Genomic DNA, 72089 nt, shown 5'->3' on the forward strand with positions numbered 1-72089 from the left:
ACCCCTGTAAATGTACATATAAACCTTCACACCTTCTCTTCAATAACCTCAATCCCTCATTGAAAAAAATCTCACTTCAGAACCTTTGTTCAAATGATTCTTGAAAAATATGACGATTTAAACATGTACTCCTCACTCTCTTACCGATTTAGAGGTAAGCATCATATCTATCTATTCTTTTTTATATTTTGGTAACACAATGATCAGATGACTACTAGATTTATTAATCAATTTCACCATAGATTGTGTTGAATTTATGTTTTTCTTAGTATAAGCTCCCACGATTTTAGAATCAACATCGATTCCAAGCGCTAATTTTCACTCTCCATTCTGATTTGAAGGTAAGCAACGTATCTATCATTCTTTTGGACCCTTCCGATATATCTTTTATATTTATTGATCTAGGGTTTTTATTTGCTTTTATTATATGCTGTTGCATTTCTAATTGTTTTGATTTCCGTCTCAATGATCATTTTAGATGGATTTTGGTGCATTTTATCCAGTAGTTGGCAGATCAATGATATGTTAAAAGTTTTATAAATAGCCAGGTCTAATGATCCTCCTATCAATAATGAAGTTCAGGTTTTGGATTTGATTCTAGCCACCACGACCTTCAAACCCACTCACCACAGTTGTGTATGATAGTGTTTGTGTTCTTGAAGATGGTATTTTGTATGATAGTGTTTGGATCTTCCCAAGGAGGTAATGATAATATCAGACCATTTTAGAATGGCTATGAAACTTCACTTGAGTTTTACACAGCCAAAACTGATTGGAGCCTTTTGTGGTAATGAAAAGAAATGTTTTGAACAATTATGCATTATTCTATATGTTTAATCTTTGTGTTTAATCTAAATAAATGTTTTTGTATATAAACATAGTGACAATTACAAATACAGGTCCAGTAAAGCATTAGGGATTCATGTTACTCAAACATTATCATGTCAATCCTCATAACGGACATAGGAAGGTTGTTCTACTGCCCACAAGGGAACCTGCTATTCAAACACAAGTTGAAGCCATCTATTCTTTTTTTTTTCTACTTCTACATATGGTTATTCTAATGTTTGTTAATGTTTTTGTTGTTTAGTGTTTGTATGGTGGTGCTCCAAAGGGTCCACAATTAAAGGAATTGCAACGATGAGAAGGCATTGTTGGGGATACTCCTGTAGGTAGACTTAACGACATTCTTGAACGCAGGAAGGTTGACTTTCTTCAATTCGCACTCTTTATGGTATAATTGATATGGGTTTTGAACCTAAAATAAGGAAGATTGTGGATGAAATAGCCCCTAGCAGACAAAGTCTCATGTATACCACCACCACTTGGCCACATGAAATTAAAACAATTGTGGGTGATCTTCTTATCAACATTGTTCAGGCTAACATAGGCAATGAAGATGAGCTTGCTGCAAATAGGTTCATTACACAGGATTTTTCTGCATGGCTCGAACATGGAATAGCCAAAGCTTGAGCTGGAGTCGGAGCTGAACCTGATGCTAAAGTTTATGACCAATTTAGCCTTTTTAGTCCCTCCTTTACATGACTAAATGATATTTTTATGAAGTAAGTTTATTTTAGCCTCAATGACCATTTTACCCTTTATAATCCATTCTTCTAAAACTTTCCTCTTCATATACACATTGTACCTTCAAAACATGCAAATATGCCTATATTTACCTCTTTATGAATTGCTTTTTAGATTGTTTTACACTTGAAATGATAATAATAGTCGGATTTGTTTGTAATATAGTGATCGTATGTAAAATAAACTTACCTCATAGTTACATTATTTATAGAAATTTAAAACAATTTGATAATTGGTCATCTTTTTTTTTTTAATTTTTTTTACCTTTAATCGTTTTTGGTTTGTCTTCTTGATTTATGATGCCGTTAATAAGTTAAGTTATGTAAACAAGGTAAAGTTCTTAATTTCTTAAGTAAACAATATGCACATTCGATATATGATATTCTTTTACTTGGATTCAAACCGTTTAGGTAATCAAGGTCAAACATCTCTTGATTTTTTATTTTATTCCTTTTTATGATTGTGATTTTTTATATATAAATATTTTTGATTTTTGTTTTATTTACTGCAATTTTAAAGATAGTTAGCAGTCGTTGGTTAAATTGTATTTGAATTTATTATTTGATGAAGAAAAAGATGAAGCACGTGAAGAATTGAAGAACACAGGGGAAAAAAGATCAATTATAGTGTTTAGATTTAGTAAACTATTTGAGCAAACGAACTAATCATCTCTAGAAACTAATTTCTGAAAAAAAAAACTTTTCGCACTCGACGCTTGGCGCAGGTAAACGGCTAGTATATATATATATATATATATATATATATATATATATATATATATATATATATATATATATATATATAGAGAGAGAGAGAGAGAATAAGATTGGTGTAGGGAATGAATGAACTCACATAAGCTATTTATAGGCTGAGAAGCGACCTTGAGCGCCGTGCTGAGGGTTATTTACATAGCGCACTGGCTTGGGCGCTACTCTTCCTCTCAGGCGCTTTAAACGTGGAAAATTTCTACATGGGTTGTGTGGCCGGCTTCTAGAACTTCTTGCACGAGGCGCACATGCGCATAAAGAATTTCAAAATTTCAAAATTGCATAACTTATTCATACGAACTACGTTTTAGACGTTCTTCATATCCACGGAAAAGCCCTCAATGAGATCTACAACTTTCATTTAGACTTCGTTGACTAATTTTAACTTTATTTATTTTACATTGGCTTAGACTGTTAAAGCGCATATAAAATGCATCTCTCTCATTTTGTGTTCGTTTCTGATTGTCTTTATATTGTTGAAATCCTATTAATGAGATATTCAATTCTCCTTTAGATTGTTTCGGCTAAAAACCGACTGATCTAAATTTCGATTTCTGAGATGTATACTGCTACACTAAATCTTAGAAAAATCATAACTTCTTCTAATGAAGTTAGATTTAGATGATATATATATGTATATATATATATATATATATATATATATATATATATATATATATATATATATATGCATGCTCTCGGTTTAAAGACTACAACGAATTTCGTTTAGATTACTAAGGCTAAATATTAACCTAACGGAAATTTACTTTTTACGACGTGCGTTATCGTATTTGGTCGAATTGAGAATCTTCAAATGCTCATAACTTCTTTGTTATAAGTCTAATTTAAGCGTTCATTACATCTTCGGAATCCTTGTGACGACTACTTTAACTTTCGTCAAGGATATTCGGCCTACTTATTATTCTATTTCGACATGTATTTTATTCCTATTTTATTATATTATAATAATCGCATAATATTTACACGAAACACATAATAGTCACGTAACTCACCTCTATTACATCAAATAGACTCCAATTATAGACCCTAACTATTACATCATCTTATTAATGCCTATCAAGAAATGCAAACGTTACAATTCTCTCCCCCTTAGGATGATTGCGTCGTCGAAATCATGCATCAACAAATAGATGTGGAAAACCACTATTAGAAAAACAGGCTTTTATGACGCGCAATGCGTGTCGTAAAACGCTCAGACGACGTGCAAATGCGCGTCAAGAAAGGCCCTGTCATAACGAGAGACCACACGCTTTTGCGCGTCGTCTATAGACGACGCACATTTATGACACACAATGTGTATCATTAAAAACCCTGTCAAGAAAGGCCATGTCATAAATGAAGATGACACACATTTTTGCGTATCGTAAATTTAAATGTTTAAAATATATATATTTTTATATTTATTAATATTTAAATTAAATTTGCATTTAATGTCTCGTAATAGAAATAAAACATCATATACAAAAAATGCGATCCATTGCATAAAATTTAATGTCATACAATTCTATTTCTTACAATATATAAATTTACATTCATCTAATCTACTGTTTTTCATACAAAAAATCTATTTCATGCGGATTCTTCCAACATTAGTAGTAAAACTAACAATTGAAATGAAGAATGCAACACTTGTTTATCTGCAAAAAAATTTAAAAAAAAAAACAAAGACATAAATACCCGAGTAACCGCTTTAAAAAACAACAAATACATAAAAAACTTGAAAAATATTAAGTCAATATCTTATTGTCTGTATCTGCTTTATTGTTTAATAAGACATAAATAACCGAGTGAAAAGATCCTCTCTCATCCAAGGAACAAGATACTTCCATGGCCAAATCTCAAGAGTGCTTATGCCACCATTTTTGGAACGTATCCTTGAAGACATTTTCAATATTGAGGTCAAATTTGGATGCACTAAAAACCTAGCAGCCACTTCTATTGAAAATTCATAAGCACTAAAAACTCGCTCAATAGGGTTCCTTAAGCATTGAGTTACCAATAGCCTGCAACCTGGTTTTCTTCACAAGAACACAAAAAGGTTTGCAATTTAGTAATTTACAAACAGAAATTATAGTAAATAAAGATAAGTGTAGGAATTGAAACTTACTGGCGATTAAATTGCAATTTGTCGTAAGGTCAAGGGTTTTCTAGAGTAATAGAATACAGTTTCTTTGAGAAGCTGTTGAGATAAAGTAAAGGCAGAAACAGATTTTGTAATGTTCATACTTCATAGTCTTGAGAAAAATGGAATGCTTGAATAAAGGGAAAGTAGTTACCAATAGAAATAAGTCTGTGCTCCAGTTCTTGGGACATGAAGGAAAAAGAGCAAGTCCTTGAGAATATGACCATCTTTGGTGTCTGAATGAAGGGAAGAAGATGCCCATTGCTTCACTTAATTTTTGCAATGCTCGAAGTCATATAAGATGGAAGATGGATGAACTGTGGGGGAATCAGATAATAGAACAATTATGAATAAAAAAGAAGATGGCTTCGTAGAAGAATCCATAGCAGATTAAAGTATAGAAGCATACCTATGGCAAGGAAAATCAGCAACAGAGAAAGTCTCAGGGCATGGCCCATTATCCATTCACAGAACTCCAGATCTAGAATTTTAACCAATCAACAAGAGCACTAACTAAAAGCTTAAACAAATTATATACTTTTCCATAAAAATGCTTTGACAATTGAAAAGTACTAAAAGAGTAAGAAAACAAAAAAATAAGAAACTCGAGTGTGTATGCACCAGCCTTGAGTGACTGTAACTATGATGCCCTCCTCATACCTATCATAAAAAATAGCACTAGAATGAAGATTACCTCTTCGATAAGAGAGGTCTTAGTGAACCATGATGCTACTCAATTAGTCCGAATGTTGTCATTCGCCCATTCACATGCTAAATTCTTTGTAAGTTGATTCAGTGCAGCTGCGAATGCAAAACACACACGTTAAAACTAGAAGGGTCTTCATGTCTTTTGAACAAACGATAAATGGAGAATGAGTCCCTGTCCCACCTTGTTCCTTATTTTGGTGCTACTTAACAAAGGGGCATAAATGTAAATTATGCAACCATTATCATACCTTTAATTGCACTGTAAACAGAGCCAACACTAACATGAACCAAACCTGCAACAGAGGAAATAAACACAATGCTTCCAGCTCCAAAGCTTTTAAAAGAGGATGTGCAAGTTGACTCATATGGTAAGAGGAATCCAAATTAGTAGCCATGAGAATTGAATACAGTTAAGGAGTATACTCTGTAGTAGGTTTCCTAATGTTTGTCCCCACATTGTTTATCTACAAGCAAGAAATCTATGGAAGTATGTTTTATGAAGACTGAAAAAGTTTGTATCATCATTTCAAGAATGAACTACTAACCCAACAACAATATTAAGCAACTAATGATTCATTGTGATAATGTTTGCCTAAAATTGTGTGTCACATCTCAAAAACATAACAGGTTGAATGTGACTCCGAAATTAGTACCTTAAACCCCACATAATCGTCAAATTATCAATTCCCGCTCACAAAATTGAGCTAATTAGCATCAATTTCCACTGGTGAAGTAATTATGTTTGAATTTGTAAACATGATCTAGAGTAAAAAGTTAAAGTTTCGTGGGAACAAACGTAAATTAAACTATAATAATATTTGTAAAAAGGAACTCTGTCTCTAACCTAGCTGCAGCCAGGGCAGTTTCAAATCCGCCTAAATAAACTTGTTTCCCCCAATCCCTGACCACAGAAAATAGAAAATAAAACCAATTATGAAATTCAAAACATTAACAATTTAGATTATTGCAAACCCCAGGGAACTTATTGATCCGAATTCTATTTCCATATGGAAGTAATCGGGAATGGAGTGTATATTCCATACGGAGACAATCGTATGTGCTTCAGCTTCAAGCAATTGTACGGTGTAAATGAATGATGCATATGAAGCTTAATGGTGATCTCTTACATGTTGTAGTGAAGGAGATGCAGACAGGGTCTCACTGACGGGCGGCCTGTAGGTCGGCGACGATGGCAGAGAGGAGAGATGGGTTGGATGAGAAGGTGTTGAGGAAAAGATCATAAAGGAGGGTGGAGAGGAGAGTAGATGAGCAGAGTTTGTTTCCTAAATGGAGAGAGAGAGAGAGAGAGAGAGTGTGAGTGTGTGTGAGAGATGATGGTGGAGTAGAGGTTACTGGCGAGGGCTGGTACAGATTCGGTGTCACGGCGAGCTTCGACTTTGATTTCGTTCTAGACCCATTCGCATTTGTTTTCTCCGCCATTAACGGCAGTTTGTGGAGACGATGATGACATCGTGTACTACGATGTGGCATGGCGATCTTGAGCCGACATCTTGAGATGGCAGAAGTGTTTTCTTAGGTAATTCGAACTCTTAAAGCTTATGAGGTTCGATGCTAGTGGTGGCAACTTAGGGCTTGCAAAGGGAGGGAGATATATATATATATATATATATATATATATATATATATATATATATATATATAGTGCAGAGGTAGAGGAAAACGAACTGCTTAAAGAATTATTAAGGTTTTTTGGTAGAGGATTTTAAAAGGAGAAGAAGGAGATGCATCAGGCGGGGTGTTTAATTTTTTGGGATTTCATTTCCCCCCATGGCCTATTAAAAACAGAACGCGCCTTTCTAAAAAAAATATAAAACGACACATTTACACGACACGCTTTTTATGATTGGTGTCCTCCGTGTTATTATTTTTTTTGTTGGACACTAATTTTAGGGCACGCAAAAATGCATGTCCTCTATCCTTCAAATTTTAGAAAACTAACATTATTTTTTAGGACACGTACAAATGCGTGTCCTCTATCAGCGCGTGTCATTGTTTGCGCGTCATTGAAGGGCTGTTTTCTAGTAGTGAACGATTTTCAACCCATAGTAATTAAATTCTTTTAATTATATATTTATATCAAATCATTCTACTCGATTATCCATTCTCGTTATCCTCACTTTCTGTCCTTAAAGCATCTAATTTGAGGGATATATCCTAAGAATCATCTTTGGGATAGACAATAATACTTAAGGGATTCTTTAGCAACAGGTTGCAAGTACACCTGGTGAACACTTAGTTCAAAAACACCTATAGGTTACGATTCTGTTAGCATTCCACTAGATTATCTAGAATAGTTTGTGGTTGTCATATATACTCCGCTAGACAACTAGATCATCTTTAAAGTCAAGGCCTCTCATTATCTATTTCATCTTTCGTCTCTCATCATCTATATAATCTTTCATCTACCCAATATATTTATAGGTATAAAAATACATATACAGTTTTAATCAAGTAAAACATGTATAAATCGTTCATCTAGCATAGACATACGGAACACAAATAATAGGCACTTATAACATGCAATTATCTTAAAGACTTCATTTTTATGTGTAAGATGAAAGTAACTATGAACTCACTTGTTAAATTTATGACCCAAAACTCAGAAAATGCTTCGCTTCTTGAAATAGACTTTTCCTTTGACGTACTTAGTATCATTATCACTAAGTCTTAGTCTAATATTCTACATATATGAAAATAGACTAGTCCTATCAATCATTCCAATGACTACCAATATTTATATCAAATAAGGATCAACCAGGTAGGACAGTTGGAAGGCATGACCATTTCGACATATAGCGTTTCTCAAATCCAATAACCAGGCTAACATGTTCATTCTAGATACTTCTCCCGTAAGTAGATCAATCAATATTATAACTTGGAATTACTAATAGTTCTTATATATAAATTTATAACGACTATGAATTTAAATATAAATCACACAAAAATAAAATACAGTGTAATTTAACCTACAGGGATTCCCTAAACAAAAGTCCAAAAATTACACTAGCAGAACTTTAGGATGATAGCTACTATGCGTCGGGCTCCTATAGACCTCGGAAGTTGCCAAAATACACTAAATATGAAAATCCCAACCAAAATGGAGTGAAATAGAGAGAGAGAGAGAGAGAGAGAGAATAGGATTGGTGTGTGGAATGAATGAACTCATATAAGCTATCTATAGGCTGAGAAGCGACCTTTAGCGCCGCGCAAAGGGCCATGTGCACAGCGCACTGGCTTGGCCGATACTCCACCTCTCATGGGCTTTAAACGTGCAAATTTTTTACAGGGGCTGTGTGGCTGGATTCTAGAACTTCGTTCACGAGGCACACATGCGCACAATGAATTTTTAAATTCCTAATTGCATAACTTATTCATACGAACTCCGTTTTTGACGTTCTTCATATCCACAGAAAACTATCAATGAGATCTACAACTTTCATTTAGACTTCGTTGGCTAATTTTGACTTTATTTATTTTACAATGGCTTAGACTGTTAAAGCCCGTATAAAATGCATCTCTCTCATCTTGCATCCGTTTCCGATTGTCTTTATATTGTTGAACTCCGATTAACGAGATATTCAAATCTCATTTAGATCATTTCGGCAAAAAACTAACCGATCTAAATTTCGATTTCTGACATGTATACTGCTACACTGAATCTTAGAACAATCATAACTTCTTCTAATGAAGTTAGATTTGGATGATATCTATATGCATGCTCTCGGTTTAAAGACTACAATGAATTTCGTTTAGATTATTAAGGCTAAAAATTAACCTAACAAAAATTTACTTTTTACGACGTGCGTTATCGTATCAGGTCAAATTGAGAATCTTCAAAAACTCATAACTTCTTTGTTATAAGTCTGATTTAAGCATTCATTATATCTCCGGAATCCTGGTCACGACTACTTTAACTTTCGTCAAGGATATTCAGCCTACTTATTATTCTATTTAGACACGTATTTTATTCCTATTATATTATATTATAATAATCGCATAATATTTACACGAAACACATAATAGTCACGTAATTCTCCTCTATTACATCAAATAGGTTCCAATTGTTGACCGTAACTATTACATCATGTTATTAATGTCTATCGGGAAATACAACGATTTTCAACCCATAGTAATTAAATTCTTTTAATTATATATATTTATATCAAATCATTCTACCCGATTACCCATTCTCGTTATTCTCACTTTCTGTCCTTAAAGCATCGAATTCGAGGGACATATCCTATGAATCATATTCGGGAAAGACAATAATGCTTTAGGGATTCTTTAGCAATAGGTTGCGAGTACACCTGGTGAACACTTAGTTCAAAAACACCTATAGGTTGCGAGTCTGTTAGCATTCCACTAGATTATCTAGAATAGTCTGTGGTTGTCATGTATACTCCGCTAGACAACTAGATAATCTTTAAAGTCAAGGCCTCTCATTATCTATTTCATCTTTCATCTCTCATCATCTATATCATCTTTCATCTACCCATCTCTACCTAATATAAATATAGGTATAAAAATACATATATAGTTTAAATCAAGTAAAACATGTATAAATCACTCATCTAGCATAGATATCAGGAACATAGATAATAGCCACTTATAGCATGTAATTATCTTAAATACTTCATTTTTATGTGTAAGATGAAAGTAACTATGTACTCACTTGTTAAAGTTATGACTCGAAACTCAGACAATGCTTCGCTTCTAGCAAAGGACTTTTCCTTTGACGTAACTTAGTATCATTATCACTAAGTCTTAGTCTACTATTCTACATAACGGAAAATAGTCTAGACCTATCAATCATTCCAATGACTACCAATAATTATATCAAATAAGGATCAACTAGGTAGGAGAGTTGGGAGTCAAGACCATTTCGACATATAGCATTTCTGAAATCTAACAACCAGGCCAACATGTCCGTTCTAGACAGTTTTCCCGTAAGTAGATCAATCAATATTATAACATGGAATTACTGATAGTTCTTATATATAATTTTATAACAACGACTATGAATTTATATATAAATCACACTAAAATAAAATGCCGTGTAATTTAACTTACACGAATTCCTAAACAAAAGTCCAAAAATTACACTAGCAGAACTTCAGGCTGATAGCTACTAGACGTCGGGCTCCTATAGACCTCGGAACTTGCCAAAATACCCTAAAATCTATGAAAATCCCAACCAAAATGGAGTGAAATAGAGAGAGAGAATAGGATTGGTGTATGGAATGAATGAACTCACATAATCTATTTATAGGCTCAGAAGCGACCTTGAGCGCTGCGCAAAGGGCCATGTGCACAGCGCACTGGCTTGGTCGCTACTCCTCCTCTTAGGGGATTTAAACGTGCAAAATTTCTATAGGGGATGTGTAGCCGGCTTCTAGAACTTCGTGCACAAGGCGCACAATGAATTTCAGAATTTCAGAATTGCATAACTTATTCATACGAACTCCCTTTTTGACGTTCTTCATATCCACAGAAAGCTATCAATGAGAACTACAACTTTCATTTAGACTTCGTTGGGTAATTTTTACTTTATTTATTACTGTTAAAGCCCTTAAAAAATGCATCTCTCTCATCTTGCATCCACTTTCGATTGCCTTTATATTGTTGAACTCCTATTAACGAGATATTCAATTCTCCTTTAGATCGTTTCGGCTAAAAACCGACTGATCTAAATTTCGATTTTTGAGATGTATACAACTACACCGAATCTTAGAACAATCATAACTTCATCTAATAAAGTTAGATTTAGACGATATCTATACGCATGCTCTCGGTTTAAAGACTACAACGAATTTCGTTTAGATTACTAAGGTTAAAAATTAACCTAACAGAAATTTACTTTTTACGACGTGCGTTATCGTATCAGGTCGAATTGAGAATCTTCAAATGCTCATAACTTCTTCGTTATAAGTCTGATTTAAGTATTCATTATATCTCCGGAATCCTTGTCACGACTACTTTAACTTTCGTGAAGGATGTTTGGCCTACTTATTATTCTATTTAGACACGTATTTTATTCCTATTTTATTATATTATAATAATCGCATAATATTTACACGAAACACATAATAGTCACATAATTATCCTCTATTACATCCAATAGGTTCCAATTGTTGACCCTAACTATTACATCATATTATTAATGCTTATCGGGAAATGCAAACGTTACTATTCTCTCCCTCTTAGGATGATTACGTCCTCGAAATCATGCATCAACAAATAGATGTGGACAAAAATTTTCAACCCATATTTATTAAATTCTTTTAATTATATATTTATATCAAATCATTCTACCCGATTACCCATTCTCGTTATCATCACTTTCTGTCCTTAAAGCATCTAATTCGAGGGACATATCCTAAGAATCATCTTTGGGATAGACAATAATGCTTAAGGGATTATTTAGCAATAGGTTGCGAGTACACCTGGTGAACACTTAGTTCAAAAACACCTATAAGCTGCGAGTCAGTTAGCATTCCACTAGATTATCTAGAATAGTTTGTGGATGTTATCTATACTCCGCTAGACAACTAGATCATCTTTAAATTCAAGGCCTCTCATTATCTATTTCATCTTTCATCTCTCATCATCTATACCATCTTGCATCTACCCATCTCTACCCAATATCTTCATTTTTATGTGTAAGATGAAAGTAACTATGCACTCACTTGTTAAAGGTATGACTCGAAACTCAGACAATGCTTCGCTTCAAGCAATAGACTTTTCCTTTGATGTAACTTAGTATCATTATCTATAAGTCTTAGTCTAATATTCTACATAACTGAAAGTAGTCAAGACCTATCAATCATTCCAATGACTACCAATAGTTATATCAACTAAGGATCAACCAAGTAGGAGATTTGGGAGGCATGACCATTTCGACATATTGCGTTTCTGAAATATAACAACGAAGCCAACATGTCCATTCTAGATACTTCTCCCGTAAGTAGATCAATCAATATTTTAATAGGGATTACTGATAGTTCTTATATATAAATTTATAACAATAACTATGAATTTAAATATAAATCACACTAAAATAAAATGGAGTGTAATTTAACATACAGGGATTTCTAAACAAAAGTCCAAAAATTACACTAGCAGAACTTCAGGCTGATAACTAGTAGACGTCGGGCACCTATAGACCTCGGATCTTGCCAAAATACCCTAAAATCTATGAAAATCCCAACCAAAATGGAGTGATATATATATATATATATATATATATATATATATATATATATATATATATATATATATAGAGAGAGAGAGAATAGGATTGTTGTGTGGAATGAATGAACTCACATAATATATTTATAGGCTGAGAAGAGACCTTGAGCGCCGCGCATCGGGCCATGTGCACAGCGCACTGGCTTGGTCACTACTCCTCCTCTCAGGGGCTTTAAACGTGAAAATTTTCTACAGGGGCTGTGTGGCCGGCTTCTAGAACTTTGTGCACAAGGCGCACATTCACACAACGAATTTCAGAATTTCAGAACTACGTAACTTATTCATACAAACTCTATTTTTGACGTTCTTCATATCCACAGAAAGCTCTCAATGAGATCTACAACTTTCATTTAGACTTCGTTGCCTAATTTTGACTTTATTTATTTTACACTAGATTAGATTGTTAAAGCCCGTATAAAATGCATCTCTCTCATCTTGCGTCCATTTTCGATTGTCTTTATATTTTTGAACTCCTATTAATGAGATATTCAATTCTCCTTTAGATCGTTTCGGCTAAAAACCTACCGATCTAAATTTCGATTTCTGAGATGTATACTGCTACACCGAATCTTAGAAAAATCATAACTTCCTCTAATGAAGTTAGATTTAGATGATATCTATATGCATGCTCTCGGTTTAAAGAGTACATCGAATTTCGTTTAGATTACTATGGCTACAAATTAACCTAACATAAATATACTTTTTAGGACGTGCATTATCGTATTTGGTCGAATTAAGAATCTTCAAATGCTTATAAATTCTTCGTTATAAGTCTGATTTAAGCGTTCCTTATATCTCCGGAATCCTTGTCACGACTACTTTAACTTTCGTCAAGGATATTTGGCCTACTTATTATTCTATTTAGACACGTATTTTATTCCTATTTTATTATATTATAATAATCACATAATATTTACACGAAACACATAATATTCATGTAATTCTCATCTATTACATCAAATATGTTACAATTGTTGACCCTAACTATCACATCATCTTGTTAATGTCTATCGGGAAACGCAAACGTTACAATTGTCTGCCCCCTAGGATGATTGCATCCTTTAAATCATGCATCAACAAATAGATGTGGACAATGACTCTTAGTCGTCCTTTGTGTCTTATGTGAGGTTAGGCCCATTGGAGTGTTTCCATTTCACTAGCACTAATTCGACTAAATTACTTCCCAACTTCTTCGTCTTACGGTAAACAATTGCTTCGGGCTCTTCAATTGACCTCTTGCCTTCATCAATCCTCATCTCTAAAAAAGGAATTATATCTAGAATTTCACCCGTGACCTTCCTCAAATAACACACATGGAAAGTGTTAGGCATAGCATCCAATTCCTCTGGTAATTCTAGCTTGTAAGCTTGTTTACCAAATATTAGGAACTTTGAATGGTCCAATAAATCTTGGACTGATCTCTCTCCTCTTTCCAAATATTATAAGTCCCTTCCACGACAAGACTTTAAGCAACACCAAATCTCAAACTTTGAAATTCATTGGTCGTCACTTCTTGTCAGCATAGCTCTTTTGACAATTTTTAGTTGCTATCATTCTTTCTCTAATCACCTTTAGCTTTCTAGTAGTCTGATGGACTATTTCGGGACCCATAAACTGCTTTTCTCCAGCCTTAAGCCAACAAGACTTCGTATGACACTTCTGTCCGTATAAGGCTTTATAAGGTTTCGTCTTAATGATTGAATGGTATCTAATGTTCTAGGAAAATTCTACTTAGGAATATGCTCACTCAGTTACCTTGGAATTCTAGGGTACATGCTCTCAACATATCTTCCAGTGTTTTAATTGTCCATTCACTCTGACCATCATCCTCATAAACACAAATTTGTACCATCTCTTCCTGTAGGCTCTTCCAAAATCTTGAGGTGAAACGACTGTTACAATTTGACACAATCGTTAAGGTAACACCATGAAGTCTTACTATCTCATTTACATAGACATTCGTAAAGCTTTTCCGTAGACCATATGTCATTGCCCCCTATGAAGTGTGCACTCTTCGTGAATCAGTCCACGATTACCTAAATCATGTCGTGACCATTCTTCTTCCTAGGTAGTTTAGTCACAAAATCCATGGTAATGTCCTCCCACTTACCCATGGGAACATGCATGGGCTCTAAACTCCCATAAAATTTTTGATGTTGCTCTTTAACTCTCGCATAGGTCACACACTCAGCCACATACTTAGAAACATCGAGATTCATAATCGGCAACTAGTAGTAAGCTTTTAGATCCTTATACATCTTGGTGCTGTTGGGATGAATCGAGTACATGATCTTGTGGGCTTCTTCCATAAGAAGATCTCTTATTCCTCCCATCTTAGGAACCCAAATTCTGTTTTGGAATACCTTCAATCCTTGACTGTTTGTATCAAATTCCAACATTTTTCCTAAACACTCTTATTTCCGGTTATCTCCTTCTAATGCTTCCTTCTGAGCATTCTACTCTCTACAATTTTTGAGACAATCTCAATTTTCAATGCCATTGGCTTCTTCCTTTCCAAATTTATCTTTTTACTCAAAGCATCTGCAATGACATTCGCTTTACCAGGGTGGTAAAGTATTTCACAATCATCGTCCTTGAGTAGTTCTAGCCAATGTCATTGTCTAATACTCAATTCCTTTTGACCAAAGAGATACTGGAGACTCTTATGATCGATGTAGAGCTTACACGTCGTGCCATAAAGATAATACCTCCATATATTTAATGCAAATACTACTACTGCCTACTCCATATCATGAATGGGTTAGTTCTTCTCGTGTTCTTTCAGTTGTCGAGATGCATATACTATCACTATATCTCTCTGGGTTAGAACACAACCTAACCCAACTCCAGATCTATCACTATAAATTGCGAAGTCTTCAAAATCGTTAGGTAAAGAAAGTATTGGTCCTTCACACAACTTTTTCTTTAATTAAATGCCTACCACACTTGTCACTCCAGGTATATGTATCACCTTTATGAGTCAAAGATGTTAATGGAGCAACTATGGAAGAAAAGCCTTGGATAAAGCTTCCGTAATATCCAACTAATCCCATTATGCTTCGAATCTCAGTGGAACTTTTTGGTCATTACCATTTCATCACATCTTCAATCTTTGTTGGATCATCCATTATTCCTTTGCGTTTAACAACATAGCCTAAGAATTGGACTTCCTTAATCCATAAAAGACACTTGGAGAACTTTACATACAACTTCTCCTTCTTTAGAACTTCTAATACTTCTCTTAAGTGCTTGCCATGATCCTACTAGCTCTTTGAATATACAAGAATGTCATCAATAAACACAATTATGGATTTATCTAGGAAAGGTTTATAAAACACTATTCATCAAATCCATAAATGATTGCTTAAGCACTAGTTAGTCCAAATGACATTACCAAAAAATCATAGTGTCAATATCTCGTTATAAGTGCAGTCTTTTCTATATCCTTCTCTCTCACCTTCAGCTGATGATATCGTGACCTAAGGTTGATCTTCGAGAAATAGCTCGCAACCTATAGCTGATTGTACAGGTCGTGAATCCTTGTCAATGGGTACATTTGCTTTACCATCGCCTTGTTCAGCTCCCTATAATGTATGCACATCCTCATGCTCTCATCCTTCTTCTTCATGAATAACACCGTAGCTCCCCAAGGTGAAGAACTAGGTCTAAAGACACCCTTGTTCAACAACTCCTGAAGTTGCGTCATAAGTTCTTTCATCTTCATCGGTGCTCATTGGTAAGGTACTTTTGCTATAAGTGTGGTTCCTGGTAACAAGTCTATCCTAAACTCTACTTATCTATCAATGGGAAATCTAGGAGCGAAAGACTTCCAGAAAGTAGCACACCACAGGTAACCTTTGCATCTCCTTCTCTTCCTTTTTCGCATCGATCAAGAATGCCGAGTATGATGTACATCCTTTAGACAAAGTCTTTATGTCTTTCATCAAGGAGATGATTCCAAAATTTACTTTAAGTTTGTCCCCATACACCATAAATGGTTCTCTTCTAGGGGGTTTGATCACCACAATCTTATTTCTACACTTAATGTCGGCGTCGTTTGCATTAAGCCAATCCATCCCTAATACTATGTCGAAGCCGTTTAACTCAATGGGCAACAATTCTGTATGGAATATATTTCCATTCAAGTCGATGACGATGTTCTTAATACAGTCGCTAACAGGTATGAATTTGCCACTAGCAACATCTACAACTAGAGTGTTATCTAGTTTATCTACACGTAATGCTAGTGTTATACCAAATTTATGCGATATAAAGGTGTAATTGGCTCCCGAATCAAACAATATATTGGCAGACAATCCATTAACGAGAAATGTACCTGAAGCGACATCTGCTTCCAGTGTCATCTGGAATGCTCTCACCTTTGGCCTAGGCCGCATATTGGGCTTTGTAGCCTCCTCCTTCTTCGGCCAGTCCTTCCCAATATGTCATTCTTCATTACATCTGTAACACACCCTTTTTTTGGAGGTACACTTGTTGGCGTGATGACCAACTCAGATCGTCCCTCGTTTTATTTAACCTTGCGTGCTTAATCCCAGTGGAGATAAAATGAAACGTCCCATTTTCACAACTAAGAATTTTTTTATTAAGGCGAAACTTCCCAATTATAAATCCATTCTAAAAAAAACATGCATTCCCAATTACATTTATTGAAAATCAGAGTATTTTAACGAACGTGAAATCATCAATGCTGCTGGTGAGTGTGTACAATTTTGCCTTCGCCTTCCCACAATCACTGATATAACCTAAAAACATAAAGAATTGGTTAAGCACAAAGCTTAGTTAGTTTCCCCCAAAATACCACATACGATAAACATACACGCATGAATAACGGCCCACAATCATTAGATTGGAATGCATAGGCCCAATCAGTTATAAGACTGGAATGACAGAATGCAACGGTTCCAATCAGTCATCGGACTAGAATACCCATGGTTTGTTGGCATACTGCCTCAACCCAAACGCTCTACCGGGGCCTCCATGCCTACAGATTACAACCGGGTATCTTCTCCTTCAACACAATTCATGACCGCCTCAACCTGCTACCACCATATGTCGGCATATAAACAATCAAGGATCAAGTAGGCACATACCACAGACAACATCAAGCAAACAACTCACTACCGCCAACTAGTACTCTCACAACATATTGTCCTACTACCAGCTAACCTCCATAAAATGCGTAAACATAAGTAACCAGAGGTGAGATAGCCCACCGAATAGATGATCCTACTATAGAGCCACATCCAAACAAGGAACTGGAAAGAAAGCCTAGATTAAGAGTTCTCAGGCTATCCTACATGACTACATAAAACCCTTAGGGCACTCCACTAGAAGATAACCAGTCTATAGCACTCTAACCAGCATACCACCACTACAACATCCCATCATATAAGGATATATGCACAAATCTAGCAGATCACTACAACACAACAACATACTATACATAAGCATACTTAGCCAACAATCCAAGGAATGAATAACCATATATACTCAGAGATGAGATTGGCACCTGGATAGGTGATCCTACTCAAGAGCCACAACCAAATAAGGAACAAGCAAGAATGCCTAGATCAAGAGTCCTCAGTCTATCCTACGTGACTGCATACATTACATAGGGATTCCCTCTACTAAAATATAACCAAATCTAATGGGCTGGCATTGGTTCCTTCAACCCACGGTTCAATGAGGCATAACTCACCTAAATCGAAGAACTCAGAAACACTGCGATATGAAACTTTTTTTTGCACTGCTCGCACCTGCGAATCTACTAACACCAGAACCAGATAGAATCTTAATCAATAGCCCAAAATGCTTGAGTTTGAACCAAATTCAAACTTGGTCAAAAAGTCAATGGTCATTGGAAGTCAATTAAAGTCAAATTTCTCCCGGCATACGCAACCTGTTCTCACTCCTCCATTAAGCACTTTATCCATTCAGGCCTTTTGTCTAGAGCTCAAATCTAGACTCAAAACATCGAATTAAGTCATAAAGTTTCAAACTTTATGAATTTCCATTGCCAGAGAAGGTCCAAAAAGCTAAAACCCTAACTTATTAATCCATTAAGATATCATAACTCTTGCATGGAAGGGATAGAAGGACCAAGACCACATTTTTATGGTTCGTAGTAGTTCCATAATGTATACATTTTCCAACTTTATCCATTAGGATGGTCCAAACAAAAAAGATCTAGTCTTTAAGTTTCAAAAGGACCAAAACTGCATCTTTCTCAACTTAATCCATTAAGTCCAAGTCTCCAACCTTTAGATCTGAATCAATATGATGTTTAGGTGGATAAATTTTCCAACTTTATCCATAACAAGGTTACAAACTATAAAGATCTAAACTTTATGCAATAAAGTGACCAAAAGCTCATAACACCCAAAACTAGCTAGATCTAACAAATGCATCATCAAGATTCAAGCTTTATACCTCCAGAAGAAAGATTAAGGTGAACAAGCTATGGATCTACAAGCTCCAATGCAACCAACATGTCTTGAATGAGCTCCTTCTGCTCCAAGAAGCACCAAGAACACTCCAAACCACTTAAAAACTCAAGGATATCACAATTGGGGATAAGGTTTCAAAATGATGGTTAGAGAGGATGGAGACTGAAGGTAATAAGGCTTTGAAATGAGTTAAGGTCTTTAAATAGAGTCCAAGACCTAAATATTGGGGTTTGCATCAGGCTTGCATATGCCCAACATACTCCTGGTGTGCCCAGTGTACCAGGTTGAACCTCCGCGATTAGCTATTCCTAGTACGCCCATCGTACACCCCGTACGCCCAACGTACTCGCCTTAACCCAAAACCTTGTTATCTTCTAATGATCATAACTTCTTTGTTCCAACTCTGTTTTCGACGATTTTTATATCCACAAAAAGGTATTGAAGAGCCCCACAATATTATCTAGATATCTTGGACTAAAAAAATTCTCGAACAAAAATCCATATTTCATGCACGAACCTGTCCTATGACTTTCCCCTTTCTACCCTTCAGCCCAATACACAGTTCAAGGGTCAAAACTAATAACCATCATTACCTCCTACGAGGAATAAACTTTACCTCCTTAAGGCCCAAAGCCTTTAAAAAATTCACTTCTAGCCCACAGCCCAAAAATGGCAGGAAATTGGATCTTACCATTCTCCCCCACTTAAATTAAATTTTGTCCTCAAAATCAATCCACGTTTCCACTTCGTGATATAACCCCCTGAGGGTTCTTCAAACCAAAGCCCTACAATGTGGCTGAGGTCACTGACATGCTGACATCTGAAACCATCATCAATAATGGTTCGACCCTAGGTTCAAGACTGTAACGCCTGTGTTTCCGGGCTTGCCATTTTTTTAGAAATGTAATAGTCTAGGTTAACCTTTGTAACCCGTTTTGAAAATAATAAGATTGTATTATTTGAGTATTATGTGTTTTGTGCTTAATTGCTTAATTATGTGGTTTGATTAATTAAGAATAAAAATAAGCGTCAAAATTTAAGTGTAAAATAAACTTAATATCTTTGGTTAATGTTGTAGTAGTTGAAACGAGGTTTCCGAATATATATAGAACGCCCAAATCTGACTTCGTATGAGGAAGTTATGATTTGTTGAAGTTTCGGCTTAGCGGTGTGCAGCCTGAAATACTCGATTTGAGATCGAGCGGTTTTTAGCCGAAGCTATCTAAATGAGAATTGAAGATCTCATTGTTGGTATCGAAGCGATAAAAAGTTAGGCGAGAACGGACGTCAAACGAAGAAGTTATGAATTTATAATGAAGTTTTTCTGTCTCGGCCTATTAAAAATAAAAAATAAAAATAAAGTCAAAATTAGCCGACGGAGTCTAAATGAAAGTTGTAGAGCGTAGTCTCACCTTCGCGTGGATATAAAGAACGTCGAAAACGGAGTTCGTATGAAGAAGATATGAATTTCCGAAATTTATTAAATAATTTGTATTTATTTTTAATTGGAAATTCGGAAGCATTATCCGAGGACGAGTCACCGGTCTGATCCGAGGTACGCCCCGCGTACTCCGAAGTGTCGACATTCGCAGCAAGTGGCTTCGGATGACGAACGCCATGACGCATTCGGACCAGTACGCCCCACGTACTCCGAGGCTCCAGCCTCCTATAAATAGGATCCGAAGGCAGCCGAGTCTTTTGTTCATTTTCTCTCTTCTCTCTGCTGTTTTGCATCGTTTCGCATGCCCAAAATACCCCGAAGCCCCGATATCATACTCGAGCCCCGAGGCAAGTCCCGAGATCCCGAAGATCCCGAGAAGTGCGGTTCCCGAGCCGAAGCTTTGCCCGCGAGAAGTTCGATTTTTGTGAAGATCTTCCAGATCTGCTGACGATTACTACTTCTGCAAGTCGTAGTGCTGTCCGATCATCTTCTGATCAAGTGAGTCTATACTACCTTTCATAAACACGATAATAATACAAGTTTGGTTCGAGTGTATTAAGTATATTGTTGTTTATAAGTGTGAGTGTGTAGTTACCTTCTTATAACACATAAATATTAAGTATTTTCTATAAAATACGTGCTATGTGTATAGTATATTGTTGTTTATATGTGTGAATGTGTATTCACTCTCTTCTATCTCATAGATATGATTTATTCTCTATGAGATATGTGTTGTGTGTGTGTGTGCCTCATCTGTTATGTGGATTATGTGTTGATTAAAGCATGCTATACAGGTTTTAAACTATGTATAAAAATGTATATTTTTATCTACTAATATGTTGGGTAGAACATGGGTAGATAGTTGGTGTGTAATAAACAGATGAGAGGCCTTGTTGTTGTTTGATTTAGTCATCTAGCGGAGTTTAGATGACGACCACGGGCTATTCTAGACAGTCTTGTGGAAACATTAGCAGGTTCGCCACCTGTAGGTGTTAATGAACTTGGGTGTTCATTCGCTGTACTCCATCCCCCTCATGGTTGCCTTATTTGACTTATATTGCTGAGGAACCCCCGAAGCATGTGTTGTCGCCTCGATGAAATATTCTTAGACTAGGTCCCTTATGATAGTTGTTTTAGGGACATAAAGTGAGAATAACGGGAATGGGTAATTGGGTTATTGTTGGTTGGTGAAAATTAAATATGATTATTTATTGTGGGTTGAAAACCCTATATGCTCACCAGGCTCCCAAGCCTGACCCACTCAGTTTTATTTGTATTACAGGAAGTGGCGCGAGGGCATATGATGGATGAACCATCAAGTTGTTTTGTTTACAAGTCTGTATATGTTTATATTTGTTGAATGACTTGTAATGTTATCGTTTATGCTTATTGGTCTGTATCGGAACATGACACCCCGGTTTTTGATTATATAATGAAAAATACATTTCTTTTATGAAATGCTTTGGTAAACATTGTTTTATCATGTTTTGTTTTTGGGAACAAATTCCGCAACTCTTTCAAATCAAAAGGATTTACTTTGAAAATATTTGAAAAGCATAAATGAAAATCGTCTTTTCTGGCCGAGATTTTGGGGATGTGACAAAGACAATCAAACTGAGACTCCAAAATTTGATGCAACCCTCTTCTTAAGTAAAATGACCAAAAATCAACAGATTTGATTAGCCCAAAACCTTCTCGTCCTAACGTCATCATGCTAATTCCGCACATAAGCTCACAAACACTAAGAAAACCAAACATTCATATGCTATTCTAGGCCATACTCATAGTCGTTCTTACATCTCTGCTCAACTATCTACTTACAATAATCTGGCTTACCTCCAATCTACTAAACAACAACAACACTCATAGCCTAAAAAGATGCACATTGATCTGAACAAGACTTAACTAACCCTATCAGGCCCTTAGGTGGTGACTCAGACTTCCAAGCCCAATCAAACAAGAACGGGAAAGGAAGCCCTCATCACATCCCTCAACCTGGGCTCCTAACACCTTAGAGTCTAATGAATAATAATTCCCTATAGATTTTATTGAAACTAAAACTAATACAAATCGAGGGAAATCCAACAGCTGACGATAAACTTGATACGAAACCGAAAAATTTAATAGTTGAACAAAATTCTTGAACTTGGAAAAATCCTGACTGAGAACTGAACATAGGAATAGGGTCTTCCTACTGCGAGGTTGCATTCTCCTCCACTTGAAGTATGCTAAAATCTAACAACTTCACAACCCCTGATACCTTGACCAACTTGCACTCTATTACTTGATCCCAACCACTTATATCCAAATATACAAGAGACTCTAAATCCACACAACATCCAAAAATTCGAACATGCATGCAACAGAGGGAATGATCACTAACCCATGCATAATAAGAAATCAATTCATACAAAGTTAAATAAGATAATCCCATTCAACTGATCATCCAGTTTACAACTGAACTTTCAAAACCTAGTTAAAAACTTTAGATGAATACCAACACTACAACAACTGACTAAATTGGAGAAATGACAATGCAAACCTTGGCCCTGAAAGTCCCGTTGTCCCATGATGATTGTTGGGTAACTGCCAACCTAGGGGTGTAAGGTCCAACACCTCACCTAAAATGAGAAATGCACAACAAGCCCTGATGTTTCCCACCTGACCACAATGGAAACAAACCGTCGAACTCGACCTGCAATCTCTACCAAAATGTCCCTCCTCACCACATATGTGACACGTAAAAGATATGCACCTCCTCTCAGCAGATACCGAACTCCGACCAGTGCACTTTAACCGCTTGGCTGCTGTCGACTACTGTCCTGAAGTTATCCCTTCCTTCTTCTGTTGAATCACAAACTCAATCTCCTTCCTCCTGGAGCTTGACTGCATCTTGGTCAGGGTCTGTTACTGATGAGTAGATATAAAATCTTAAATCTCCGTCTTGAACATACTCAAGTATTATGACATTTGTATTTGCTCTAAAGCGATGTACTCGGGGCAGAAAAGAGCTCTCTCTATAAACATCTTGCTGATCTTTGTCACCGACTCCGACATCTGCTTGAGCGATTGGTACACCTGTGCTAGTCGCTCTCTCTCCATAAGAGGAACATACTCCACTTGGAACATATCCAGAAACTGCTCCAAAGTCACTACAGTTCGCTCTGCATGTCAAAAACTATGGGTCAGAAACTCCCATCAATCCTTCGCACTCAAGCGAAGACGATTCGGTGCAAATTTCACCTTCTGGCCCTCAGGGCATGAACACGTGAAGAAACATCCCTCCACGTTAGAATTCTATCTCGAGGCGATGATCGGTTCTCTGTCGCCTCTGAACTCTGGAGGCTTCATATAACTAAACTTTTAGTACTGCATCTTCCCGCCACCATGCGATCCCGCTATGGCGACGACTGTTGTAGTTGCGAGAGTAGCTATCTACGTGACGACAGAAAATTGTCGGTCAAACTCCTCGATCAACGCAGTCTTGACCGACCCAAATAACACCAGAATCGCCTCCTTGATCTCCTGGACCACACTGGTAGCAATGGTCCCGCAGATCTCCTCCTCACTTAGAATTGCTCCCCCAATTCCACTAACTCCTACTCCAGAACCTTCAAAATCCGCCATACATAAATTACACCATGGAAAGATCAGACATCAAAACATAGTGCTCAATACACCATGCCACACTCCTATAGGTTCCTTAGTAACCTCCAGATTCCTTCCAAACATCATACAGATCATGTGCTTTCAGTAGTATGGGCCATACTACCTTCCACACCTATCCGTAGTCGATTCAGAACTCATTCCAAGGTCCTGAGTCATTGCACTAGACCATTCCTATATGTTCTAACACCTACTTCTCCTATAAGCTACAACTAACTTACTATCCACTCTTCCTAGGATTATCCTTGCTTCCGCATCACTGGTTGCTTTTGTGCATGCTTGTTGTACACAATACATGGTTAGCTAGACTGTCAAATAACTGACTCTGACCTAAGTCCACAACCAAAAAATGAACACGAAGTAAGGCTAAGTCGATCATTCTGAGGCTATTTAATCCCGACCATATACAACTAATCAATGTGCACGTAGCAATCACAATATCAAGCAACATATAGCAAGCAATTCTATATATTATAAGGCATCACCGAAATTAATCACTTTAATCCAACAGTATCTATGAGAACCTTAGATTATCACTAGCATGCTTTTCTAATAATTCATATATCATCAAGTTCAAATTCAACGTAAAATAATAGGTATGGTTATTTTGGGAACCACTCTCATGTTCTGGATCCAACTGACTGTACACACTGCATCTTCCTATAAAACCAAGGTGAAGTAAAGGTTCATGTTCCCAATCCCAAGCCAAAAATCAAATAAGAACATGAAAATCGACTGAACCCATGTCCCTAACCCCACCCTTTTATTATAAATTCTTTTCAAAATCGTTATTGTGAAAATTCTCGGATCCTAGTTTGAGTATTGATTCACACAAGTGTTCCTCCAATTTGCTCAATCAGGGCTCTGATACCAACCTAAAAATCCCATTTTCATAACCATTTTTTTTATTCAGGTATAACTTCTCAATTATAAATCCATTCAAGAAAAACCACTTATTCCCAATTACATTTATTGATAAGCATAGTATTTCAACGAACGCAAAATCCTCAATGTTGCTAATGAGTGTGTACAGTTTCTCCTTCGCCTTCCCATGATCACCGAGAGAACTTAAAAACATAAACAACTGGGTAAGCAAAAAGCTTAGTGAGTTTCCCCTAAAATACCCCATACGATAAACATACAATCATGTATAACGGCCCACGATTATTGGATTGGGATGCGTAGGCCCAATCAGTCATCAGACTAGAATGCCAATATGCAATGGGTCCAATCAGTCGCCGGACTGGAATACCCAGGGTTTGTTGGCCTACCGCCTCAACCCAACCAATCTTCCGAGCCTACGTGCCTACGAATTACAGTCGGCCCGCAGCGGGTATGTTGGCCTACAAGACAAAGGGTGACCTCCTCAACCCACTACCACCATATTTGACATATAAACAATCAAGGATCAAGTAGGCACATAATACATACAACATTAATCATACAACTCACTATCGTCTACTAGTCCTCTCACAACACACTATCCTGCAACCAGCTAATCACCATGAAATGCATAACCATAGGTAACCAAATCAGAGATAGCCACCCAAAGAGATGATCCTACTCTAGAACCACAACTAAACAAGGAACATGCACGAAAACCTAAAACAAAAGTTCTCAAGCTATCCTATATGACTACATACAACCCCTAAGGCACTCCGCTAGATGATAACCAATCTACTAACACTCTAACCAACACACCACTACTACAACATCCCATCATATAAGGATATATAAACAAATATAGCAAGTCACTACAGCACAACAACATACTTAGCCAACAAATCAAGGAATGCATAACTATATATACCCAGAGGTGAGATAGACACCCATATAGGTGATCTTATTCTAGAGCCACAACCAAACAAGGAATAGTCAACAAAGCCTAGATCAAGAGACCCCATTCTATCCTACATGACTATATACAATCCCTAGGCATCCCACTACTAAAGGATAACCAAATATAGAGGGGCGACATTGGTGCCTTCGACCTACAGTCAAACTTGGTCAGCAACTTTGAATTACTGTAATACGATCCATTCACACTCGCGAATCCACTAACGCGAGAACTTGATAGAATCTTAATCAATAGCCCTTAGTCCTCAAGTTTGACCTAAAGTTATACTTGGCCAAAAAGTCAACGGTCAATGAAAGTCAACGAAAGTCAAAGTCGAAGGCTGTTGAGTATGCCCAACGTACTCATCGTACGCCCAACGTACATGACCGATACTCACTCCTCCATTAAGCTGTTTTCCCTTAAGGCCTTTTGTCCATAGCTCAGATCTAGACTCAAAACGTCGACTTAAGTCATAAGGTTTCCACCTTTATGACTTTTCATGGCTAGAAAAGGTTCAAAAGCTAAACGCCTAACTTAGTAATCCATTAAAACATCACAACTCTTACATTGAAGGGATAGAAAGACCATGATCACAATTTTATGGTTCCTAATAACTCCATAATGGATAGATTTTCCAACTTTATCCATTAGGATGGTCCAAACAACCAAGATCTAGTCCTTAAGTCTTAAAGGGACCAAAAGTGCATCCTTTTCAACTTAATCCATTAAGTCTAAGTCTCCAACATTCAAATCTGAATCAATATGATGTTAAGATGGATAAAGTTTCGATATTTATCAATAACAAGGTCAAAAACTTTTAAGATCTAAACTTTATTCAATAAAGTGACCAAAAGCTCATAACACCCAAAACTAGCTAGATCTAACAAATGTATCATTAAGATTCAGGCTTTATACCTCCAGAAGAAAGATCAAGGTGAACAAGGTATGGATCTACAAGCTCTAATGCAACTAAAATTTCTCCAATGAGCTCATTCTTCTCTAAGAGGCACTAAGAACACTCTAAAGCACTTAAAAACTCAAGGATATCACAAATGGGCTAGGGTTTCGAAATTAGGGTTAGAGAGGATGGAGGCTAATGGTAATAAGGGTTTGAAATGAGTTAAAGTCTTTAAATAGGGTCCAAGGCCAAAATATTAGGGTTCACATCAGGCTTGTGTACGCCTAGCGTACCAGGTTGAACCCCGCGATAAACCATGCCTCATACACCCAACGTACACCCAGTACGCCCAACGTACTCCTCTTGACCGAAAACCTTCTTAACTTTTAACGGTCATAAATTCTTCATTCCAACTCCATATTCGAAGAAATTTATATCCATGGAAAGGTATTGAAGAGCACAACAATATTATCTGGATATCTTGGACTAAAAACTTCTTGAACAAAAATCCATATTTCATGCAAGAACTCGTCCTATGACTGTCCTCTGTCCACCCTTCTACCCAACACACACTTCAAGGGTGAAATATATTAACCATCATTACCTCCTTTTACAAGGACTAAATTTTACCTCCTTGAGGAGTAAATCCTTTACACAATCGACTTCCTGCCCACGGCCTAGAAATGGCAGGAAACGGGATGTTACATAAAAAGATGTCTTTGCCCTTAATAATTTCCTTTTTAATTTAATTTTAATTATTTATCAATTTTAAATTAAAAAAAAAAGAAAAATAAAACAAACATCTCCACTTCATCCCTTATATCTCCCATTCACTTTCCTCGAATTCCTTTCATTCCCCCAACTCTCATGAAACAAAAATGGCAGACCTGAAACCCCGATGAGACCGGAGAGAGAGTTGATAAAGAGGAAGCAACCGTCAACGATTACCTTCCCGAACTGAAGCTATTAGTCTCTTTCCTCAAAACTCAGTCTGAATCGATTTCTCTAAGCAGAGGCCATTAATTCTTTTGCAACATGAAACCTATAGATTTATATTTTAGAGAAAAATATGTAGGATTCATGTCTCAGTTTTGTAGGACTTCTTCTGTTTTTTTTTTTTTTTTTTTTTTTTTTTTTTTTTTTTTGCATCTTGGTTTTCAGATCTACACTTTTGTATCTAAAACCAACACTACCAGAGGTGATAGTGGAGACGATTTACAGAACATCACCACTGCTATCAACATTTCTTGTTTTTCAATCTCTACCATGAAATGAGTGAATATTCAAGAGCAACCAATTGTACAACCACCTAACATCAAAAAGCTCGATGATTTATGCTTTTAACATTGATAACGATTCAAATTTCGCTTCTGATGAACAAACCCTACATTTTAGGGCTTTTATTTCTTTGTTAAGGCACCTCCTTCCGTCGGTCAATCACATATGTTTGTGCGTATTTCTTCCTATTACATATAGATATACATACCTAATCACAGAAAAAAAACAATCAAGCAGAAATCAAAATGCTCAAATGAAGGGATTGGGATATGAGACGGTGGGTGAGGTGATGACAAACATCATCAATAATTGTCTCTATATTCAACCTAATAGTTCGTTTTCATGAATTTGGTTCCTAGGTGTCTATGTTAAGCCTAATAGTTTGCATTAGAGGAACCCTATGAATTTGTTGTAGGTGTCACGAGAGTAAAAGGCTTTATATATATATATATATATATATATATATATATATATATATATATTGGCTTTCACAATACGCTTCGTCTCCTTCTCTCACCATATCCAAACAAACAAGAAGACAAATCAAGTCTTTGTCGTATCCTCTAAATAATTTCTAACATCTAACGAGAAAACTAGTGATCATCTTCTTTTAACCGGTAATACCCCTAGAAATCTATGCATCTCCCATTGTCTCATTTTTGGTACCAAATGAATAATAATTATTTATTTCATCTATTTTATTGATATTGCATATGTAATTTGTAGAATCACCTCTTACTGCTGCCACTTGTTGGTTTTTCTGCTTAATATAAGGGATTTTTACTTAATTTTGACCTATTTCTTGTTTAAATTCATGGGCATTTGTTTGGTTTTTTCGAAGAGTTATATATGTATTTTTTGTAATGACCATAAAATTTGAACCAAATTAAAACATTTTAACTCATTCAAAACCATTAAGTTCAAACATTTGTTTTCAAAAAAGTTCAAACATCAGAGTATCTCCCAGAACCATATCACATAAATCATAAACATGAGGAGCGGTACGATCACGCCTTCGCCTTGCCATGATCTCCAGAAGTACCTGAAACAATACACTGAACTGTAAGCCTGAAAGATTAGTGAGTTACCCCCAAAATACCAACCACACAGTAACATACTCATAACATATCGCAAATATAACAGCCATGTACATCGAGCCTACAGTGTGATTGGTCCACCCGCACCGGGCCTTCAATCCACCTGGTCTACTCTCTGAGTCTACAGTATGACTGGTCCGCCCACACCAGGCCTTCAGTCAGCTTGGTCCACTCCCGAGCCTCGGCACGTCTGGTCCGACCTCTTGGGGCATTCATCCTATCCGGACCGCTCGTTGGGCCTTCGAAATATCCAGTCCGCCCTGGGTATGTTAGCCTACAGCACAAAGCAGGACCCGCCTCAACCCAATCCCCGTCAAACTAACATGTACACATAAAACAATTAATCACATAACAAATCCTTAACCAGACAAATAGTCTATAGATCACATAACATAACATTACTCTATTTACCGGGTACCGACCTAACCAGGTCACTAACATACCAATCCTAACGGATCATATTAGCATAACAACATACTGTCTATTCTGATACCAATCTAACAGATCATAACCACATGTAGCATACTGTAACCAAGATAACAACTAAAAGGGCCGGCCTTGGTGCCTTAGACCCTATTGATATAGTGAGGGTAACTCACCTGCAATTGCCAACTGAAAAGATAAGACCAAGCTGCTTCGACCACCGACACAATCTTCACCACATAATACTACTAAAGAACCAATTCCATAAATACCTAAAATTACCAAAAAACCCTTGGAAGTCAAACTGGTCAACTCTTTGTCAAAGTCAAAGTCCTCAGTTAAAGTCAACCTTCCTGGTTGATTCTACTCGCCGAGTCAACCCGTCGACTCGCCGAGTTCCCATTCCCAGAAAAATCTCATAACACAACTTAACTCACCGAGTCGCCCCAAGACTCGCCGAGTCCAACGATCTCTGAGTCCCATCCCGTCCGACTCACTGAGTCGCCGACCGAATCACTTAATCCAAGGCTTTAACCAAAAGATGTTGGGGTTCGGCGACTCGACTCGCCGAGTCCAAGAACAGAATCACCGAGTCCAAGGCAATCTTCAACACACTCGCTGAGTTGTTCTTCCAACTCGTCGAGTCCATGCACATGTTCATACAACTCGTCGAGTACCCCCATGTGACTTGCCGAGTCTCTCCAGTTCTCAATCCATTCAGAAGCTCTTCGAGCCATGCAGGGGCTCTAATCTATAGATCCACCCTTCTACAATCTAACCCTCACATAAAGTTGCAAGCTTTACGTGAAACCAAGGAGATATAGGCCCAAAACACACTAGGGCTTGGGTTTTAGACAAAGGGGATTCACCAACAACTCAAGACTAAAGTTTTATGACATTCCAGGGCATCATGAGTCTAGATCTGGAGTAGCAACCCCAGATCTAACTCCAAATCCAAGATAGGTCTCAAAACAAGCTAAAGAACTTCCAAAACAACTTCCAAGGATGAACCACAAAGGAAATAGCTTAAGATAAGGGCTCCTTACCTTTGAGATGTGCCCAAATCTAATGTAGATCCCAGATCTCTACAAGCCCCTTGATGCTAGCTTCCAATTTCTTAAAATCTTTCCAACAATTTCCTCTTCCAAGCCCCAATCTCCTCAACAATGAAGCCTCACACGAAATTAGGGTTTTCTGGAACTCTTTGGGGAAAATAAGAGGCTAGGTGAAGGACATTACGTCCTTTAAATAGGGTGCAAGCTCTAAGATTAGGGTTTTCTCATTCCAGCACCAACTCGTCGAGTCCAGCTTCCGACTCGGTGAGTTGGTCACTTAATTCGCGATCCAAACCCGCTCTGACTCGCCGAGTCCCTTCCTTTATTTACACTTAGCACCCTTCACTTCTTGTTCCGAACTTGGGATGTTACAATTCTCCCCCACTTAAATTAGGCTTCGTCCTCGAAGCATGCGGCATCACAAACTTCCGGATGATACTCCTACAATGCATCCACTGATCTTAACCAATCCTGATTCCTTCAAACACTGCTATCGAATCCTTAAAATTCATCTCTTCCCTTGCAGGGTCCTAATAATTTCTTCAAGCCAGCCACCGACTTCCTTTCTCTATTAACAACACTCATCAACTAAATGCCACCAGAAGACATTAGCTTACTTCTGACTTACGCATTCATTCACCACCTGCGAAAACTGGATACCATTCTAAACCACCGGGTCTTGACCCAGTATTAGCTCACTATCTTTCGCCCAACTAGCGCTACCCTTTTTCCACTTGCACTGATAGAAACTCATCCACTTTCCTCCCTGGATCAAATGCCTTACCGTGATGACATGATGAAACCTTTCACAGCTTCCGAGTAACCTTCCCGAACTCCCAGCTATAAGGTTCATATAGATCGTACCTGGCTCAAACAGCCTCGGGCCGGAAAACCAGGCATACCTACGATGGTCCAGTCATCCCTAGGATGGAACACCACTACATCCAGAGCTCATGACCATAACCATACTCGGAACCAAGGACCCTGTGCTTGCGTTCCCCCCTCGAACCCTTCGGTTCGATACAATGGAGTGCAACCCACTCACACTTCCCTATCACGACCTATAGGTCCTTGACCTCCGACTGTAGTATCCTTATATAGTCCTCAGCACCGGTCCAGACTACTCTCGTGTCTGTTAATCTGCTATCTCATCTTCCTCTGTCCTAATCTCGAATCTGGAACCTGTAACCTCCTCCTTTTCCAAGGAGACTGAAAACATGCATGCACGTTATTCAAAATTGCCACCACCTCAACGAGCAGCCAACCCGTAGGTGCTTCTATATATCTGGTACAATCCCAGTGCTTACTACCAATAACTGAAGCACTTCAGTGATCCATTTACTCTACTTCCTCCTTTTCAAAGGACCCACACTCCTTCCGGAGCTACATACCTTTCCCTTCAAGGAATCCACTAAGCAAACCTTATCGCACCTATAAGTGCCACTAAACCAAACTCCACTCTACACTAACCATGTAGAGCAACTGCTGTTCTCGAACTCCCATATACTCCGAATCCGATCACATAACTTACTAGGCCCACATACGACCTCCAACCAACTCCATCACCATGATCAATACTTGGGGCCAGACTATATCGATTACCATTGCATGGCGACATAATCACTCATTCTCTTCATACCGATCCACTAACACATACATAGTCTTCAGCATGGCTGGACCGCCTTTCTAGGCCTTCAGCCTATCTGGACCACTCTCAGAACCTTCAGCATGTCTGGACCGCCCTCCTGGGCCTTCAGCCTGTCTGGACCATTCCCCGAGCCTTCGGCCTGACTGGTACACCCTCTGGCCTTGAGTTTATTTGGGCTGCTCGAAACTGTCGTGCATCGCCCTGAACCATTCTTCCTAGGAATCTCTCCCATGTAGTCTGTTGTAGCCCTCTTGGGGTTCCGAACTCCAGTTCTGTTCCTGGAATCCTTTCCCTGGCCTAACCTAGACCTCACATCGACCGACTACCTTTTCTGAAACCATGGTTTGTTCCTTGCCCCACTTGACTATCACTTGCTTCAAACATGCCACACTCTCGGCTAACAACATTAATAAATCCGTACAACTAACCAACCCTGGATGCTTGCTGTTTTACCAGAGAGTTTTTCAATTCTCCCCACTTGGTGTACCCGCTACTAACTTCCGCTGACAAACCGACATAACACGATCGACCTTCCTTGATAAAGTTTCCCCCTCTTCTCCCGGAACAAAACCCTCCAGAGTGAGCAACCTCCATAGGTCACTCCCCCGACATCGCACATCCCGAATTCCAAGGAAGTTCGAATCTCAACTGAACACCTCTCGCGACGCAGTTGCTATTCCAAGCAACGAGACCATATACCTTATCTTTCGACCAAGAATCCTCCTGAACGTTAACCAACTACAACCCCTAACTACTAATATCCCCAATCATACTATGAAGCATACAAAAAGAAGCGAACAAATTTACAATACCACATAATCGGCAAATAACAAGATATGAGAATGGAAACATACCCGCAGCTGCATCCGGCCTTGACCTGACCACCTCTGCTGTAAGCTGGAAAGTGCTTCCCTGAGCCCTCGAAGGCTCCACTCCACTCTGACCTCTACCCATAATCCTCAAAGGGGCCGGTGTTGGAGCCTGCACCGGTCTAGCAACAAGCTGTGGACAGTTGACCTTCAAGTGTCCAACCTGATGACAATGATAACAAATCCACATATCCTGAGTCGGGACCGACTGACGGCAATCCCTCGCATAATGCCCGTCTTTCCCACACTTGCGACGCGCACCATCGGAGCTACAAACTCTGGCATGACCCTTCCCACACTTCTCACAAGTGTGGCTGCTCTGACCTCTAATCCTAGAGTCAATGGTTTTGGACCGTTTCGACGCCAACTGCGACTGAACCGGGGCCTGCCTCTGCTCTCGCAACTGCAACTCCATCTCTAAATCCCGCCGCCTGGCGGCATCCTGCAACTCTAACAAGGTATCACATCTCTACGTGGACACAAACTGCCTGATATCCCTCTTGAGCATACTCAGATATCGGGACATCTGAGCATGCTCCTAAGCAAACTCTGGGCAAAACATCGCCCTCTCAGTGAATATCCTCGTGATCTCCGTCACTGACTCTGAATCCTTCTTCAGCTCTAGGAACTCCTGATCCAACCTCTCTCTCTCAACCCGTGGAACATAACGAGTACTGAACATCTCCCGGAACTGATCCCAAGTAACTGCAGCCCGCTGCGCATCCGAATAAGATTTCGTAGTCAACCTCCACCAATCCTTTGCCCAGAGCCTCAAAAGGTTCGAAGCACACCTCACCCTCTGATCCACAGGGCATGAAAACGTGAAGAAACAACCCTACACGTATGAAAACCATCTCATAGCAACGATTGGCTCCTGAACTCCATCAGAAGTAGGGGGCTTTGTATTATCGAAGTCCTAATACTGAAAACCTCGACTGGTTCCTCACCCTGCCGCTGATACAGCCGCTGTAGCTGTCGCGGCATCCGCCTCCACAAGAGCTGCATAGCACTCATCAAAGTACTCAACCATGGCGGTCTTGATCGACCCAAACAACTCTGGCAACTCAGCCCGGAACATAGAAGCAACCTCATCATGCAGGATCTCACGAATCCTGGCATCCAACTCATCCGTACTCATCTGACCAATGACCTCGGGTAGTACTGGTCCATCCTGACCACCCTCTCCTGATCCCGATCCCGAACCGGATCCTACCCCAAGACGTCTCGTAATCACCATACTGAAAATATGCCACAAGAATATTAGGCATTCCTCATAATAATCCTAAGAACAAGCTCCCAACAAAACGCTAAGGGTTGTGACTTCCCTGATACGTGTATGGGTCCTGTGCATTCGGTAGTATGGGCCCATACTACTTTCCACACCTACCCATATTTGTATAAAGTATCACCACAACACCCTAACAATAGCATATACATAACGAACAATCAATCCCCACTCCTAGAGGAGCACCACTATCCAATAACCGACCTACCGGTCTCACGCAACCCTCGCATCCATGAAATTTCCACCAACCCTGCAACACTAGTGTATGCTAGTCATATATAACATTGGAACCTATAGACTTTCGAATATCCAATCCTACCCTAAGCCCCCAATAATATAAGAACAGAACATAAGGCTAAATCAAATATTCTCAGGCTATAAGATCTTAATTATGTATAACCATGATGCATACGCTAAATAACTACAGTAATGATGTCAATTTCATACGAAGGAAACCCTAGGCTAGCAGGCATCATATAATCAGGCAATTCTATCATATAATTCCTGAAGATCCCTAGCCTAGTACTTGCATGCTATTCTAACATAACACATAATCAAATAACTTGTATGGTATTTTGGGGACTACATACTGGCTCTGGCTGATTGTACCCTCTGCATCCTCCTTACTTATTTCGAAAAACCTTTTGAAAACCATTACGAAAAACCCTCCTTGGCTTGAGACTGGATTCACACGAATGTTCCTCCAATTCACTCAAACCAAGGCTCTAATACCAGCTTGTAACGACCATATAATTTGAGCCTAATTTAAAAATCTTATCTCATTCAAAACCATTAAGTTCATACATTTATTTTCAAAATAGTTCAATCATCAGAGTATCCCCCAGAACCATATCACATAAATCAGAAACATGAGGAGCGGTACGATCACGCCTTCGCCTTTCCACGATCTCCTGAAGTACCTGAAATAATACATTGAATTGTAAGCCCGAAAGCTTAGTGAGTTACCCCCAACATACCAACCACACAGAAACATACTCATAACATATCGCAAATAGAACAGCCATGCACATCGATCCTACAGTGTGATTGGTCCGCTCGCACCGGGCCTTCAATCCACCTGGTCCACTCTCTGAGTCTACAATATGACTAGTCCGCCCGTACTGGGCATTTAGTTGGCCTGGTCCACTCCTGAGCCTCGGCACGTCTGGTCCGCCCTCTTGGGGCCTTCAGCCTATCCAGACCGCTCACACGGCCTTCGGAATATCCGGTCCGCCCTAGGTATGTTGGCCTACAGCACAAAGTAGGACCCGCCTCAACCCAACCCTCGTCAAACAAACATGTGCACATAAAACAATTAATCACATAACAAATCCTTAACCAGACAAACAGTCTACAGATCACATAGCATAACATTACCCTATTTACCGGGTACCGACCAAACCAGGTCACTAACATACCAATCCTAACGGATCATATTAGCGTAACAACATACTGTCTATTTTGATACCAATCTAACAGATCATAACCACATGTAGCATACTGTAACCAAGATAACAACTAAAAGGGTCGGCTGGAAAGATAAGACCAAGATGCTCCGACCACCGACACGATCTGCACCACAGAATACTACCAAAGAACCAATTCCATAAATACCCAAGATTACCAAAATACCCTAGGAAGTCAAACTGGTCAACTCTTTGTCAAATTCAAATTCCTCAGTCAAAGTCAACCTTCTGGGTTGATTCTACTCGCCGAGTCAACCCGTCGACTCGCCGAGTTCCCATTCCCATAAAACTCTCATAACACAACTTAACTCGCCGAGTCGCCCCAAGACTCGCCGAGTCCAACGATCTCTGAGTCCCATCCAGTCCGACTCACTGAGTCGCCGACCGAATCACTTAATCCAAGGCTTTAACCAAAACATGTTGGGGTTCTGCGACCCGACTTGCCGAGTCCAAGAACAGACTCACCGATTCCAAGGCAATCTTCAACACACTCGCCGAGTCCTTGAACATGTTCATACAACTCGTCGAGTACCCCCATGTGACTTGTTGAGTCTCTCCAGTTCTCAAACCATTCAAAAGCTCTTCGAGCCATGCAGGGGCTCCAATCCATAGATCCACCCTTCTACAATCTAAACCTCACATAAAGTTGCAAGCTTTACGTGAAACCAAGGAGATATAGGCCCAAAACACACTAGGGCTTGGGTTATAGACAAAGGGGCTTCACCAACAACTCAAGACTAAAGCTTTATGACATTCTAGGCCATCATGAGTCTAGATCTAGAGTAGCAACCCCAGATCAAACTCCAAATCCAAGATAGGTCTCAAAACATGCTAAAGAACTCCGAAAACAACCTCCAAGGATGAACCACAAAGTAAATAGCTTAAGATAAGTGCTCCTTACCTCAGAAATGTGCCCAAATCTGATGTAGATCCCAGATCTTTACAAGCCCCTTGATGCTAGCTTCCAATTTCTCAAGCTCCTTCCAACAATTTCCTCTTCCAAGCCCTAATCTACTCAACAATGAAGCCTCACACGAAATTAGGGTTTTTTGGAACTCTTTGGGGGAAAATAAGAGGCTGGGAGAAGGACGTTACATCCTTTAAATAGGGTGCAAGTTCTAAGATTAGGGTTTTCTCATTCCAGCACCAACTCGTCGAGTCCAGCTTCCGACTCGGCGAGTTGGTCACTTAATTCGCGATCTAAACCCGCTCCGACTCGGCGAGTAAGCATACCTACTCGTCGAGTCCCTTCCTTTATTTACACTTATCACCCTTCACTTCTTGTTCCGAACTTGGGATGTTACATTTTTTGTTGAAATCTGTGTGGTTAATGAATGTTTTGCAGCATTTCTTTTGATTCTTGTGAGTGGATGGAGCGAGTTCTTTGATTTAGGAGTTTCTGAAAGTGCCTTCCAACTTTTCTAAGAAAGTTCTAGCTTAAAGTTTTTATTATAGTCAATACATAAAAATAACAATTTCTCATGATCCCATCACTCTTCAAATAATAAACATTTATATGCAGAAAATATGAATTATTGGCCTGCTTTTCCATGTGGTGCACACTTTGTTTCCTATTTATATGAACAGGTCAGTTCTACTACAAAATTTGGTTAATAAGTAGAAGGTAAACTATTTCAAAATGTTGTACATTCTTGTTTGGTGAGGGGTTGAGCTTGACCACATAACATGAGAGAATGATCGGTGACCTTTTAAAAAAAAGGTACTCATTGAACTTTTTTCGTTTTTGGATCAATTTTGGAAGAGTTTTGTGTATTTTGATTTTTAGTTTCTTGCTTTTCTATTAGTGTGCTTTCTGGTTTTGTTCAATTTGAAACCCCCTCCCCTTCGCAAGAAAAAAACAAGTTCACTACTGAGATTTGGATCCCACTTTTTTCATTTATATTCACATGAGGTTGTCGCACCAAACCATGTACGTAATGATTAGCATAATGTTCTGCCTACTGCTATAAAATGTTACTAAATAGTAGGCATATCCGCCAAACCTACCTACAATGACTCTTTATCATATAAATTTTGCACCCATTGTGCCAGTTTAATAGATACATTGTTTTTATATAGTTCCATTTTCGTATCTTAACCCTTCATTGACATAAATGTAGTATAAGTCTATAAATCATTTTCTGTTTAGTTTGTGAGTACAATTCACAAATATGGTTACCACATTCGATTAGATCACAAGCTTGTTCCTTGATATCTGGAATATTTATGAATCAGGTTTATAAGAAGTGACTGGGTAACCTAGTTGGCAGTCTAATATATCCAATAGTCGCCCAATAATTTGATTATTTTACATGATTTGTGCTTTGTTTTTTACCATACATTTGGTGTTCTTTATGTTTTTATTACTCATGATTCCTAGTATTAACATGGATGCCCCCTTCTATACCATTCAATTATTTTGATTAAGTATTGTTCAATAAGCTTTTCAAGATTATGAGATTTCCGAGCTTTATTTTGAATTAATCCTATAGAAGTTTAATATATTGAATTCTATTTTTTGCACAAACTAATATCTTGGGCTATTGTGGGGCGACTTATCTAAAATAGATGATGGATGAATTTGGGAATGCGGTGACTCATGCAAATTACGATTTACAACATACAAAATCTTTGATTTCATCCCACGATACAGAAATATCAGATGTGTGAAATACATCAATGGTTTGATACAACTCCTACATACTCTTGTTATGTATGTTGTTTCTTATAACTCCACATTTTATGTTAAATTTTTGGTTTTTATTTGTGTTAACACATGATTACAAGCCTTTGTTAACTCAATATACAATTTCCTTCAAATTCTCTCCAATATCTTTTAATGGATATGTTAATGTTTCACAAATGCATCCAGCTTCAAGCCTCAGTTTATTGATTCTACCATCTTAACTCTGAAATCCATGTTTGATAATTTTTTTCTAAGGAGAGAGTCAACCTTCCAAGTCTTATACTCATTGATATTTTTTTGGACAGGATAAGTTGTCTAAAAAAGTAGAAATGAAATTTCATTCCTATTTTTTGCATTTAGCCTTATAAAAAAAGTTAAAGAAAGAAAATTGCAACACGTTTGTGTGGGGATGGTTGGTCACTGCAATCTTATGATTTCCTATTAAATACCTGTTGAAAAAAAAAGTGACCATCCTCAGCTAAAAGGAACTGCAGACTTTTGCACTTGATACCGTAGAGAAGTTACTACTAGAGACTATTTTTGTTTGTTGTGAACCGTAGATTTGAAGACGAAGCGCATAGTGGAGTTATGTATGAAGATAGTTCAAGTTACTTTACTGACATTGCTTGTATTCCGTGTAATATCCGGTGAATCATTCATGGTCACCATAATCAGCCGGTTTTAGATTATTTTACTCTTTTGATGTAAATTTTGGGCCTCTATAAATAGAACTTCCCACTTCATGTAATCATTAACAATTCACCAATTATCAACAATCAATCGATCACTGAATGTTTATCAATATCAGATTGTTCATCTCTATATCATAAGTTATCTTAACTAATACTTAACTGAGTCCCTCTTCACTTGTGTTGTTCATCGTATACTAACTTGTGTTTGTATGCAAACCTTGTTACGATTCTACCTTGTGTCTACTTGTTCACTACTTATTGATATAAACTTGTTGGTATTTATTTTCCATACATTTCCACAATCTTACTATTATTATTGTTGAGCTAACAAGATCCACTGAGATTAACTTTTATTCCGCAACTTATTATCTCATTATTAATGTTTGTTCAAGTTTTTGTCTCAACAATTGGTATTTGAACCAGAGTGGTTGCTTTTTAATTCCTTTGAAAATCAAAGGTTTTGTTCTCAAAAATCTGATTTAAAAGGCCTTCTATACCACTAAAGATCATAATAAAATTTCCAAAAAAAGAAATAAGGAAAATGGCACAAGCTTATTCTCTAAACGTTTCTAATAGTGTTGGTGGTTCTAATAGAGCCCCAATAATTGTTTCAAGTGAATATCATCATTGGTCCCAAAGAATGGAAAGATATCTAAAAAGACTCGATAGATATGTGTGGAGATCTGTAGAAGAAGGACCTCATGTCCCCATTCTCACTCCCTTTGTAGCAGACGGTGCTCAAGCAAGAATCGGTGGAGGTCAAGCAGCCATGAACAGACCAACCAACAATGACTTAGAAAAGATGGAGAAAGATGCAATAGCCTTCTATGAAATCTCGTGTGGTGTTTCTCCTAACAACTTTGACATCATTATCAACTGTGAATCTGCTAAAGAGATCTGGGATGTTCGAAAAAATCTCTATCAAGGGTCTGAACAAGCTCAAGACAAAAAGCTAACTACAACACTCAGTGAATTCACCAACTTTAAAGCCCTACCCGATGATAGCATTGGTGACTCCTTCAAGAGATTCAACATCATCATAACCAAACTTTCAAACGTTGGCATTGTAAGAAGCAATCATGAAAAAAACCTGTAGTTTCTAAACAGTTTAGGTAGACATTAGACTATGGCTAAGGTTAAGTTGATATTCCAAGGAAATAGAAAGATTAAAACTCTTTCACCGTTCAAGCTACACAATGAACTTCAAGCCCAAGAATCGACGGTGTTTAAGAAATGTGTAGGCCTTGGTGGACCACTTACTTTGATGGCTCAAAATCCACAGTTCAAAACTCCTCAGTACCAATATTCCATAGAATCATCATACCAACACTCATATGATAGTTCACCATAGTCATATGAAGCTGATGCAGAACATGATGCTAAAGAAGAGTTTCAGAATGCCATTGCCATGGTCACCCAACAGTTCAATAGACTCCCACCACGATCCTTTCGTAAAAACCAACAATTCACCAAGACACCCTTCAATCGCAGAGCAACCATCGAAGATTTCCCAGAAACCCCCATCACCAATCTCAACCACATATTGCTCCTTCAAAAGAAATACCGCAGCCTAACAAACCTTTAGAATCTGGTACCACTACCAAAGACAAAGAAGGAGTCATTTTTTTCCATAAGTGTCATGAAGAAAACCACTTTGCCAAATACTACAAAGAAAACGTGGTGAAAGACAAGGCATTCAACCTCAGAATGACTCAAGAAATGGAGGATAAAGAAAAAGAAAAGGCAAGAGCTTATGTTGCTCAAGTGAGAAGGGATCATCAGGTGTGGTCTTCGGGTGATGAAGATGAAGAGGTTGAAAAGACCAGGAAGAAAGGGAAAATATGCATTATGGCAACTAGTGAGGAAGATGGATCAATAAAACTGCATATGAATTATTGCTACATTGCAAAGGATGGAACTCTTAGTATCGTCGGACAGGTAAAAATATGATTAAGTCTAATGATTAAAGTGTGCATGATTATGAACCTTATTTAGAAAGACTTAATGACACATGTGTTGATGTCCTTATAGACTAGAACAAATCCCTAGATGAAAGGAATATAGCGAACCAAGAGCTGTACCATGTGAGAGGAAGACTAGAAGACAAAAAGCTTAAAGTAACTATGTTAGAAAATGATGCTAGAGTGTTAAGTGAAACTCAATTAGATATTGATATGAATCAACGGGATCTTGCCCGAAAAGAAATTGTATGTTTAAATCGTTTAATCGAAAAACTTTTTAATGAAAGTGAGGCAATTGACAACTTAGTTAACAATAGGACCATAGACAACACTTGCAATTGGGAATGGTCTAATGGTATTCTACCGATGAGATCTCTCCTCCTGGGTTTGATCCCAATTTTCCTTATGTCCCACCAGAACGGACTTTTCATTATCCAGTCAATGACAAAACTTTTCCCGAAGACATAAGATGGCACTTAGGTAGACTTCATGAACTTAGCAACAAATGTGTCGTTGAGGAAATTCTTTCTGAATCCTCGGGTAACCTAGATAATCTCTTACCCATCATTGGCACAATTTGTCCCGACTCTCAGTCCAGTTCAGATGTGGACGAAGAAATTGTTTTGGAAGGACCTTAATTAGTTAAAGATTGTCGATCATTGCCTTCCAAGACATGTCCTAACCTAGAGTCACCAAAGAATTACTCTGCGGTAGTCCAGTCCTCTTTACCACAGACCGTAGTTGAAAGTACAACTACTCTTCAGCCTATCTTGCATGAACTACCCATTGATAGTTTTGAATTTGGAAAATGTTATCAGAGTCATGAACTTTCTAGTTTTGATGACTCAAGTCCTCGATTTTTACCTCAAACAAAAACTTTCAAAAAACCTCAATTAAATGTTTCTGATGTTGTCCCACCAAAGTTAAAAGAAAAATTGGCTCTAGAAAAAGGAGATCAGATCCCAACGTGAAAAGCGGGAAGTTGATTCCAAGAACAAAGATTTCAAATAAAAGACCAACTTTTCAGACAAAAGGAATTTTGGAAAACCCACCACTCCAATAAAAAAACTTTTCAAAATCCAATGCAACTGATGGATCGTGCAAAAAGTCATGTCAACTGACTTGATTCAAACAAAAATGAAAACTTTCAAAAATAGGTCATGTCAACATCACCAAATTCTTTATAAGACACAAAAATGAAGGGTATTTTACACACTTCACAAATTTCGAAATCCCTTCCATCAATCGATGAAAGATCTAATATGCTCTAGAATCATATTAAAGTGATATTGCTAATTAACATATGATAGTAATGGGTCACACTAACAACAAATTGATATAATTGATTATTTATTATAAATTAATTTTAATAGATATTCAATAAACTCTTATAATTAAATTGGAAATTATTTATTTCTAGGAAATAATAATTTCCATTAGCAAGTAACATTATATATAATTCATATAGTATGAATTAATAAGTCATGCATAACATTTTGGACTAGATAAATTTCTTTTGTCTTTTACCAAAAAGTTAAAGTTTATATTTTTTAAACTTGGTTTATAAATATAAAGATTTTGTCTTCTTCCTTTTATTATTTTTATAAAATAAGAGTCAAAAGACAAGAGTATGACTTTCATGTTTGTTTAATCAAAAGTAATAAGAAGCATGGGAGACATGTGAGCTTTAGGGATATGCTTGTCTAAAGTGGAAGGACCTAATGGTTAAAAACTTCACTTTAAGACAATATAAATGTGAGGCTTCCACTCTTGAATTGGGGGCTTCATTCTTGCTTTCTAAAAACCATAACCTCCTTAGAGGAGGTTAATCTCTCTCTTTTCTTCATCTCTTCATGAAGAATACTTGCATTTTCATGCCCTCTTTAAGTTTATATTGGTTATGAACTTAAAGCTTAAGGGATTAAGAGTTTGTAGACTAGCATCTACATCAAGTTGAGTAATTGTTGGTGTCTCAAAGGTTCCACATTCTTCATTAACTTCCAAGCCTCCCAAGAGGACCTAAAGAACGAAAAAGGTTGTCATTTCTTCACCTCTTCATTGGTTGGTGTTTAAATCTTTCTACAACTTGCAAGGAGATCCTTGGTGGGTATAAAATGTTATGTTATGTTTAAAATTTTAAGTCTTCCTTTGCCATAATTTTCTAGTCTATGAAACTATTTTTGAAATAAAACCCAACAATCAAAAGGTATAAACCTACGACAAACTCTTTCAAAAAAAACTTTTTAAAATCCAGTGGAAAATACCAAGAAACACCAACCTCGAGCCAGTTAAAAACAAAAAAACACACTCTCTAGACCATTGACTAAGTATGGTTTGTGGATTAATGACAAGAACTTATATTTTTCTTTTATCAACTGCCATCGATGACTTGTCCAATCCCAACTCGAAAAACTCCAAAAGATGTAACACATCATCGTACCAAAAAAAACATGGAAAAAAATTTTGTTTCCAAGACCCACATGTATACATCTGTTGAGAAAGTTTCCCATATTACTACAGGCTCCAAGCTTGTTTGGGTACCTAAACTAACCAACTGATTATGTAGGCAATGTGCAAAGAGGAACAAGAAGAAGAATAGTTAATCAATAGTGCCCGCTCCTTGCACATGACTGGAAGGTTGGAATACCTTCGAGATTTCAGGCCAATCAGTGGTGGTGTACATGTCACCTTTAGGAACAACAGAAACGGGATCATCAGGGGATATGAAGTCTTGACTATAGGTAGCTTCTCAATCCAATGAGTTGCTTACGTAGAATGTCTAAAACATTATTTGATCAGTGTGGATCAATTATGCAAAGCTAATCATCGGGTTGAGTTTGAAAGTGAATATTCCTATACCATGACAAATAACAGAAGCACATGCTTGATCCAATCAAAAGCTAAAGGGACAATGTATCTATTGGACATCTATCTGATCATTGGTAAACCACAATTGTCTTTTCTATCAAAGGCAGTATTCGAAGTGAGTTGGTTATAGCACTGCAAACTTGCTCACCTCAACTTCAGAAGAGTTAGGCCAAGGACTACCAATCTTAATTGTACAACAACAATACTTTATTCCCAGCCTATGAATGTTGTAAACAAACTAAGGGTAGCCAGCCTCTAATAGTTGATTCTTCAATCGTTGAACCTCTAGAGCTTCTTCACATCGATCTCTATGGTCCATCAACCGTAGCTAGTCTTCACCACAAGAAATATTATGGTCATTGTTTATGAATTTAAGCGCTTCACTTGGGTCTTCTTTTTGAGACTCAAATCAGAAACACCGCAGAGCATGATCAACTTCGTCATGGAAATAGAGCTCTAGATCAAACTACCAATTAGACGGATAAGGAGTGATAATGGCACTAAGTTTACTAATCAGATCTTGAATAGCTTTTTAGTCTTCGAGGGAATCAACCATAACTTCTCGGCACCTTACACACCACAAAAAAACAGAGTAGTTGAGAGAAGGAATAGAACATTGGTCGAAGCAGCTAGAAACTACCACAAACGAAAGAATCAAATCCATATTGCTAAAAATAGAGACATACAAACATCAATTTTCACAAATTCCATTGCAAGGAAGATAAAATAAGATAAAATCAAAAATTTTATTTATTTATAAAACACAGAAAACTTGTCCTTACAATGCAAATACATATGAAAACTATGTTGCTACATATTTCTAAGCAACCCATTATAACTCTTAAGTAGCAGCTCACAATTCTGATCATCGAATCATGCGATCAAAATCCATCTCTTAACGATCAAACTCAGTTTGCTCTTTCTTTAAGGTTCATTTTTCTTCTTCGATCCTACATAACATCAAAATGTGATCTCATCACATCATGTATTGAGAATCTTCAAATAGGAACTTAATAGAGTTAGATAGTAGACTTACCTGAAGCGTAGTCAAACACTTTGACTTCACAATCCTTGTGGTCATTCAGTTAGATACGGCAGCTTCGCATCCAATGCCCCTTCTTTAAGCACTAGAAGCAAACAAATTCTTTTGGAATGGCACACAGGACAATCTCATACTTAGTCTTTCCCTTTCCATTGGGAAGAGAAGACTTTTCTGGACTTCCAATACTTCCATTGTCAATGTCCATGGAAGTTTGGGAAACAGATCTTCCAATTAAATTTTATGAGTGCGCCAAATCATTGTTGATTCAGCAACAATTAGCTAAGATGTAAGATCAATAAGGGTCACGTCGTGATCTGCCATATAACAGTCTTTAACAAACTGACCATACAACTCAGGGAGTGACTGAAGAACCAAGTCAACAACCAACTTCTTCGGGAAAATGACACCCAACATTCCCATCCTGTCAATATGCAACTTCATCTCCAAGACGTGAGCACATACAAACTTTCCATCTTCGTGTTTACTTGCCAATAGGGCTTGAGTAATCTTAAGCTTTTCAAGTTGAAGAACATGTGGGTCAGGGAGAATAATTGGAGGAGGTGGAGGAAGTGAAGAATGATTTCCATTTTCATAATCGAAGTGTGGAACATCATCTTCATGAGGGAATCTATTTTCAAAAGATCTAGGAAGACCATAGTTGTCAAAATTAGACATCTACAAGGGGAGAAATTCAAATAAGTTGATTTTGTCCTTAATATAACACCCAAATGAAATATTAAGGCTAGGACCCAATACAATAATTCAAATTCGGAAGAGGGATGCCATAATCCAATTGTAAGTTATTTGAAGGTAGGTAAATGACGATTCACCAATTCCACCACGAAAACAAAATTTTAAATGAATTAGGTTTTAAATGAAATTCCTAGAAATATTGAGATTCATTGAACCTTTCAATGGCATGTTTAATCTCGATTATTCCCTTTAAGTTTGTGACTGGGATACCGAGGATCACCAACAAGGTGTGAATAACCATGTAAATTAGCTTGGTACTCTCGATGATATTAATCACCTAATTATTGTGCCGGTTAACCACACATGCTCCATAGATCAATGATAATTCACGAGCTACCCATTTCCATCCTTCATTAGCCCCATTAGTGTGCCGGTTAACCACATACGCTCCACTAACTGACTAATAAGGTGCATTGTGCAATTTCATGGATTTGCATTAAATTAACATTTTTCCTAAAGTAACTAAGATTGAGAATTTATAGAGTGTTTAGTTACTTTGTATTTCATTCTACTTTTAATAAGGATTTTAGTGTCCTATTAAACCCGTTCGGCTAATGACCCTCTACTGGTCAAGGGTGCGCTGGGTAAGAATGGATACCCAATGGCGGTCATTTTACAGGCTGCTTCCTTAAACACCCCTTATAGACCAGCTTCGTGAATGAGGCCTACTAACGGTAAGACTGACCTTTAACTTATACATATATAACATATTAAACTTTTAAATTTATATAGTATAAGGGTGTATTTTCACATTTAAAATACTAGATGGTTTAGACTATTAAAAAATAATACTATTAATTTAATTAAACTTAAACCATATCATTATGAATTTAATATTACTCTCTTAATTAAAAATTCAATTAACTTAATAAAATCCATAAGAGTGTAACAACTATTCAAAGGAAACATCAAGGCTCTGAATACAAAATTCAAAATTAAAACTATTTAATTAATTTTTTACCTTATGAACCTAAAGAGTTGCACCTTTTGAAACCTTACAATTACTAGAGTTAATGTTTCATAGAAGAGACCTTTTAAGTTCCAAAACTTGAGGGCAAATTTTGTAACTATTCAAACACTTTTGGATTCCAAACTTGATGACAAGTTTTGTAACTCCTTAAAAAAAATTGAGTTCCAAAACTTGATGGCATTTAGATCAAATTTTAACCAATAAAAATAATCATATTGTGTTTTATGAATTTGACCTAATTACAATTCATGTAGATAAATCAAATACTACAACTAATTAGATTATCATATAATCTAGTAATTATTTTATAATTTGACAATTTATCTTTTAATTGGATGAGGATAATCATTAACTTATAAGAAAAACGGATTTTAACAGTCCAAAACAGTTTGTGGTAATGATCCTAATCCAAAATTGGCCAAAAACTTGAAAATCTGCACACAGATGGTCCACCATATCATGGTAACTTAGACCACGTCATGGTCATCTGTCAGATTCCAGAAAACGATTTTCTTTTGCTTTGAACAATCAACCAATGCATCTATATAACAGAAAACACTCATGTCTCTGATACCATTGTTAGGTTTTATATACTCTAACATCCCTATGGTGCACATACAACCCTAATGCTTTGGATCTATATTTTCTCTAGTTATACATGCAACAAAATTATCCAAAGCATGAAACTTATAACTAGTATACAACTTTCATACTTAAAACATTAAAAAAAAAAAAAAACCTAGTTGGAAGAATACCTCTTAGTTGTAGCAAGATGAATTTGGCCTTTCAAGAGCTTAGTGCCTCAAATGTCGCACCTATAATGGAATTACTACACACCATGAACAAATAGAGGACTTTGAGAGAGAGGTTAGGCCCACCAAAAATCGGCTATTTTCTTCATAGAATACACATGTCCCAATTTTAGCGTTTAGGGAATACATATATAGGGTAGAATTCCAAGAGTTAAATGTAAAACCTAATTCTTACACTTAGGCTTATGATCCAATAACTCATATGGACTAACTCTTCATGGACTCTCACATAAACTTAGTCCATCATGGATCAATAGCCCAAACCATATGTATCACTGAATTACATAACCAGTCACCATTAATTTAATTAGTCTCTTTTGATCACTAAATTAATTCCAAACTAATTCTTGATCAATACTAATTAAATAATATGATTTCTCAATTAATATATTATACTTATAATATATTAATAAATCACAAATAACCTCTTTCTCAAATATCCATCCTATCAAATTGCCCTGGTGAATGCAACCCAAAAGAACCATGCTACTCTCGAGTCACGTACATACCCATTATAGTTATGGTGTTAGACACCTAATCCAACAAAGAGTCCTCTTACGTAGAGGATATTCCCTCAACCGCAACCGTAGACCAAAAACCATCTTGTCTACACATTTGGACGAAAGATCACCCACCGGGTCAAATCATTGGCAACCCGTCTTTAGGCATTTGAACTTGTTCTTCTACTGATTTAAATAACCATTGTCACTTTGCAGTATTCATATCGTCCGTCAAGCCCAGAACCACAAAAGAAGCACTTATAGATCTCAATTGGATCATTGCAATTAAAGAGGAACTTGATGCGTTTGAACGTAATAAATTTTGGAAATTGGTACCGAAGCCAAAAGGTCACATTGTTGTCGGTACAAGATGGGTTTACAAAAGCAAGTTAGATGAATCCGATGTGGTAGTACAAAACAAAGCACGCTTAGTTGTGAACGGGTACAATCAACTTGAATGTAGCACCTGGTTCTTGGTGCATATTCTTTTATTATTTTTGCATTTTTGGCATTGGACTTGGCGAGTTGAAGGACCAAATCGCCGAGTAGAAGTGGGATGAGATGCGAGGTATAAGCTGTGGACTCGACGAGTCGGGTCCCAAACTCGGCGAGTAGGCCCTGTTTGGACAAAAATCCTAATCTGAGGGTTTTCACCCCATTTAAACACCTTAACTCGGCCTCCTTCGTCCCATTTGCTCCAAGAAGACCCCCATAGCAAACCCTAGCCGTTATTGAATCAATTTAAGGCATTTGGAGTGATTTTGGTGGTTTTTTTGAACCAACGAAGGAAGGAAAAGCTTGAAGGATCAAGAGGAGGCTAGAAGGATCTAATTTTGGGCATCAGTTGCAGTCTTCAGAAGGTATAAAGTGTATACCTTGTTAGTTCATTTGTTAGATCCCATTGTGTGGAGTTTTAGGGCTTTTCTAAGCCATTTTGGTCACCAACCATGATTGCAAGCATGGTTTGGAGTTGATGTTTCGGATATAGGTCCTTAGAGGGGTTACAAGGCAGAAAGGAGTGGCTCTTGCACTCAAAGAAGGCCCCATGCTTTGAAAGAGCTTGTTTAAGGACCTTTTGAGCTCAAAGTCCCATGCAAACACATAAAGGTTATAACTTTACATTTTAGATCGATTGTAGAAACATAGATCTGCCTTTTGATCAAGGGTTGTACATCAGAAATCGAGGATTTAGTAAGTGGATGTGACCAACTCGACGAGTCCCTTCTTGGACTCGGCGAGTCCTAGGCTTCTGTCCCATATCATTTGAGGGTCATAAGGACCCAGTTGAGTGTGGAAAGGCTTTAGGGGGCTCCCGGGGAGTGACCCAACGTTCTGGACTAAGCAATTGTTCTGGAAGTTCATGGGACTCGGCGAGTGCATGAGCAGACTCGGCGAGTCCAAGGTAATCTTCTTACAGATGAAGATGAACTCGACGAGTTGTTCATACAACTCGGCGAGTCAAGGACAGGACCGGTGTATCAGTTGAAGATGAACTCGACGAGTTGTTTATACAACTCGGCAAGTCGGATGAGGATTCATTCGATGAACATTTAGAAGGAAAACTCATTGAGTCATCGCCTAACTCGACTAGTAGAGACGGGTATAAGGTCAAATGAAAGGATAGGGACTCGGCAAGTTGGCGAGCCAACTCGACGATTCAGGTCAACTGGAAGTTGACTTTGACTTTGATTTGGTCAGGGGTAAAATGCTCATTTTACCTTAAGAACAGTTAGCAGTGTATGACTAAGTGTTTTGTAGGAATTATAGCCGGAGGATTTCCAGAGCAGCAGTGGCAGCAGTTAGAGGATTCTCGCACAGATCAGCAGCTACTACGAGGTGAGTTACCTTACATTAGCGATGGGTCTACGGCCACAATGTCGTCCCACCAGTAGGAGTTGTATGTAAGATGATTGTCTTTGTGATATCATCTAGGTTTGCTACTACCTGATATGTTATATGCTGGCATGATATGTTATATGTGATAGTAGTAGAGTTCGGTTGTTAGGACCGAAGGGTAGGCCAGACACCCCAGATATGTCTGATAGTATGTGATGGTATGTTTATATACTGGCATGATATGTTATATGTGATAGTGGTAGTAGGAGGGGAATAGTCCCCAAGTTTGGTTGTTAGGACCGAGGGTTAGGTCAGCACCGCAGAATGGCTCGACATGGGCAGGACGGCACCCCAGAATGGCCGCATGGGTAGGCGGCACCCCAGAACAGTCGCATGGGTTGGTCGGCACCCCAAAACGGTCGTACCAGGTAGGTCGGGCACCTCAGAATTGCCCGGCAGTATGTATGCTATGTGATTGTTTGTTATATGGTCCGATGGGGGAACTCACTAAGCTTCGTGCTTGCAGTTTACAGTTTTGGTTTCAGGTACCTCTTCAGCGAAGGGGAAGGAGCTGGCACGGTAGTTGCACATCATACACACACTCTATGTTTTTCACACGATGAGCTATTCTGGGATTTTGTACTCTGACGTTGTTATGTTTTTACGATTTGGTTTTTAGATACGAGACATGTTTTATTAAATGATATGAATGGATGATATTTTGTTACAAATGTTTTGCAAATCACTTAATCAAAAATGAAATTTATGGACGTGAAAATTGGGTCATTACAAGTTGGTATTAGAGCCCTGGTTTGAGGGATTCAGACACATCTTCGAGGGTGTCTGGACTCAAACTAGGGGATTAAAAGATTTTTACATGAAAATGACTTTCTAAAAGCTAAGATAAAAGAGTTTTGAGAAGGAACAAGAGTGTGATGTGCGCAACCGGCCGAGCTCAAGTAAGTATTCCCCATAGTACCCTTACCAGTTATCTTATGTTTATCAGTCTCAGTAGAACAGCATGCTAGAATAGGACTAAGGATCTAGGACTGATGCCTTAAGTGCCTGCTTTATGTGCTTCAGTTTATGAGAATTGCATGCTAGTAGTTAGTAAACAGTAGTAGTATAGCCTGTTTAGGTTATGCCTAGTAGTATAAGCTCAGCATTATATGCTAGTTTAGCATCTCATTATGAGGACATATTTGCTTGAGTAGTTTTCCTGCATCCGAATGTCGCTTTCTATGTGCTTTGTGGGACTCTGAGTGATGGGAGTTAGCCATTAGGTGAATACGTCACGTCACATGTGATCAGGGTTGAATAATCTCAGAGTGCTGGATTTGGCCCTCTTGCGCAGCTCTTGTCCGAGTCCAACCGTTGTAGGGACGAGTCTGTTACTCGAAGGATTATCTGAGCCTCTTCACATGTGATGGTATTCAGGTAATGGCTACTTAGCATTACAAGGAGGCCTTTAGCAGCTGAGGACCGGTTTGGGTGGAGTTACAGATTTTCCCTAGGGTGGGCCTAGTATGGGAATAACAGAGAATCAGTAGTAGTGAAAGGGACTTGGTGGAGTCAAGGCAGTCCTTGAGGAAGGTACGGATAGATGTGGAAGGTAGTATGGGCCCGTACTACTGAAAGTAGAGGATCCATACCTAAATTGAGGAAGGCTGAGACAAGACTAGGAAACTTGTAGTGGATGTGATCCCTCGAGATATATCGATATCACTAGCGAGTGGTATTATGTTTTGCAGAATGGTGGTACTACGACAGAGGCCAGTAGTTGGCAGTTCAAGAGAGGGATCGGGTTCAGGATCAGGTTCCAAGCCAGTAGATGAGAGGCTATGCGAGTTTATCATGTCAGAAATTACCAGAGGCATCCTTGAGTCGACCCCCATCATCTTCGGGTCGATTAAGGAAGGGATAGTCGAGCTGATGGTGGATCGCCTCAGGGCGTGCAAGAGTGATATGGCATTTGGCTAGTCAGGATCCCACACACTGTCCTTTAAGGACTTTAGGGGCAGTGGTGCACCGGATTTCCATGGGGTGAAGGACCCCATTGCTGCCAGCCGATGGATTGCGGACACTGAGTCCGCCAGCTGACTAGCTTCTACCCCGAGGGGTCGAAGGTACGATTCACAGTAGGATGTTTGAGGGACCGGGCCAGGGATTGGTGTGAGTCGGTTGGTGACTCTATGGGAGCCTCGGCTATTGAGGCTATGGCATGGTCAGATTTTGTGACCCAGTTCCGAGCAGAGTTTACATCAGCTGTAGAGCTTCAGCAGCTGGCCAGGGATTTTTCGGACATGAGACAGACTACGGAGACAGTGGCAGAGATCACTGCCAATTTCCAGGAGAGGGCATTGATGGTGCCACAGTATGTGGGAGATGAGGATATGAGGAGGACTCGCTACCACGACATGCTACGGTATGACATTCGGGAGCATGTTAGTTTTTCAGCGTGCCCTACCCTAGATTCCATGATTGCCAGGGCTAGGGAGAGGGAGATTGATCTGGACCATGTCAGGAAAAGAAAGATAGAGGAGAGTCAGACGACTGGGGCTTCGGCGAAGAAGCCCAAGGGATCAGATGGTAGGCCGAAAGGCCAGTCGAGATCGGGCCGCTGCAGGAAATACGACATGCCACATGAGGGGGTGTGTAGACTAGGATCGTCGGGCTGCGACAAGACTAGGAAACTTGTAGTGGATGTGATCCCTCGAGATATATCGATATCACTAGCGAGTGGTATTATGTTTTGCAGAATGGTGGTACTACGACAGAGGCCAGTAGTTGGCAGTTCAAGAGAGGGATCGGGTTCAGGATCAGGTTCCAAGCCAGTAGATGAGAGGCTATGCGAGTTTATCATGTCAGAAATTACCAGAGGCATCCTTGAGTCGACCCCCATCATCTTCGGGTCGATTAAGGAAGGGATAGTCGAGCTGATGGTGGATCGCCTCAGGGCGTGCAAGAGTGATATGGCATTTGGCTAGTCAGGATCCCACACACTGTCCTTTAAGGACTTTAGGGGCAGTGGTGCACCGGATTTCCATGGGGTGAAGGACCCCATTGCTGCCAGCCGATGGATTGCGGACATTGAGTCCGCCAGCTGACTAGCTTCTACCCCGAGGGGTCGAAGGTACGATTCACAGTAGGATGTTTGAGGGACCGGGCCAGGGATTGGTGTGAGTCGGTTGGTGACTCTATGGGAGCCTCGGCTATTGAGGCTATGGCATGGTCAGATTTTGTGACCCAGTTCCGAGCAGAGTTTGCATCAGCTGTAGAGCTTCAGCAGCTGGCCAGGGATTTTTCGGACATGAGACAGACTACGGAGACAGTGGCAGAGATCACTGCCAATTTCCAGGACAGGGCATTGATGGTGCCACAGTATGTGGGAGATGAGGATATGAGGAGGACTCGCTACCACGACATGCTACGGTATGACATTCGGGAGCATGTTAGTTTTTCAGCGTGCCCTACCCTAGATTCCATGATTGCCAGGGCTAGGGAGAGGGAGATTGATCTGGACCATGTCAGGAAAAGAAAGATAGAGGAGAGTCAGACGACTGGGGCTTCGGCGAAGAAGCCCAAGGGATCAGATGGTAGGCCGAAAGGCCAGTCGAGATCGGGCCGCTGCAGGAAATACGACATGCCACATGAGGGGGTGTGTAGACTAGGATCGTCGGGCTGCTACAAGTGCGGCAAGACGGGGCATTTCAGCAGGGATTGTACTGCCCCTGCACCGGTTATTCAGATGTCTGAGTTGCTATGTTTCCACTGCAACCAGAGGATCCACAAGAAGGCCAACTGCCCCCAGTTGACAGCAACATCAGCGCCAGTGAAGGCGCCGGCTCCATCTACCCTGCGGATCATTGATGGCTGGCATGGCAAGGCAGAGGCTCCGGTGTTGAGGAGTCGGGCATTCCAATTGACTACCGAGGAGGCACGCGCTGCACCCGATGTGGTGACGGGTATGATTTCTTATCTTTGTGCTTTATGATGCGCTGTTGTGACTTTGATATGTTATGTATGTGCTCTGTTTAGGATCGTTCCCTGTGAACGGTATCCCAGTTCAGGTACTATTTGATTCGGGGGCTACCTGATCATTTGTCTCTCTTGCGCTTAGCAAGAAGTTTCCTAAGTCTTCGGGCATGTTGGATTGCCCTTTAGAGGTAGAGATTGCTGATGACCGATCGGTGCGAGCATCGATGATATTCCGAGATTATTCGAGGAGCGTTATTTGGTGGACCTGGTTCCTATTCCATTGAGAGGGAACAAGGTGATTATAGGCATTGATTGGTTTAGCCCCAAGAAGGCAGTGATAGATTACGCACAACAGCTGGTTCGGATCAGGACCCCAAGTGGGGGAGAGTTGGTAGTTCAGGGCGAGAGGCCACAGCAAGGACCAGCAGTATATTCAGCAACAAGAGCTAGGCGTTACCTTTATCAGGGTTGTGCAGGATATGTCGCTTATGTTATGGATACCCAGGAGGCGGGTAAGGCGACAGTGGGCGATGTGCCTGTAGTGCGAGAATTTATGGATGTATTCCCCAAGGAGTTGCCAGGGATACCTCTGGAGAGGTAGGTGGAGTTCAGGATCGACCTAGTCCCTGGTGCGGCACCGTATCGGTTGGCTCCTCCTAAGATGCAGGAGTTGTCTACACAGCTATAGGAGCTGTTAGACAAGGGATTCATTAGACCGAGTAGCTCTCCTTGGGGAGCCCCGATTCTGTTTGTGAGGAAGAAGGACGGGTCGCATCGGATGTGTATAGATTACCGGGAGCTGAATAAGGTGACGGTGAAGAACCGTTACCCACTCCCGAGGATTGATGACCTCTTTGACCAGCTACAGGGAGCATCTTGGCTCTCCAAGATTGATCTGCATTCAGGATATCATCAGATGAGGTTCGGAGAGGAGGATGTGCAGAAGACAGCGTTTTGGATGCATTATGGCAGCTACGAGTTTGTGGTGATGCCCTTCGGGCTCACCAATGCTCATGCCGCATTTATGGACCTCATCAACCACGTTTGTAGACCGATGTTAGACCGGTCTGTGATAATGTTTATTGATGATATCTTGGTTTACTCCAGGACGCATGAGGAGCACGAGGAGCATCTGCGAGAGGTTCTGGAGATTTTGAGGAGGGAGAACTTGTATGCTAAGTTCTCCATGTGTGAGTTCTGGGTGTGCGAGGTGCCGTTCCTTGGGCATCTCTTCAACCATAACGGGATCTCAGTGGACCCGGCCAAGGTGGAGGCCGTGATGAGATGGGAGGTTCCGAAGTCTCCATCCGAGATTCCGAGTTTCCTAGGATTAGCAGGGTACTATCGGATATTCATCTAGGATTTCTCCAAGATAGTCGTGCCCCTGACCAGGCTAACCAGGAAGGCTGTGGTCTTTCGTTGGGGGCCTGAGCAGCAGGCCGCATTCGAGACACTGAGATAGAGATTGTGCGAGGCGCCAATCTTAGCCCTGCCATAACGCACGGAGGATTTTGTTGTATACAGCGATGCGTCCATCTGAGGTTTGGGCGCAGTATTGATGCAAAGAGGGCATGTCATCGCCTACACGTCGAGGCAGTTGAAGCCTCACGAGGGCGAACTACCCGACGCATCATTTGGAGTTGGGGGCTGTTGTATTCGCCCTCAAGATTTGGCGTGATTACCTTTATGGGGGTCGTTGTACCATCTACACGGACCATAAGAGTTTGTGGTACCACATGGATCATTCGAATCTAAACATGAGGCAGCATAAGTGGATGGACGTGGTAAAGGATTACGATTGCGAGATCCTTTATCACCCAGGTAAGGCCAATGTGTTGGCCGACGTGCTTAGCCACAAGGCAGTGCCGATCAGGGATATCTACCTGAGGATGACAGTGGTGACTCTGTTGTTGGAGCGGATTCGGGAGGCCCAGCAGGAGGGCATGAAGGAAGAACATCGAAAGAGCGAGCGGATCGTGGGTCAGGTTTCCTCCTTCGACTATGACAGCCGAGGATTACTGACACTACACCGTAGGGTGTGGGTGCCATATCACGGGGGTGTGCGCCAGGTTCTGATGGAGAAGGCGCACAAATCTCGGGGCGATGAAGATGTATAAGGATCTTCGTCTGGACTATTGGTGGCCCTGCAGGAAGCAGGATGTGGCATGGTTTTTGGAGCGGTGCTTAACCTACAGGAAGGTCAAGGCCGAGCATCAGAGATCTCACGGAAAGATGTAGCCATTGGACATTCCGCTGTGGAAATGGGAAGACATCACGATGGATTTTATCACCAAGCTTCCCAGGACCGCACGGGGAGTGGATTCGATCTGGGTCATCATCGATCGATTGACCAAGAGCGCCCATTTTATCCCGATTCAGGAGAGCATCTCGGCCAAGAAGTTAGCCGACGTCTATATTCGGGAGGTGGTGGTGCGGCACGGTGTGCCAGTTTCTGTGATTTCAGATAGGGATGTGCGGTTCACTTCCAGGTTTTGGAGGAAGTTTCATGACGAGTTGGGTACTCGTCTGCATTTTAGCACCGTCTTTCACCCGCAGACGGATGGTCAGAGTGAGCGGACCATCCAGACCCTGGAGGATATGTTGCGGGCATGTGTATTAGACTTCGGAGGTAGTTGGGATACCTACCTTCCATTGGCAGAGTTCTCCTATAACAATAGTTATCATGCGAGCATTGATCGTCCCCCCTTCGAGATGTTATATGGGAGGAAGTGCAGGACCCCTATATGTTGGGGCGAGGTTGGCAAGAGGGTAGTGGGGAGCACTGAGGTAGTGCTTAAGACGACAGAGAAGATTTAGCAGGTCTGCAGCAGGCTTCAGACTGCTCAAAGCCGGCAGAAAAGCTATGCTGATAAGCGCCGATCAGACCTAGAGTTCCAGGTCAGGGATATGGTTCTTCTGAAGGTGTCGCCATGGAAAGGCATTATCCAATTCAGGAAGTGGGGCAAGTTGGGGCCCGGGTACATTGGACTATTCAGGGTTATAGCCCGGGTGGGCAAGGTGGCGTATAGGCTGGATTTTCCAGTCGAACTCAGTCAGATACACAGCACTTTCCATGTTTCTCAGCTGCGAAAGTGCCTGGTGGACGACTCAGTAGTGATACCCTTGGAGGACATTCAGGTTGATGACAGCCTGAATTACATTGAGCGACCATTGGCAATCCTCTACCAGAAGTTGAAGGATTTGAGGAACAAAAGAGTGGAACTTGTGAAGGAGCAATGGCAGCACCGGAAGGGGTCGGAGTGGACTTGGGAGCCGGTAGACGAGATGATGGAACATTACCCCGAGCTATTTCAGGATCAAGTAGGAGACTTCGAGGATGAAGTCTAAAATAAGTGGGGGAGAATTGTAGCACCTGGTTCTTGGTGCATATTCTTTTATTATTTTTGCATTTTTGGCCTTGGACTTGGCGAGTTGAAGGACCAACTCGCCGAGTAGAAGCGGGATGAGACGCGGAGTATAAGCTGTGGACTCGACGAGTCGGGTCCCGGACTCGGCGAGTAGGCCCTGTTTGGACAAAAACCCTAATCCGAGGGTTTACAACCTATTTAAACACCTTAACTCGGCCTCCTTCGTCCCATTTTCTCCCAGAAGACCACCATAGCAAACCCTAGCCGTTATTGAAGCAATCCAAGGCATTTGGAGTGATTTTGGTGTTTTTGTGAACCAAGGAAGGAAGGAAAAGCTTGAAGGATCAAGAGTAGTCTAGAAGGATCTGATTTTGGGCATCATTTGCAGTCTTCAGAAGGTATAAAGTCTATACCTTGTTAGTTCATTTGTTAGATCCCATTTTGTGGTGTTTTAGGGCTTTTCTAAGCCATTTTGGTCACCAACCATGATTGCAAGCATGGTTTGGAGTTGATGTTTCGGATCTAAGTCCTTAGAGAGGTTACAAGGCAGAAAGGAGTGGTTCTTGCACTCAAAGAAGGCCCCATGCTTTGAAAGAGCTTGTTTAAGGACCTTTTAAGCTCAAAGTCCCATGCAAACACGTAAAGGTTGTAACTTTATGTGCTAGATCGATTGTAGAAGCATAGATCTACCTTTTGATCAAGAGTTGTACATCAGAAATCGAGGATTCAGTGAGTGGATGTGACCAACTCGACGAGTCCCTTCTTGGACTCGGCGAATCATAGGCTTCTGTCCCATATCAGTTGAGGGTCATAAGGACCCATTTGAGTGTGGAAAGGCTTTAAGGGGGTCCCGGGGAATGACCGAACGTTCTGGACTGAGCCATTGTTCTGGAAGTTCATGGGACTCGGCGAGTGAATGAGCAGACTCGGCGAGTCCAAGGCAATCTTCTTAAGGATGAAGATGAACTTGACGAGTTGTTCATACAACTCGGCGAGTCAAGGACAGGACCTGTGTATCAGTTGAAGATGAACTTGACGAGTTGTTCATACAACTCGGCAAGTCGGATGAGGATTCAGTCGATAAACATTTAGAAGGAAAACTCGTCGAGTCGTCGCCTAACTCGACGAGTAGAGACGGGTATAAGGTCAAATGAAAAAATAGGGACTCGGCAAGTTGGCGAGCTAACTCAGCGAGTCAGGTCAACTGGAAGTTGACTTTGACTTTGATTTAGTCAGGGGTAAAATGGTCATTTTACCTTAAGAATAGTTAGCAGTGTATGACTAAGTGTTTTGTGGGAATTATAGCCGGAGGATTGCCAGAGCAGCAGCGGCAGCAGTTAGAGGATTCACGCACAGATCAGCAGCTACTACGAGGTGAGTTACCTTCCAGTAGTTGTGGGTCTACGGTCACAATGTCAGCCCACCAGTAGGAGTTGTATGTAAGATGATTGTCTTTGTGATATCATCTAGGTTTGCTACTACTTGATATGTTATATGCTGGCATGATATGTTATATGTGATAGTAGTAGAGTTCCGTTGTTAGGATCGAAGGGTAGGCCACACACCCCAGATATGTCTTACAGTACGTGATGGTATGTTTATATGCTGGCATGATATGTTATATGTGATAGTGGTAGTAGGAGGGGAATAGTCCCCATGTTCAGTTGTTAGGACCGCCGGGTAGGTCAGCACCCCAGAATGGCTCGACATGGGCAGGACGGCACCCCAGAACGGCCGCATGGGTAGGTCGGCACCCCAGAACGGTCGTACCGGGTAGGTCGGGCACCCCAGAATTTCCCGGCACTATGTATGTTATGTGGTACGATGAGGGAACTCACTAAGCTTCATGCTTACAGTTTACAATTTTGGTTTCAGGTACCTCTTCAGCGAAGGGGAAGGAGCTGGCGCGGTAGTGGATCATCATACACACTCTATGTTTTCCGCACTATGAGCTATTCTGGGATTTTGTACTCTGACGTTATTATGTTTTTACGATTTGTTTTTCAGATATGAGACATGTTTTATTAAATGATATGAATGGATGATATTTTGTTACAAATGTTTTGCAAATCACTTAATTAAAAATGAAATTTTTGGACGTGAAAATTGGGGCGTTACATTGAAGGTGTTGATTACGATGAAACATATGCACCAGTTGCAAGGATGGAAGCTATACATATTTTCTTAACGTATGCATCCCATAAAACATCAAGGTCCATCAGATGGATGCGAAAAGTGATTTCTTGAACGGCGAAGTGAAAGAGGAAGTATATCTACAACAACCTCCAGGCTTTGAAAGCTTAGAATTTCCAAATCACTTTTATAAGCTGGAGAAAGCAGTCTACGGTCTAAAGTAGGCACCTAGAGCATGGTATGAGACTCTTTCAGAGTTTCTTGTCTCCTTAGGGTACCAAAGGGGTGTGATTGATCCCACTTTATTTAGACGAGCAAATGAGAAACACTTAATGCTTGTTCAAATCTATGTGGATGATATCATCTTCGGTTCAGGGGATCAGGGAATGGTGGTTGAATTTGCAAAGCTCATGACAAGCTAGTTTCAAATGAGCATGAATAGAGAGATTAATTTCTTTGTAGGTCTTCAGGTTAAACAAGTCCCTCAAGGGATTTTCATCCATCAAGAGAAATACACCACTAAATATTTGAAAAAGTTTTCAATGGATAATTGCTCCTCGGTAAAGGTCCCTATGGCCTTTGGGTATCAAATCTCAGCTGACCCTACCGGGGAGTCGGTTGATTACAAGATATATCGAGGAATGATTGGCTCATTGATGTATCTTACTGCTAGTCGATCGAACATTGTGTTTGCTATGGGTTTATGTGTTAGATACCAATCAGATCCCAAAGTATCTCACTTGACCGCAGTCAAGCAGATCTTCAGGTATCTAAAATGGAGTAAAGCCTTGGGTATTTGGTACCCTGGAGGTAACCAGTTCAAGCTTTTATAGACGCAAATCATGTCGGATGTAGCCTCGATCGAAAGAGCACTTCGGGTGGATGTCAGTTTTTGGGTGGAAGATTAGTTAGCTGGTCATTAAGGAAACAAAAATGTGTTTCTTTGTCTATCGTAGAGGAGGAATATGTGGCCACAGCTAGTTGTTGCTCACAAGTTCTTTGGAAGAAGACACAACTTTTGGACTACGGGTACAGGATGTTGCGGGTACCCATCTATTATGATTCGAAGAGTGCAATAGCGATTTCTTATAATCCAATTCATCACTCTAAGACGAAACACATAGAACTACGGTATCACTTCATCAAAGACCACATTCTCAAAGGTAACATTGAGCTTATTTACGTGCCAACTTATGAATAAATAGTTGATGTTTTCACTAAAGCACTCGACTCCACAAAACTGAATGGATTTTTGGAAATGTTAGGGATGATGAATCCTGACCCGCAATTATTCTTGAAAGGATAGGTATTGCAGACCTTATTAGGTCTTCGGGTGTAAATAAACTACTTCTTTTCTTATGAAAACAAAACTCTTGAAGCATTTCATTCACTGCGGTATCTTTCTAGAATAACTTATATAGTATACATTTCATAATTGGTCTTCGGTATATACTGAAGTCATTTATGATCTATATACTCTTTGGGTCTCCTTATTCCTTTTATTTCTAACCTTCATGATCTAGTTTGTCTTTCAGCTACCGTAGACGCATTAAATGAACCCGTAGTCATCACCTCATAAACGCATTAAATGAACCTGTACTCATCACCTCACAGATGCACTAAATGACAATGTATGCTACTTAATTAAATTAAAAACATTCTTCAAACATTCATTTTGTCGCACATGATACTTCAGTCTCTTTTCAAATGACTTTCCTCAGTCTGGCCTATTTTTGGATAAAAAGAAAGAAAACTGATTTGCCTTCTATAAAATCTTTTTGCAAATCCTTTTCAATCACATCAAGCAACCGTTGGGGTTTAATCCATTCCACTTCCCCAATTTTACAATGGATAAACCCATTTCTAACCCCCACGTTTAGCCGACGTGTCAACATGGGCCAACAAAACATTTAATGCTCCTCTTTTCCTGGAAAATATTTATTTTTGATTTATTTAATTTATTCTGATAATGGTAAAAAACCCAAGGTTTTTAGTGTTAACAGTTGTAATTAAAGTAATATTGATACTTTTTGAAATCTGGAGGTATAAAAACCCCATTTCTTCCCAAGAGAGCTTTTACGCTTTCTGAACTCTCAGACAAACTTCATCTTCTTCACCTTCTTGCAAAAATACTTTCAAGCGAGTTCTTCAAACCTTTTCCTGCAACAATGGTGAAATCAGGCATTTCAAAGAAAAAATACAAAGCCTCTGGTTCAGCACGACCAACTAGGTCAGAATCCACGTTCAAAGACCTAACTCCATCAATTGTAGCCAACAATTACAGAGGAATCTTTGATGATGCGATGCTTCGCAAGGATGATCCCACAAACTCAATTCTTGTGGCTTATCTTCAATCATTCAATCCTTATGTCAAAACCGGTGTTTTGCTACCCAAAGGAATTGCAGGATCTACCAAACGTGGCAAGAGTCCTAGGAAATCTTCAAAGGTTGAAAAACCTAAAGTTGTTCCTGAGGTTGTTACAAAGCCTATTACTGAGCTTGTCCAAGAACCCATTGTACAGGATGTTCAAACGGAGGTGGTTCCTTCGAAGACTGGTATTTTAAAGCGTATAAATAAGCCTGCACATAGACCTCGACATTCACCGGGTCCAATTCTATTAGTGAAGATGTTCCTGCACAACTTGGTTCTTCACCAAAGGGGTCTTTTTCTTTAAAGTTACAAAAGATTCGAAAACCTTAGATTAATCAAAAGGGGGTGACTATTCATGAAATCCTTGCACCAGTTTCTCCGGATTCAAAGAAGCGAAGAGCTCGTGATTTGGTTAAGAAAATCAAAAAAGAAGAAAAAGAAATTGGAAGAATCTCTTGATGAAGTGGTGGTTGAAACTGATTTAGAAGACGAGGGTACTCCGTCTGCTTTTCGAACTAAAGACATGGGCTTCGAATCATCCTAGAGGGATTCTCCAGTCAAGTCAAATTTTGAGGCGACTGGAAATTCTGGTGGCAATGTGAAAACATCGAATGTGGACACAACCACAATCTGGATGATTCTTCTTCTCCATCCATCCCTAAGAAGACACAAGTCATACCACCTGAAGTTTCGTCTGCTAAGTCCATACTGGAGGAGGTACAAACCTCAGCCATCACTTTGGACATATCTAAAATGGACACAAATGTCAAAATGTGTAATGGGATGTCGACTCACTAAGCTCAAGGTATTTCGAATGCCTACTTTATCTATTCCTGTTTATACTAGTACTTCATCCATATTCGAATCCTCTGTTATTGATACCTCTACTTCGTTACCACCATTCATTTCCCCACTTCCCACTTCTTTACCTGCTTCCAACGTATCACCTACTTTTTAGAATATCATGATCAGCCCATCACTTCTTTATTTCCTTCTCAAACATGTGATGGTCCAAATTCTACTTCAGAGGTTGAACATGATGAAGATGATGATTATATTGTCTCGTTTGGTGATCTTTAGTTCGATCCTAAGGAAGAGAATATTTCTGATCACATGTTGATGTCAGGAAAACAATTCAAAATCTTGATATGTAAGTTGAATTATTTGCTTTAGATTCAAGCAGATACCGAAAGTCGAACTACTGTCTCAGGCATTGAAGTCGATGTTTTGTTAAAAGCCCAAGAGAATTGATTGAAAACCATCATGGAACAGATTGATACGAAGAATTAAGAACATTTGAAGCATCAATCTGATCTGTTTATTCATGAGGTTAAAGATTTGATGTCGGTATCTAAGGAAAGACATATTCTCTTTGTTCAAGCAGTTGTTAAACTTGATCAGAGTTAATTCTAATCTTCATACGAAGGTTGATATCATTGCAGATGTTGTAAATAATTTTGTGGAGTCTTACAATTTGCTTTTCACCAAAGCGGATACGAAGTCCGAATCTAATTCACATGGTTTTCTCAAACATAAAAAATTATTGGGAAGTTTGAAGGAGTTAATTTCGAAACTTACAATTTCTCCTTCATCTTTAGTTTATCAAGAATCATTGTAAAGATTATTTTCTTCGTTGGAGTCCAAACTGAAGGCTGAACTAGCTCCTAGTCTCAAGTTGGTCAATTTGTTGCCTTCGGATGCCCCTCCTATTTAAGCAGGGGTGCAAGTGGGAGAAAAATTTGGTGGTTCTGGATTGACAAAAGCTGTTGATTGTGAAAAGGTTGAGGGGAAATTGTTTAGTACTCAAATTCCTACTTTGATTCCTACTTCATTGTCAACTACCTCAACTACCATGACTTCGAAGCCTTAAACTAAATGAATTTTTATTAGTTGATCTGTTGGTAGATCGAGTTTGAATTCATCTTCATCGGTGGAAGGAAAATGGAATGGTATCAACACTGAACCAACTAAAGAAGAGAAGAATATTGCCTTAGAAAAGGAAATTGAAAAACAAAGGCAAATTCAAAGTATTTTGAGACAAATACAAGGAGATCCTTCTGGTCTTGAGAAGGGTGACCCAAAAAAACCTTACTGCTCTGAAACCATCGAGCAAATTTGTGCACTTGGAGAGATGCATGTTTTTCTGAAACTCCAATAGAGGAGCTATGAGGTAGAAAATTCAAATTTTAATCAACTGGATTTTCCAATCAACCATATGACGTTCATATCAGCTTAGTATCAATCAGTTGATAAATTTGAAGATAAAGAAATATTCAAGAAGCTGAAAATGAGGTTTCATGCTATACTTGAAAAGAAAGAAGAAGAAATATGCTTATTCGTAAAAATTGTCAAGGTGCTGCGAATTACAAAGGATCAATTATCCGAGGGTTATTGCAACACTTTCATTTTCACGTAGTTCGTGCTAATAATGTAGCATGTGATTTCATAGTTCTGACTTTCCCCTGATGAATCTTAATGATCTCATTTGTGTGGCAAAAATCTTAAGTGGAGTTGATGCTTCGAAACTCCAGGTGACAAGCAAAGAATATTTTTTGCTTGGGTTTTCACATATCAATCTTTCCATTGACAATTATTATGATTGTCTTGCTTTAACGGATGTGGATTTAGCTATGGCTATGGGAAAATAAATTACTATGCCACAGTCTTTGTTGAAAGGTGTAGGAAGCTTGAAGGAGTTTGATGATGGTGAAATATGTGTTAAATCATTGGGAATAGTTTTTGTGGGGAAGAATAAAAACAGCAAGAATACCAAGTTTTTGTTCGGAGTTGAGCATGTTGAAAGATACACTAACTCTCAGTATATTAATCTACTTATTCGTATCAATAATTGCAAAAGGAATATTGAAGGTGATAAAGCTGATATTCGAAGAACAATTGTTTGGTACATGGAGATTAGAAGAGTTCTTCATCAGGCTACGAAGATGCTAATGACCTAGGACTCGACATTGCTCACAAAGGGGGAGAATGTTGAGATCGAATTGTGTTGTGAGGTGTCGAAGTTTTTTGAGTCTGTCTTAGATTCGAAGTCTATATTTCAACATGTGACAACTTGTAATTTATTTCGTCACTAAAACCGTTCCCGTTATAAAACCGTTGAATTCAATCTGTTCCGTTAACTTTTGAGTTAAATTAAGTAAATCGTGACTTTTAATTCTGTTCCATAAGTGTCGGGATGTGTTATAAACATTAAAATATTTTCCATATTTATTTGGAAAATTATTAGTTTCATCCAAGTTGAGTTACGACAAAATTTATCGGGTACGACCAAAAGCCGCGTCTAACGTCAGTATCGGGTAGAATTCCTCCGGGCCACAAACTCAACCCCTATATAAGGGATTGAGTGACATCATTTTGAGGCTTTTACTCTCTCTCTAAAAAAACTTTCTCTCACTACACTCTCTCTCTAGAACTCGAAATTGGCCCAAAAACCTCATTTCAAGCATCATTTGGTATGGAATCCATCCTAAACTTGTTGTTTATCTTGTATAGTATGCAAATTCATGTTGGAATCACCCGAAACACATATGAACATGTTTTTACGGTTTGGGGACCCTCCCAAAACTGTGAATACCTCTTATGATGGTTTTGGAGCCCAAAAACCCCTCCAAACCACTTCTAGTGCTTAGATTCGACTTAGAAACTTGCATGCATGAGCTTAGGACCCCAAAATCGTATCATTTGATGTATGGACATAATTTTATGGCACAATCATGTTCTTGGACCGTAAATCCTCATTCATGGACCATAAACTCATGTTAAAGTGTCAAAATGCCCTTAAACACCTCCAATGAACTTCCATGAGTGCATAGAACCTTGTAACCCTTCAAGAAATGCACCAAAACATGCACAAATGGAGAAAACTAGATTTCATGGTCCAAGAACATTCTTAGACCGTAAAATCATCTCCTTAGACCATAAACTCTTTAATTGGGTGTTAAAGTGCCTTTAACACCTTGTATGGCTTGGAATTGAACCTAGAACCTTGTATGCTTAAATTTCAACCACTAAAACCCATGAATCTTGGGCAAACACGAGTTTATGGTTGTAAACTCATGAGTTTAAGGTAGTAAACTCCCCAAGAACATCTCCTTAGACCGTAAACTCATTTTCCAAAGCCATTTCAAGCCCCAAACACTTCCTAAGCCATAGAATCAACCCTAGAACCTTCCTTTGTGCATTGTAATTGACCTAAGACCACCAAAACACATTGAAACATGTCACACAAGAGTTTACGGCCGTAAACTCATAGTTTACTGCCGTAAACTCCTCAAATGGTCCTTAGGGTGTTCAAATCTCATTCAAAATCCTTGAAACCAAGTGTAGCATCAACCCACAAGTGTTATAAGGCCATTTAGCAACCAAGAGCACCCCACCATGAGTTTACGGCCGTAAACTCATGGGGAATGGGTCATTTGGACCGTAAACTCCCATAGGAGTTTACTCTTGGGGAGTAAACTCCATATCCAAACCATACTCGTCCATAAATGCTACCCAGGTCACTCCAAACACTTGGATTGAAGTGTTTTCACGTCTAGAAGTGTTTACTCTTATGTAATTAGTGGTTTGAAGTTTAATTAGATAAATTTGTGTATCATTCTATATTACATAGGAACCTCGCGCGTTATCAAGCCCTGAACTGACGCTTAGCATTCAAACTGTCACGTTTTCTCGCCTGGTGAGTTCGTTCCCCTACCCTTTTTCAATGTTTTTCACTATTTTCAGGGGGAGAATACAAGCAAAGTACAAGGAATACTTGTACTCAAAAAATTGTTTTATATGTGTTGTATTTCATATCTCCTATGCTTTTAACGTTGACAATCATAACAGATAACCGTTTGAACTTAAAGAACACATTACCGTATTATTTGTGAAAAACGTTAGAAAATGTTGTATTTTATATTTTCACAAATGGTTTTCCACATTTTATCATTTAAAAGCATAACATTTGATCTTTGAACATGAAACTTAGTACACTGTTTCGTCCTAAGTAACACTCCACAGAGATACACGAGTGGAGGATCATTGTTTGTAACAGTATCTTTATGTATTATTACTAGTAAATTTGTTATTCCTATAAATTGGAGACACATCCACGGAGAACACTTCACAGAGATACGCGAGTGGAGGACCGCACCCGTAACCAGAATCTCTTAGATAGGGAGCGTGACTTGAGTGTATAGATCTATACGGGGTTGACTACCCCACACCTGGCTGCTAGCTACATCCAAACCGAAAGGTTCAAGGGTGACGAAAGTCATAAGGTGATGTGGACTACTTATTGCCATATCTAGTCTATCGTATGGTTATGGAACTCGCAATTTGGATAACAGAGATTTACTTGATAGTAATAATGAATAAAGTATCTAGTTTACTTGTACATGTTAGTTTCATATACGTGTTAAAACTAATACATTTTACAAGGACAACCAGGTTTTCAGTATACATCTTTCACATTACAGATTGGTAACCAACTTTCAGGAAAATATGGGATTTTCCTGGGGTAACATTTGTACATAACCAGATTCGTGTAACAAATCAGATAACAAAACCTTACAATTCACAAGTGTAACTATGTTTTTAGTGTACATCTTTTACATTACATTTCGGATTAGAAACCAACTTTTAAGAAAATATGGGATTGTCTTGGTGCGTAACTTTTCAGAAACAGAAAGGAAACAAATACATTTTCAGAAAACAAAACCGCTTATGAACTCACTAGCTTTATGCTGATTTTCAAACTGCTTGTATTCTCAGGTTTGCATTAGACAGGTACCCGGTGATTCCTTTTGGCGAAGACGGATTGCATAGAAGACACGTCTTACTTTTGTCTATATATATATATATATATATATATATATATATATATATATATATATACATATGTATCACAATTGTAAAACTTTTTACTTTAAAACAAATGTAAAATCTTTATATGTAATGTAATTGTTGTTTACTTCGCTTACTATCTACATTGGATTTGATACTCAACGTGGAGTACGCCCCGGAAACGTTTCCGCCTTGGGTTTCGGGGTGTGACACAACATATGTTGTATGTATTTCATAAGGGCACATTTGTATGTCAAAGCTTAATAGTTTTAGCCTTTATGTATATTTTGTTAACTTCTGAATTCCTATAAATATGGATTGGTTCTAGAGATAGAGTAACATTTGAGCATTCTCGTATTCTTACTCTATTCGTTCTTATAACCTTCAAAAGCATTATCGAGCCATCGATATTATATTTACTCCTTGTGTTCATGTTTCAATTCAAACTCTGATTTCTTTTCATTTGCTCGATCAATACAAACTACAGGATGGGGAATTCGCCAAGGACTTTCATTAACAGGTTTCTGAGCCAACGACCAGGATCTATTATCACTATGAGCAGGTTGGCCATGTGAAGGCCAACAGTCCTTTGCTCATTGTGTGACTGGCATAGGCTCCAGCGCCAACAATGTTGAGGATCACCAATGGGCACCAGGGTAGGGCAGATCCCCATAGGGCTCGAGGTCGTGCTTTTTAGCTCAAGGTAGAGAAAGCGAGGGAGGTGCCAGATGTCGTTACTGGAATGTTTCCATTTATCATTCTATCAATTATATTATCGTATGATTGTGTTTATGTTTCTGATAGGTACATTCTTAGTGAATTCCTTTCCTGCTCTTGTATTATTTGACTTGGGCGTGAGTCGGTCCTTTGTATCTCAGTCTTTTAGTAGGGATTTCAATATGACCCTTGGCGAGTTGGAGTGTCCATTATGGGTTTCTATCGCCAAAGAACATGGAGTTTCTGCGTTCAAAGTGTATCAGGGTTGTGTCCTAGAGATCTTCGGGGTGCCTTATCTGATTGATTTGATTCCTATCCCCATGGATATGTATATGTAATAGTATGGATGGATTGGCTAAGCAGGTTTGATGCTATGATTGACTGCAAGGGTCAACAAGTGGTGGTTCGAACCCCAAGTGGGGGAGAATCGGTCATCTATGGAGAGGGCACCAGGATTAAGTTAAGGTTTTGTTTGGCGGCCGGGGCTCGGTAGTATATTTCAGTAGTACGGGCCCATACTACCTTCCATATATATCCGTACTTTCCTCAAGGTATGCCTTGAATCATCCAAGTCACTCCTTATTCATACTATCAATCCTCACTAAGATAAGGCTCCTAGCACTAAATCTCTTCCTAGGTTTTCCTAGGGTAATCACCACGCCACACTCCGCCATCAGCTGCAGAAGGGAATCCTGCTAACTTCTTCTAACTCGCTCACAAATACAATTACATATCACCAAAACTAGATAATTCTTCGAATGAGAGGTCTCACACTACAACGGTTTGACTCAAATAAGATTTGCGCAATAGAGTTAAAACCTAACCTTCTAAAATTATTTAGTTTCCGCAATATGTAACATAACATATTCGCTTACTAGTTAGTTGATGTTAGTGAGAACTCCTAAAAAACACATAGCAAGCAACATTCTAGCATCGAGTAATCTGAACCAAGCTTAACTTATCAGGTCATCCCATCATTGACTTATCAATACTAGCATGCAAGTCTACAAGCTCATACAATAGGCATACAAATGCATCGCTCCTAGCATTCTATAATGCAAATATTGAGCAGATCCTTAGCCTTAACTAGCATGCGATTCACAGATTCATAAATCAAATCATATCAAATAACATGTATGAGTATTTTGGGAAAACTTACTTGAGCTCGGTCTATTGCATGTACCACACCCTTTCTTGTATTAGCAAACCCTTTTTTTAAAAAACATTTACTTTTTGAAATTTATTACCAAATCCTAAGTTTGAGTTCAGACACACGCGAGAGTATGTCTTAATCCCTCAAACTAAGGCTCTGATACCAACTAGTAACATCCCAAAAGTAAGATCCAAAATGCTCATTTTTAAATTAATAATAACAGTATCCTAAAACATCATCATAAATCCAAAGTGAAACAAATGTATCAATACATCATAAAATATTAGAGTTATCATGAAAATATAGAACAATATCGTGTGTGCACTGTAATCACCCCGAGCTCTTCCCTTTTGCACCAAAAGTACCTGAAACAAAAACTGAAAACCATAAGCATGAAGCTTAGTGATTTTCCCCGAAAACCACATACCACACATATAAAACATATAATGGGCCCCATCTGATGAGTGTAATGGCCCCCACCCTAACTCACATAACGGGCCCCGCCCACTGAGTATAACAGGCCTTACCCTAACTTGCACAATGGGCCCCGCCCACTAAGCATACAACACATACAGATGCAAGAGTCATGCATACATATAGCACCCTAACATAATAACCCATGGTTCAGAATTGGCGCCTTCGACTCGCTAAACATGGTGAGGAAGACTCACCTCAAGCTACTATTCTGGTAAATCCACGTGCTATCAATACAAATAATATCCAACTTGTTAACTAGATCTCAACCCATAATCATAGGTCTAATCTATTGGCCAAGATTAAGGTCCATTCAATTTACTAAGAGAGCCCAAATCTAATAAACAATACAAGGACCAATTATGGCCCAATCTTCCAAATTGGGCCCAAGACCCATCAATGGCCTAAAATCCAATGAAACCCAACAAGCTAGTCCAAGTCCAACACAGAAGTTTGGTGGCCCAACAAGGCCCAAGAAATGGAAGCCCAAACAATGGCCCAATACCGAGAATGTCGAATCCAACCCCATTTGTTGAGTACGCGATGCGTACTCAACTTGTATGCTAAGTTTACTCCTTGTGGGTCCAGTACGTGTAGCGTACCAGCTGGATATGCCCATCGCACTCCCCAGTGTACCTCACTCACTCCATTAAGCCCTTTAATAGTTCAACCCCTACTCCATACTCTCAGACCTTATCTCAAAAGATGACTTATCACGTAAAGTTGGCAACTTTAAGTGCATGGATGGCTTAATGGGGCTCTAGATCTCAAAGGAGTGTAACAAAGGGTCTTAACACATGCATGAGTTAATATACACCATAAATTTTGCATTTTTATGCATAAGGGACCCGTAAAATGTCCAGATCTAAATGGTTAAGCTTCTAAAACGACCTTATCTCACAAGGACCAACCAAAAGGGACCAAAATAGCCATAAACAAACCCAAGATTATATCTATATAAGGAGTTGATAAGTTATGTACTTTATACCTCAAAAGTCACAAAATAATGATGCCAACTCTAGATCTCTAAATTCTTCTCTAAAATTTGAGTCTGCAATCCCCTTCTACCACTTCAGAATACAAAAAAACACACCAAAATGCTTTACAAGGCTCAAAATCACCAAAACAAAGGCTAAGGGCGAGGTTAGGGTTTTCAAGATATGGAGGCTGGTATAAAATGGTCAAGAGGTGGGTTTAAGAATCTTAAATAGGGCACAAACCCTAAAAATTAGGGTTTTTCCCAACCCAACGTAACCCCACGTACTCCCATCGTACGTGGGCGATGGCTGCTATCATGGTCTATCTAGTATGATAAGCGTACTCATAGAGTACGCCCCGTGTACTAGTCAGAGGACCAATAATGCAAATATTTTTTAGCAAGGTTAAAAGGAAACTTACAAGGCCCGAATGTTACGAGTTCCCCTTAAATACCACCGCATAAACATTACAAATAATAGCTTGTACTGGATCCACAACTAACAGTCTAGATTACCCTTGAGTCTATAGTATGAGTCTGGATTGCCCTTGGTTTCACAGCTCATATCTGGCACATCATAGGTTTGGATTGCCCTCGGGCCTACAACTTATATATGGCTTGTTCACATGTCCTCAGTATGAGTCTTGCATGCCTACCGGCCTTCAGCTCGTATCTGGAATGCTCCTGAGCCCTCTCTCGCTCTACCAGTGGAACATATCTCGATCAGAACATACCATAGAACTGCTTCGATGAAACTGCAACTTCTTGCTCTGGAGTTTAAGCACTAGTAACAAACCTTCACCAATCCTTTGCTCTGGACCACAAAAGGTTCAGAGCACACTTGTCCTTCTGGTCAGTTAGGCAAGAGCATGTAAAGAAGCATCCCTCGACATCAGCCAACCATCTGATGGCTATGATCAGATCTTGAACCCCATCAAATATTGAGGTCTTCGTATTGTCGAAGTTCCGGTACTGGAAAGCCCTCCTAGCATCGACCCCGATAGCAGCGACAACAGCGGTGGCTGCAGCAACAGTAGTCTCAGTAAGT

The sequence above is a fragment of the Lactuca serriola genome, chromosome 3 (assembly GCF_051521515.1).
Source record: "Lactuca serriola cultivar US96UC23 chromosome 3, Lser_US96UC23_V15, whole genome shotgun sequence".
Lineage (NCBI taxonomy): Eukaryota > Viridiplantae > Streptophyta > Magnoliopsida > Asterales > Asteraceae > Lactuca > Lactuca serriola.